The sequence below is a fragment of the Vanacampus margaritifer genome, chromosome 8 (genome assembly GCF_051991255.1).
Source record: "Vanacampus margaritifer isolate UIUO_Vmar chromosome 8, RoL_Vmar_1.0, whole genome shotgun sequence".
Classification (NCBI taxonomy): Eukaryota; Metazoa; Chordata; class Actinopteri; order Syngnathiformes; family Syngnathidae; genus Vanacampus; species Vanacampus margaritifer.
The window spans coordinates 28,293,303-28,364,790 of record NC_135439.1 but is presented as its reverse complement, the minus strand read 5'-3'; positions in this window follow the sequence as shown (position 1 = coordinate 28,364,790).

The following is a 71,488-nucleotide window of genomic DNA, read 5'->3' as shown; positions in this document are numbered from 1 at the left end:
ATTAGGGTTAGTGCTTCAAACTAGGGTTTTACATTAGGGTTAGGGTTTCAAACTAGGGTTTTACATTAGCGTTAGGGTTTCAAACTAGGGTTTTACATTAGGGTTAGGGTTACAAACTAGGGTTTTACATTAGGGTTAGGGTTTCAAACTAGGGTTTTACATTAGGGTTAGGGTTTCAAACTAGGGTTTCAATTTAGGGTTAGGGTTTCAAACTAGGGTTTAACATTTGGGTTAGGATTTCAAACTAGGGTTTTACATTAGGGTTAATGCTTCAAACTAGGGTTTTACATTAGGGTTAGGGTTTCAAACTAGGGTTTTACATTAGGGTTAGGGTTTCAAACTAGGGTTTTACATTTGGGTTAGGGTTACAAACTAGGGTTTTACATTAGGGTTAGGGTTTCAAACAAGAGTTTTACATTAGGGTTAGGGTTTCAAACTAGGGTTTCAAATTAGGGTTAGGGTTTCAAACTAGGGTTTTACATTAGGGTTAGGGTTTCAAACTAGGGTTTTACATTAGGGTTAGGGTTTCACACTAAGGTTTTACATTAGGGTTAGGGTTACAAACTAGGGTTTTACATTAGGGTTAGGGTTTCAAACTAGGATTTACATTAGGGTTTGGGTTTCAAACTAGGGTTTAACATTACGGTTTGGGTTTCAAACTAGGGTTTTACATTACGGTTTGGGTTTCAAACTAGGGTTTAACGTTAGGGTTAGGGTTTCAAACTAGGGTTTTACATTAGGGTTAGGGTTTCAAACTAGGGTTTCAAATTAGGGTTAGGGTTTCAAACTAGGGTTTTACATTAGGGTTAGGGTTTCAAACTAGGGTTTTACATTAGGGTTAGGGTTTCACACTAAGGTTTTACATTAGGGTTAGGGTTACAAACTAGGGTTTTACATTAGGGTTAGGGTTTCAAACTAGGGTTTCACATTAGAGTTAGGATTTCAAACAGGGGTTTCAAATTAGGGTTAGGGTTTCAAACAAGGGTTTCAAATTAGGGTTAGGGTTTCAAACTAGGGTTTTACATTAGGTTTAGGGTTTCAAACTAGGGTTTAACATTCGGGTTAGGTTTTCAAACTAGGGTTTCAAATTAGGGTTAGGGTTTCAAACTAGGGTTTTACATTAAGGTTTGGGTTTCAAACTAGGGTTTAACATTAGGGTTAGGGTTTCAAACTAGGGTTTCAAATTAGGGTTAGGGTTACAAACTAGGGTTTTACATTAGGGTTACGGTTTCAAACTATGGTTTCAAATTAGGGTTAGGGTTTCAAACTAGGGTTTTACATTAGGGTTAGGGTTACAAACTAGGGTTTTACATTAGGGTTACGGTTTCAAACTAGGGTTACAAATTAGGGTTAGGGTTTCAAACTAGGGTTTTACATTAGGCTTAGGGTTTTAAACTATGGTTTCAAATTAGATTTGGGGTTTCAAACTAGGGTTTTACATTAGGGTTAGCGTTTCAAACTAGTGTTTTACATTAGGGTTAGTGCTTCAAACTAGGGTTTTACATTAGGGTTAGGGTTTCAAACTAGGGTTTTACATTAGCGTTAGGGTTTCAAACTAGGGTTTTACATTAGGGTTAGGGTTACAAACTAGGGTTTTACATTAGGGTTAGGGTTTCAAACTAGGGTTTTACATTAGGGTTAGGGTTTGAAACTAGGGTTTCAATTTAGGGTTAGGGTTTCAAACTAGGGTTTAACATTTGGGTTAGGGTTTCAAACTAGGGTTTTACATTAGGGTTAATGCTTCAAACTAGGGTTTTACATTAGGGTTAGGGTTTCAAACTAGGGTTTTACATTAGGGTTATGGTTTCAAACTAGGGTTTTACATTTGGGTTAGGGTTACAAACTAGGGTTTTACATTAGGGTTAGGGTTTCAAACTAGGGTTTCAAATTAGGCTTAGTGTTTCAAACTAGGGTTTAACATTAGGGTTAGGGTTTCAAACAAGGGATTTACATTAGGGTTAGGGTTTCAAACTAGGGTTTAACATTAGGGTTAGGGTTTCAAACTAGGCTTTAACATTAGGGTTAGGGTTTCAAACTAGGGTTTTACATTAGGGTTAGGATTTCAAACAAGGGTTTTACATTAGGGTTAGGGTTTATAACTAGGGTTTCAAATTAGGGTTAGGGTTTCAAACTTGGGTTTTACATTAGGGTTAGGGTTTCAAACTAGGGTTTTACATTAGGGTTAGGGTTTCACACTAAGGTTTTACATTAGGGTTAGGGTTACAAACTAGGGTTTTACATTAGTGTTAGGGTTTCAAACTGGGGTTTCAATTTAGTGTTAGGGTTTCAAACTAGGGTTTAACATTAGGGTTAATGCTTCAAACTAGGGTTTTACATTAGTGTTAGCGTTTCAAACTAGTGTTTTACATTAGGGTTAGTGCTTCAAACTATGGTTTTACATTCGGGTTAGGGTTTCAAACTAGGGTTTTACATTAGGGTTAGGGTTTCAAACTAGGGTTTTACATTAGGGTTAGGGTTTCAAACTAGGGTTTCAATTTAGGGTTAGGGTTTCAAACTAGGGTTTATCATTAGGGTTAGGGTTTCAAACTCGGGTTTAACATTAGGGTTAGGGTTACAAACTAGGATTTAACATTAGGGTTAGGGTTACAAACTATGGTTTTTTATGAGGGTTAGGTTTTCAAACTAAGGTTTCAAATTAGAGTTAGGTTTTCAAACAGGGGTTTCAAATTAGGGTTAGGGTTTCAAACAAGGGTTTAAAATTAGGGTTAATGCTTCAAACTAGGGTTTTACATTAGGGTTAGTGTTTCAAACTACTGTTTTACATTAGGGTTAGTGCTTCAAACTAGGGTTTTACATTAGGGTTAGGGTTACAAACTAGGGTTTTACATTAGGGTTAGGGTTTCAAACTAGGGTTTAAAATTAGGGTTAGGGTTTCAAACTAGGGTTTTACCTTAGGGTTAGGGTTTCAAAATAGGGTTTAAAATTAGGGTTAGGGTTTCAAACTAGGGTTTATCATTAGGGTTAGGGTTTCAAACTAGGGTTTTACATTAGGGTTAGGGTTTCAAATTAGGGTTTAACATAAGGGTTAGCGTTTCAAACTAGTGTTTTACATTAGGGTTAATGCTTCAAACTAGGGTTTTACATTAGGTTTAGGGTTTTAAACTATGGTTTCAAATTAGATTTGGGGTTTCAAACTAGGGTTTTACATTAGGGTTAGCGTTTCAAACAAGTGTTTTACATTAGGGTTAGTGCTTCAAACTAGGGTTTTACATTAGGGTTAGGGTTTCAAACTAGGGTTTTACATTAGCGTTAGGGTTTCAAACTAGGGTTTTACATTAGGGTTAGTGTTTCAAACTAGGGTTTTACATTAGGGTTAGGTTTTCAAACTAGGGTTTCAAATTAGGGTTAGGGTTTCAAACTAGGGTTTTACATTAAGGTTAGGGTTTCAAACTAGGGTTTAACATTAGGGTTAATGCTTCAAACTAGGGTTTTACATTAGGGTTAGCGTTTCAAACTAGTGTTTTACATTAGGGTTAGTGCTTCAAACTATGGTTTTACATTCGGGTTAGGGTTTCAAACTAGGGTTTTACATTAGGGTTAGGGTTTCAAACTAGGGTTACAAATTAGGGTTAGGGTTTCAAACTAGGGTTTTACATTAGGTTTAGGGTTTTAAACTATGGTTTCAAATTAGATTTGGGGTTTCAAACTAGGGTTTTACATTAGGGTTAGCGTTTCAAACTAGTGTTTTACATTAGGGTTAGTGCTTCAAACTAGGGTTTTACATTAGGGTTAGGGTTTCAAACTAGGGTTTTACATTAGCGTAAGGGTTTCAAACTAGGGTTTTACATTAGGGTTAGGGTTACAAACTAGGGTTTTACATTAGGGTTAGGGTTTCAAACTAGGGTTTTAAATTAGGGTTAGGGTTTGAAACTAGGGTTTCAATTTAGGGTTAGGGTTTCAAACTAGGGTTTAACATTTGGGTTAGGGTTTCAAACTAGGGTTTTACATTAGGGTTAATGCTTCAAACTAGGGTTTTACATTAGGGTTAGGGTTTCAAACTAGGGTTTTACATTAGGGTTAGGGTTTCAAACTAGGGTTTTACATTTGGGTTAGGGTTACAAACTAGGGTTTTACATTAGGGTTAGGGCTTCAAACTAGGGTTTCAAATTAGGCTTAGTGTTTCAAACTAGGGTTTAACATTAGGGTTAGGGTTTCAAACAAGGGATTTACATTAGGGTTAGGGTTTCAAACTAGGGTTTAACATTAGGGTTAGGGTTTCAAACTAGGCTTTAACATTAGGGTTAGGGTTTCAAACTAGGGTTTTACATTAGGGTTAGGGTTTCAAACAAGGGTTTTACATTAGGGTTAGGGTTTATAACTAGGGTTTCAAATTAGGGTTAGGGTTTCAAACTTGGGTTTTACATTAGGGTTAGGGTTTCAAACTAGGGTTTTACATTAGGGTTAGGGTTTCACACTAAGGTTTTACATTAGGGTTAGGGTTACAAACTAGGGTTTTACATTAGTGTTAGGGTTTCAAACTGGGGTTTCAATTTAGTGTTAGGGTTTCAAACTAGGGTTTAACATTAGGGTTAATGCTTCAAACTAGGGTTTTACATTAGGGTTAGCGTTTCAAACTAGTGTTTTACATTAGGGTTAGTGCTTCAAACTATGGTTTTACATTCGGGTTAGGGTTTCAAACTAGGGTTTTACATTAGGGTTAGGGTTTCAAACTAGGGTTTTACATTAGGGTTAGGGTTTCAAACTAGGGTTTCAATTTAGGGTTAGGGTTTCAAACTAGGGTTTATCATTAGGGTTAGGGTTTCAAACTCGGGTTTAACATTAGGGTTAGGGTTACAAACTAGGATTTAACATTAGGGTTAGGGTTACAAACTATGGTTTTTTATGAGGGTTAGGTTTTCAAACTAAGGTTTCAAATTAGAGTTAGGTTTTCAAACAGGGGTTTCAAATTAGGGTTAGGGTTTCAAACAAGGGTTTAAAATTAGGGTTAATGCTTCAAACTAGGGTTTTACATTAGGGTTAGTGTTTCAAACTAGTGTTTTACATTAGGGTTAGTGCTTCAAACTAGGGTTTTACATTAGGGTTAGGGTTACAAACTAGGGTTTTACATTAGGGTTAGGGTTTCAAACTAGGGTTTAAAATTAGGGTTAGGGTTTCAAACTAGGGTTTTACCTTAGGGTTAGGGTTTCAAACTAGGGTTTAAAATTAGGGTTAGGGTTTCAAACTAGGGTTTATCATTAGGGTTAGGGTTTCAAACTAGGGTTTTACATTAGGGTTAGGGTGTCAAATTAGGGTTTAACATTAGGGTTAGCGTTTCAAACTAGTGTTTTACATTAGGGTTAATGCTTCAAACTAGGGTTTTACATTAGGTTTAGGGTTTTAAACTATGGTTTCAAATTAGATTTGGGGTTTCAAACTAGGGTTTTACATTAGGGTTAGCGTTTCAAACTAGTGTTTTACATTAGGGTTAGTGCTTCAAACTAGGGTTTTACATTAGGGTTAGGGTTTCAAACTAGGGTTTTACATTAGCGTTAGGGTTTCAAACTAGGGTTTTACATTAGGGTTAGTGTTTCAAACTAGGGTTTTACATTAGGGTTAGGTTTTCAAACTAGGGTTTCAAATTAGGGTTAGGGTTTCAAACTAGGGTTTTACATTAAGGTTAGGGTTTCAAACTAGGGTTTAACATTAGGGTTAATGCTTCAAACTAGGGTTTTACATTAGGGTTAGCGTTTCAAACTAGTGTTTTACATTAGGGTTAGTGCTTCAAACTATGGTTTTACATTCGGGTTAGGGTTTCAAACTAGGGTTTTACATTAGGGTTAGGGTTTCAAACTAGGGTTACAAATTAGGGTTAGGGTTTCAAACTAGGGTTTTACATTAGGTTTAGGGTTTTAAACTATGGTTTCAAATTAGATTTGGGGTTTCAAACTAGGGTTTTACATTAGGGTTAGCGTTTCAAACTAGTGTTTTACATTAGGGTTAGTGCTTCAAACTAGGGTTTTACATTAGGGTTAGGGTTTCAAACTAGGGTTTTACATTAGCGTTAGGGTTTCAAACTAGGGTTTTACATTAGGGTTAGGGTTACAAACTAGGGTTTTACATTAGGGTTAGGGTTTCAAACTAGGGTTTTAAATTAGGGTTAGGGTTTGAAACTAGGGTTTCAATTTAGGGTTAGGGTTTCAAACTAGGGTTTAACATTTGGGTTAGGGTTTCAAACTAGGGTTTTACATTAGGGTTAATGCTTCAAACTAGGGTTTTACATTAGGGTTAGGGTTTCAAACTAGGGTTTTACATTAGGGTTAGGGTTTCAAACTAGGGTTTTACATTTGGGTTAGGGTTACAAACTAGGGTTTTACATTAGGGTTAGGGCTTCAAAATAGGGTTTCAAATTAGGCTTAGTGTTTCAAACTAGGGTTTTACATTAGGGTTAGGGTTTCAAACAAGGGATTTACATTAGGGTTAGGGTTTCAAACTAGGGTTTATTATTAGGGTTAGGGTTTCAAACTAGGCTTTAACATTAGGGTTAGGGTTTCAAACTAGGGTTTTACATTAGGGTTAGGGTTTCAAACAAGGGTTTTACATTAGGGTTAGGGTTTATAACTAGGGTTTCAAATTAGGGTTAGGGTTTCAAACTTGGGTTTTACATTAGGGTTAGGGTTTCAAACTAGGGTTTTACATTAGGGTTAGGGTTTCACACTAAGGTTTTACATTAGGGTTAGGGTTACAAACTAGGGTTTTACATTAGTGTTAGGGTTTCAAACTGGGGTTTCAATTTAGTGTTAGGGTTTCAAACTAGGGTTTAACATTAGGGTTAATGCTTCAAACTAGGGTTTTACATTAGGGTTAGCGTTTCAAACTAGGATTTAACATTAGGGTTAGGGTTACAAACTATGTTTTTTTATGAGGGTTAGGTTTTCAAACTAAGGTTTCAAATTAGAGTTAGGTTTTCAAACAGGGGTTTCAAATTAGGGTTAGGGTTTCAAACAAGGGTTTAAAATTAGGGTTAGGGTTTCAAACTAGGGTTTTACATTAAGGTTAGGGTTTCAAACTAGGGTTTAACATTAGGGTTAGGGTTTCAAACTAGGGTTTCAAATTAGGGTTAGGGTTACAAACAAGGGGTTTTACATTAGGGTTAGGATTTCAAATTAGGGTTATGGTTTCAAACTAGGGTTTTACCTTAGGGTTAGGGTTTCAAACTAGGGTTTAACATTAGGGTTAGGGTTACAAACTAGGGTTTTACATTACGGTTAGGGTTTCTAACTAGGGTTTTACATTAGGGTAAGAGTTTCAAACTAGGGTTATAATTTAGGGTTATTGCTTCAAACTAGGGTTTTACATTAGGGTTAGGGTTTCAAACTATGGTTTTACATTAGGGTTAGGGTTACAAACTAGGGTTTTACATTAGGGTTAGGGTTAAAAAACAGTGGTTAAAAATTAGGGTTAGGGTTTCACACTAGGGTTTTACATTAGGGTTAGGTTTTCAAACTAGGGTTTTACATTAGGGTTAGGGTTTCATACAAGGGTTTTACATTAGGGTTAGGGTTTCAAAACAGTCATTTTACATTAGGTTTAGGGTTACAAACTAGGGTTTTACATTAGGGTTAGGGTTTCAAACTAGGGTTTCTAATTAGGGTTAGGGTTTCAAACTAGGGTTTCACATTAGGGTTAGGATTTCAAACTAGGGATTCAAATTAGGGTAAGGGTTTCAAACTAGGGTTTCAAATTAGGCTTAGGGTTTCAATCTAGGGTTTTGTTTTAGGGTTAGGGTTTCAAACAAGGGTTTTACATTAGGGTTAGGGTTTCAAACTAGGGTTTTACATTAGGTTTAGGGTTTCAAACTAGGGTTTTACATTAGGGTTAGGGTTACAAACTAGGGTTTTACATTAGGGTTAGGGTTTCAAACTAGGGTTTTAAATTAGGGTTAGGGTTTCAAACTAGGGTTTCAATTTAGGGTTAGGGTTTCAAACTAGGGTTTATCATTAGGGTTAGGGTTTCAAACTAGGGTTTTACATTAGGGTTAGGGTTTCAAACTAGGGCTTATAATTAGGGTTAGGGTTTCAAACTAGTGTTTTACATTAGGGTTAATGCTTCAAACTAGGGTTTTACATTAGGGTTGGGTTTCAAACTAGGGCTTTACATTTGGGTTAGGGTTACAAACAAGGGTTTTACATTAGGGTTAGGGTTTCAAACTAGGGTTTTGCATTAGGGTTAGGGTTTCAAACTAGGGTTTATCATTAGGGTTAGGGTTTCAAACTAGGGTTTTACCTTAGGGTTAGGGTTTCAAACTAGGGTTTAACATTAGGGTTAGGGTTACAAACTAGGGTTTTACATTACGGTTAGGGTTTCAAACTAGGGTTTTACATTAGGGTAAGAGTTTCAAACTAGGGTTATAATTTAGGGTTATTGCTTCAAACTAGGGTTTTACATTAGGGTTAGGGTTTCAAACTATGGTTTTACATTAGGGTTAGGGTTACAAACTAGGGTTTTACATTAGGGTTAGCGTTTCAAACTAGTGTTTTACATTAGGGTTAGTGCTTCAAACTAGGGTTTTACATTAGGGTTAGGGTTTCAAACTAGGGTTTTACATTAGCGTTAGGGTTTCAAACTAGGGTTTTACATTAGGGTTAGGGTTACAAACTAGGGTTTTACATTAGGGTTAGGGTTTCAAACTAGGGTTTTACATTAGGGTTAGGGTTTCAAACTAGGGTTTCAATTTAGGGTTAGGGTTTCAAACTAGGGTTTAACATTTGGGTTAGGATTTCAAACTAGGGTTTTACATTAGGGTTAATGCTTCAAACTAGGGTTTTACATTAGGGTTAGGGTTTCAAACTAGGGTTTTACATTAGGGTTAGGGTTTCAAACTAGGGTTTTACATTTGGGTTAGGGTTACAAACTAGGGTTTTACATTAGGGTTAGGGTTTCAAACTAGGGTTTCAAATTAGGCTTAGTGTTTCAAACTAGGGTTTTACATTAGGGTTAGGGTTTCAAACAAGGGTTTTACATTAGGGTTAGGGTTTCAAACTAGGGTTTAACATTAGGGTTAGGGTTTCAAACTAGGGTTTTACATTAGGGTTAGGGTTACAAACTAGGGTTTCAAATTAGGCTTAGGGTTTCAAACTAGGGTTTTACATTAGGGTTACGGTTTCAAACAAGGGTTTTACATTAGGGTTAGGGTTTCAAACTAGGGTTTAACATTAGGGTTAGGGTTTTAAACTAGGGTTTTACATTAGGGTTAGGGTTACAAACTAGGGTTTAAAATTAGGATTAGGGTTTCAAACTAGGGTTTTACATTAGGGTTAGAGTTTCAAACAAGGGTTTTACATTAGGGTTAGGGTTTCAAAACAGTCATTTTACATTAGATTTAGGGTTACAAACTAGGGTTTTACATTAGGGTTAGGGTTTCAAACTAGGGTTTTACATTAGGGTTAGGGTTTCAAACTAGGGTTTCAAATTAGGCTTAGGGTTTCAAACTAGGGTTTTACATTAGGGTTAGGGTTTCAAACTAGGGTTTTACATTAGGGTTAGGGTTTCAAACTAGGGTTTCAAATTAGGCTTAGGGTTTCAAACTAGGGTTTTACATTAGGGTTAAGGTTTCAAACAAGGGTTTTACATTAGGGTTAGGGTTTCAAAACAGTCATTATACATTAGGGTTAGGGTTACAAACTAGGGTTTTACATTAGGTTTAGGGTTTCAAACTAGGGTTTTACATTAGGGTTAGGGTTAAAAAACAGTGGTTAAAAATTAGGGTTAGGGTTTCACACTAGGGTTTTACATTAGGGTTAGGTTTTCAAACTAGGGTTTTACATTAGGGTTAGGGTTTCAAACAAGGGTTTTACATTAGGGTTAGGGTTTCAAAACAGTCATTTTACATTAGGGTTAGGGTTACAAACTAGGGTTTTACATTAGGGTTAGGGTTTCAAACTAGGGTTTCTAATTAGGGTTAGGGTTTCAAACTAGGGTTTCACATTAGCGTTAGGATTTCAAACTAGGGATTCAAATTAGGGTAAGGGTTTCAAACTAGGGTTTCAAATTAGGCTTAGGGTTTCAATCTAGGGTTTTGTTTTAGGGTTAGGGTTTCAAACAAGGGTTTTACATTAGGGTTAGGGTTTCAAACTAGGGTTTTACATTAGGTTTAGGGTTTCAAACTAGGGTTTTACATTAGGGTTAGGGTTACAAACTAGGGTTTTACATTAGGGTTAGGGTTTCAAACTAGGGTTTTAAATTAGGGTTAGGGTTTCAAACTAGGGTTTCAATTTAGGGTTAGGGTTTCAAACTAGGGTTTATCATTAGGGTTAGGGTTTCAAACTAGGGTTTTACATTAGGGTTAGGGTTTCAAACTAGGGCTTATAATTAGGGTTAGGGTTTCAAACTAGTGTTTTACATTAGGGTTAATGCTTCAAACTAGGGTTTTACATTAGGGTTGGGTTTCAAACTAGGGCTTTACATTTGGGTTAGGGTTACAAACAAGGGTTTTACATTAGGGTTAGGGTTTCAAACTAGGGTTTTGCATTAGGGTTAGGGTTTCAAACTAGGGTTTATCATTAGGGTTAGGGTTTCAAACTAGGGTTTTACCTTAGGGTTAGGGTTTCAAACTAGGGTTTAACATTAGGGTTAGGGTTACAAACTAGGGTTTTACATTACGGTTAGGGTTTCAAACTAGGGTTTTACATTAGGGTAAGAGTTTCAAACTAGGGTTATAATTTAGGGTTATTGCTTCAAACTAGGGTTTTACATTAGGGTTAGGGTTTCAAACTATGGTTTTACATTAGGGTTAGGGTTACAAACTAGGGTTTTACATTAGGGTTAGGGTTTCAAACTAGGGTTTTACATTAGGGTAAGAGTTTCAAACCAGGGTTATAATTTAGGGTTATTGCTTCAAACTAGGGTTTTACATTAGGGTTAGGGTTTCAAACTAGGGTTTCTAATTAGGGTTAGGGTTTCAAACTAGGGTTTCACATTAGCGTTAGGATTTCAAACTAGGGATTCAAATTAGGGTAAGGGTTTCAAACTAGGGTTTCAAATTAGGCTTAGGGTTTCAATCTAGGGTTTTGTTTTAGGGTTAGGGTTTCAAACAAGGGTTTTACATTCGGGTTAGGGTTTCAAACTAGGGTTTTACATTAGGTTTAGGGTTTCAAACTAGGGTTTTACATTAGGGTTAGGGTTACAAACTAGGGTTTTACATTAGGGTTAGGGTTTCAAACTAGGGTTTTAAATTAGGGTTAGGGTTTCAAACTAGGGTTTCAATTTAGGGTTAGGGTTTCAAACTAGGGTTTATCATTAGGGTTAGGGTTTCAAACTAGGGTTTTACATTAGGGTTAGGGTTTCAAACTAGGGCTTATAATTCGGGTTAGGGTTTCAAACTAGTGTTTTACATTAGGGTTAATGCTTCAAACTAGGGTTTTACATTAGGGTTGGGTTTCAAACTAGGGCTTTACATTTGGGTTAGGGTTACAAACAAGGGTTTTACATTAGGGTTAGGGTTTCAAACTAGGGTTTTGCATTAGGGTTAGGGTTTCAAACTAGGGTTTATCATTAGGGTTAGGGTTTCAAACTAGGGTTTTACCTTAGGGTTAGGGTTTCAAACTAGGGTTTAACATTAGGGTTAGGGTTACAAACTAGGGTTTTACATTACGGTTAGGGTTTCAAACTAGGGTTTTACATTAGGGTAAGAGTTTCAAACTAGGGTTATAATTTAGGGTTATTGCTTCAAACTAGGGTTTTACATTAGGGTTAGGGTTTCAAACTATGGTTTTACATTAGGGTTAGGGTTACAAACTAGGGTTTTACATTAGGGTTAGGGTTTCAAACTATGGTTTTACATTAGGGTTAGGGTTACAAACTAGGGTTTTACATTAGGGTTAGGGTTTCAAACTATGGTTTTACATTAGGGTTAGGGTTTCAAACTATGGTTTTACATTAGGGTTAGGGTTACAAACTATGGTTTTACATTAGGGTTAGGGTTACAAACTAGGGTTTTACATTAGGGTTAGGGTTTCAAACTAGTGTTTTACCTTAGGGTTAGGGTTTCAAACTAGGGTTTAAAATTAGGGTTAGGGTTTTAAACTATGGTTTCAAATTAGATTTGGGGTTTCAAACTAGGGTTTTACATTAGGGTTAGCGTTTCAAACTAGTGTTTTACATTAGGGTTAGTGCTTCAAACTAGGGTTTTACATTAGGGTTAGGGTTTCAAACTAGGGTTTTACATTAGCGTTAGGGTTTCAAACTAGGGTTTTACATTAGGGTTAGGGTTACAAACTAGGGTTTTACATTAGGGTTAGGGTTTCAAACTAGGGTTTTACATTAGGGTTAGGGTTTCAAACTAGGGTTTCAATTTAGGGTTAGGGTTTCAAACTAGGGTTTAACATTTGGGTTAGGATTTCAAACTAGGGTTTTACATTAGGGTTAATGCTTCAAACTAGGGTTTTACATTAGGGTTAGGGTTTCAAACTAGGGTTTTACATTAGGGTTAGGGTTTCAAACTAGGGTTTTACATTTGGGTTAGGGTTACAAACTAGGGTTTTACATTAGGGTTAGGGTTTCAAACAAGAGTTTTACATTAGGGTTAGGGTTTCAAACTAGGGTTTCAAATTAGGGTTAGGGTTTCAAACTAGGGTTTTACATTAGGGTTAGGGTTTCAAACTAGGGTTTTACATTAGGGTTAGGGTTTCACACTAAGGTTTTACATTAGGGTTAGGGTTACAAACTAGGGTTTTACATTAGGGTTAGGGTTTCAAACTAGGATTTACATTAGGGTTTGGGTTTCAAACTAGGGTTTAACATTACGGTTTGGGTTTCAAACTAGGGTTTTACATTACGGTTTGGGTTTCAAACTAGGGTTTAACGTTAGGGTTAGGGTTTCAAACTAGGGTTTTACATTAGGGTTAGGGTTTCAAACTAGGGTTTCAAATTAGGGTTAGGGTTTCAAACTAGGGTTTTACATTAGGGTTAGGGTTTCAAACTAGGGTTTTACATTAGGGTTAGGGTTTCACACTAAGGTTTTACATTAGGGTTAGGGTTACAAACTAGGGTTTTACATTAGGGTTAGGGTTTCAAACTAGGGTTTCACATTAGAGTTAGGATTTCAAACAGGGGTTTCAAATTAGGGTTAGGGTTTCAAACAAGGGTTTCAAATTAGGGTTAGGGTTTCAAACTAGGGTTTTACATTAGGTTTAGGGTTTCAAACTAGGGTTTAACATTCGGGTTAGGTTTTCAAACTAGGGTTTCAAATTAGGGTTAGGGTTTCAAACTAGGGTTTTACATTAAGGTTTGGGTTTCAAACTAGGGTTTAACATTAGGGTTAGGGTTTCAAACTAGGGTTTCAAATTAGGGTTAGGGTTACAAACTAGGGTTTTACATTAGGGTTACGGTTTCAAACTATGGTTTCAAATTAGGGTTAGGGTTTCAAACTAGGGTTTTACATTAGGGTTAGGGTTACAAACTAGGGTTTTACATTAGGGTTACGGTTTCAAACTAGGGTTACAAATTAGGGTTAGGGTTTCAAACTAGGGTTTTACATTAGGCTTAGGGTTTTAAACTATGGTTTCAAATTAGATTTGGGGTTTCAAACTAGGGTTTTACATTAGGGTTAGCGTTTCAAACTAGTGTTTTACATTAGGGTTAGTGCTTCAAACTAGGGTTTTACATTAGGGTTAGGGTTTCAAACTAGGGTTTTACATTAGCGTTAGGGTTTCAAACTAGGGTTTTACATTAGGGTTAGGGTTACAAACTAGGGTTTTACATTAGGGTTAGGGTTTCAAACTAGGGTTTTACATTAGGGTTAGGGTTTGAAACTAGGGTTTCAATTTAGGGTTAGGGTTTCAAACTAGGGTTTAACATTTGGGTTAGGGTTTCAAACTAGGGTTTTACATTAGGGTTAATGCTTCAAACTAGGGTTTTACATTAGGGTTAGGGTTTCAAACTAGGGTTTTACATTAGGGTTATGGTTTCAAACTAGGGTTTTACATTTGGGTTAGGGTTACAAACTAGGGTTTTACATTAGGGTTAGGGTTTCAAACTAGGGTTTCAAATTAGGCTTAGTGTTTCAAACTAGGGTTTAACATTAGGGTTAGGGTTTCAAACAAGGGATTTACATTAGGGTTAGGGTTTCAAACTAGGGTTTAACATTAGGGTTAGGGTTTCAAACTAGGCTTTAACATTAGGGTTAGGGTTTCAAACTAGGGTTTTACATTAGGGTTAGGGTTTCAAACAAGGGTTTTACATTAGGGTTAGGGTTTATAACTAGGGTTTCAAATTAGGGTTAGGGTTTCAAACTTGGGTTTTACATTAGGGTTAGGGTTTCAAACTAGGGTTTTACATTAGGGTTAGGGTTTCACACTAAGGTTTTACATTAGGGTTAGGGTTACAAACTAGGGTTTTACATTAGTGTTAGGGTTTCAAACTGGGGTTTCAATTTAGTGTTAGGGTTTCAAACTAGGGTTTAACATTAGGTTTAATGCTTCAAACTAGGGTTTTACATTAGTGTTAGCGTTTCAAACTAGTGTTTTACATTAGGGTTAGTGCTTCAAACTATGGTTTTACATTCGGGTTAGGGTTTCAAACTAGGGTTTTACATTAGGGTTAGGGTTTCAAACTAGGGTTTTACATTAGGGTTAGGGTTTCAAACTAGGGTTTCAATTTAGGGTTAGGGTTTCAAACTAGGGTTTATCATTAGGGTTAGGGTTTCAAACTCGGGTTTAACATTAGGGTTAGGGTTACAAACTAGGATTTAACATTAGGGTTAGGGTTACAAACTATGGTTTTTTATGAGGGTTAGGTTTTCAAACTAAGGTTTCAAATTAGAGTTAGGTTTTCAAACAGGGGTTTCAAATTAGGGTTAGGGTTTCAAACAAGGGTTTAAAATTAGGGTTAATGCTTCAAACTAGGGTTTTACATTAGGGTTAGTGTTTCAAACTACTGTTTTACATTAGGGTTAGTGCTTCAAACTAGGGTTTTACATTAGGGTTAGGGTTACAAACTAGGGTTTTACATTAGGGTTAGGGTTTCAAACTAGGGTTTAAAATTAGGGTTAGGGTTTCAAACTAGGGTTTTACCTTAGGGTTAGGGTTTCAAAATAGGGTTTAAAATTAGGGTTAGGGTTTCAAACTAGGGTTTATCATTAGGGTTAGGGTTTCAAACTAGGGTTTTACATTAGGGTTAGGGTTTCAAATTAGGGTTTAACATAAGGGTTAGCGTTTCAAACTAGTGTTTTACATTAGGGTTAATGCTTCAAACTAGGGTTTTACATTAGGTTTAGGGTTTTAAACTATGGTTTCAAATTAGATTTGGGGTTTCAAACTAGGGTTTTACATTAGGGTTAGCGTTTCAAACTAGTGTTTTACATTAGGGTTAGTGCTTCAAACTAGGGTTTTACATTAGGGTTAGGGTTTCAAACTAGGGTTTTACATTAGCGTTAGGGTTTCAAACTAGGGTTTTACATTAGGGTTAGTGTTTCAAACTAGGGTTTTACATTAGGGTTAGGTTTTCAAACTAGGGTTTCAAATTAGGGTTAGGGTTTCAAACTAGGGTTTTACATTAAGGTTAGGGTTTCAAACTAGGGTTTAACATTAGGGTTAATGCTTCAAACTAGGGTTTTACATTAGGGTTAGCGTTTCAAACTAGTGTTTTACATTAGGGTTAGTGCTTCAAACTATGGTTTTACATTCGGGTTAGGGTTTCAAACTAGGGTTTTACATTAGGGTTAGGGTTTCAAACTAGGGTTACAAATTAGGGTTAGGGTTTCAAACTAGGGTTTTACATTAGGTTTAGGGTTTTAAACTATGGTTTCAAATTAGATTTGGGGTTTCAAACTAGGGTTTTACATTAGGGTTAGCGTTTCAAACTAGTGTTTTACATTAGGGTTAGTGCTTCAAACTAGGGTTTTACATTAGGGTTAGGGTTTCAAACTAGGGTTTTACATTAGCGTTAGGGTTTCAAACTAGGGTTTTACATTAGGGTTAGGGTTACAAACTAGGGTTTTACATTAGGGTTAGGGTTTCAAACTAGGGTTTTAAATTAGGGTTAGGGTTTGAAACTAGGGTTTCAATTTAGGGTTAGGGTTTCAAACTAGGGTTTAACATTTGGGTTAGGGTTTCAAACTAGGGTTTTACATTAGGGTTAATGCTTCAAACTAGGGTTTTACATTAGGGTTAGGGTTTCAAACTAGGGTTTTACATTAGGGTTAGGGTTTCAAACTAGGGTTTTACATTTGGGTTAGGGTTACAAACTAGGGTTTTACATTAGGGTTAGGGCTTCAAACTAGGGTTTCAAATTAGGCTTAGTGTTTCAAACTAGGGTTTAACATTAGGGTTAGGGTTTCAAACAAGGGATTTACATTAGGGTTAGGGTTTCAAACTAGGGTTTAACATTAGGGTTAGGGTTTCAAACTAGGCTTTAACATTAGGGTTAGGGTTTCAAACTAGGGTTTTACATTAGGGTTAGGGTTTCAAACAAGGGTTTTACATTAGGGTTAGGGTTTATAACTAGGGTTTCAAATTAGGGTTAGGGTTTCAAACTTGGGTTTTACATTAGGGTTAGGGTTTCAAACTAGGGTTTTACATTAGGGTTAGGGTTTCACACTAAGGTTTTACATTAGGGTTAGGGTTACAAACTAGGGTTTTACATTAGTGTTAGGGTTTCAAACTGGGGTTTCAATTTAGTGTTAGGGTTTCAAACTAGGGTTTAACATTAGGGTTAATGCTTCAAACTAGGGTTTTACATTAGGGTTAGCGTTTCAAACTAGTGTTTTACATTAGGGTTAGTGCTTCAAACTATGGTTTTACATTCGGGTTAGGGTTTCAAACTAGGGTTTTACATTAGGGTTAGGGTTTCAAACTAGGGTTTTACATTAGGGTTAGGGTTTCAAACTAGGGTTTCAATTTAGGGTTAGGGTTTCAAACTAGGGTTTATCATTAGGGTTAGGGTTTCAAACTCGGGTTTAACATTAGGGTTAGGGTTACAAACTAGGATTTAACATTAGGGTTAGGGTTACAAACTATGGTTTTTTATGAGGGTTAGGTTTTCAAACTAAGGTTTCAAATTAGAGTTAGGTTTTCAAACAGGGGTTTCAAATTAGGGTTAGGGTTTCAAACAAGGGTTTAAAATTAGGGTTAATGCTTCAAACTAGGGTTTTACATTAGGGTTAGTGTTTCAAACTAGTGTTTTACATTAGGGTTAGTGCTTCAAACTAGGGTTTTACATTAGGGTTAGGGTTACAAACTAGGGTTTTACATTAGGGTTAGGGTTTCAAACTAGGGTTTAAAATTAGGGTTAGGGTTTCAAACTAGGGTTTTACCTTAGGGTTAGGGTTTCAAACTAGGGTTTAAAATTAGGGTTAGGGTTTCAAACTAGGGTTTATCATTAGGGTTAGGGTTTCAAACTAGGGTTTTACATTAGGGTTAGGGTTTCAAATTAGGGTTTAACATTAGGGTTAGCGTTTCAAACTAGTGTTTTACATTAGGGTTAATGCTTCAAACTAGGGTTTTACATTAGGTTTAGGGTTTTAAACTATGGTTTCAAATTAGATTTGGGGTTTCAAACTAGGGTTTTACATTAGGGTTAGCGTTTCAAACTAGTGTTTTACATTAGGGTTAGTGCTTCAAACTAGGGTTTTACATTAGGGTTAGGGTTTCAAACTAGGGTTTTACATTAGCGTTAGGGTTTCAAACTAGGGTTTTACATTAGGGTTAGTGTTTCAAACTAGGGTTTTACATTAGGGTTAGGTTTTCAAACTAGGGTTTCAAATTAGGGTTAGGGTTTCAAACTAGGGTTTTACATTAAGGTTAGGGTTTCAAACTAGGGTTTAACATTAGGGTTAATGCTTCAAACTAGGGTTTTACATTAGGGTTAGCGTTTCAAACTAGTGTTTTACATTAGGGTTAGTGCTTCAAACTATGGTTTTACATTCGGGTTAGGGTTTCAAACTAGGGTTTTACATTAGGGTTAGGGTTTCAAACTAGGGTTACAAATTAGGGTTAGGGTTTCAAACTAGGGTTTTACATTAGGTTTAGGGTTTTAAACTATGGTTTCAAATTAGATTTGGGGTTTCAAACTAGGGTTTTACATTAGGGTTAGCGTTTCAAACTAGTGTTTTACATTAGGGTTAGTGCTTCAAACTAGGGTTTTACATTAGGGTTAGGGTTTCAAACTAGGGTTACAAATTAGGGTTAGGGTTTCAAACTAGGGTTTTACATTAGGTTTAGGGTTTTAAACTATGGTTTCAAATTAGATTTGGGGTTTCAAACTAGGGTTTTACATTAGGGTTAGCGTTTCAAACTAGTGTTTTACATTAGGGTTAGTGCTTCAAACTAGGGTTTTACATTAGGGTTAGGGTTTCAAACTAGGGTTTTACATTAGCGTTAGGGTTTCAAACTAGGGTTTTACATTAGGGTTAGGGTTACAAACTAGGGTTTTACATTAGGGTTAGGGTTTCAAACTAGGGTTTTAAATTAGGGTTAGGGTTTGAAACTAGGGTTTCAATTTAGGGTTAGGGTTTCAAACTAGGGTTTAACATTTGGGTTAGGGTTTCAAACTAGGGTTTTACATTAGGGTTAATGCTTCAAACTAGGGTTTTACATTAGGGTTAGGGTTTCAAACTAGGGTTTTACATTAGGGTTAGGGTTTCAAACTAGGGTTTTACATTTGGGTTAGGGTTACAAACTAGGGTTTTACATTAGGGTTAGGGTTTCAAACAAGGGTTTTACATTAGGGTTAGGGTTTATAACTAGGGTTTCAAATTAGGGTTAGGGTTTCAAACTTGGGTTTTACATTAGGGTTAGGGTTTCAAACTAGGGTTTTACATTAGGGTTAGGGTTTCACACTAAGGTTTTACATTAGGGTTAGGGTTACAAACTAGGGTTTTACATTAGTGTTAGGGTTTCAAACTGGGGTTTCAATTTAGTGTTAGGGTTTCAAACTAGGGTTTAACATTAGGGTTAATGCTTCAAACTAGGGTTTTACATTAGGGTTAGCGTTTCAAACTAGTGTTTTACATTAGGGTTAGTGCTTCAAACTATGGTTTTACATTCGGGTTAGGGTTTCAAACTAGGGTTTTACATTAGGGTTAGGGTTTCAAACTAGGGTTTTACATTAGGGTTAGGGTTTCAAACTAGGGTTTCAATTTAGGGTTAGGGTTTCAAACTAGGGTTTATCATTAGGGTTAGGGTTTCAAACTCGGGTTTAACATTAGGGTTAGGGTTACAAACTAGGATTTAACATTAGGGTTAGGGTTACAAACTATGGTTTTTTATGAGGGTTAGGTTTTCAAACTAAGGTTTCAAATTAGAGTTAGGTTTTCAAACAGGGGTTTCAAATTAGGGTTAGGGTTTCAAACAAGGGTTTAAAATTAGGGTTAATGCTTCAAACTAGGGTTTTACATTAGGGTTAGTGTTTCAAACTAGTGTTTTACATTAGGGTTAGTGCTTCAAACTAGGGTTTTACATTAGGGTTAGGGTTACAAACTAGGGTTTTACATTAGGGTTAGGGTTTCAAACTAGGGTTTAAAATTAGGGTTAGGGTTTCAAACTAGGGTTTTACCTTAGGGTTAGGGTTTCAAACTAGGGTTTAAAATTAGGGTTAGGGTTTCAAACTAGGGTTTATCATTAGGGTTAGGGTTTCAAACTAGGGTTTTACATTAGGGTTAGGGTGTCAAATTAGGGTTTAACATTAGGGTTAGCGTTTCAAACTAGTGTTTTACATTAGGGTTAATGCTTCAAACTAGGGTTTTACATTAGGTTTAGGGTTTTAAACTATGGTTTCAAATTAGATTTGGGGTTTCAAACTAGGGTTTTACATTAGGGTTAGCGTTTCAAACTAGTGTTTTACATTAGGGTTAGTGCTTCAAACTAGGGTTTTACATTAGGGTTAGGGTTTCAAACTAGGGTTTTACATTAGCGTTAGGGTTTCAAACTAGGGTTTTACATTAGGGTTAGTGTTTCAAACTAGGGTTTTACATTAGGGTTAGGTTTTCAAACTAGGGTTTCAAATTAGGGTTAGGGTTTCAAACTAGGGTTTTACATTAAGGTTAGGGTTTCAAACTAGGGTTTAACATTAGGGTTAATGCTTCAAACTAGGGTTTTACATTAGGGTTAGCGTTTCAAACTAGTGTTTTACATTAGGGTTAGTGCTTCAAACTATGGTTTTACATTCGGGTTAGGGTTTCAAACTAGGGTTTTACATTAGGGTTAGGGTTTCAAACTAGGGTTACAAATTAGGGTTAGGGTTTCAAACTAGGGTTTTACATTAGGTTTAGGGTTTTAAACTATGGTTTCAAATTAGATTTGGGGTTTCAAACTAGGGTTTTACATTAGGGTTAGCGTTTCAAACTAGTGTTTTACATTAGGGTTAGTGCTTCAAACTAGGGTTTTACATTAGGGTTAGGGTTTCAAACTAGGGTTTTACATTAGCGTTAGGGTTTCAAACTAGGGTTTTACATTAGGGTTAGGGTTACAAACTAGGGTTTTACATTAGGGTTAGGGTTTCAAACTAGGGTTTTAAATTAGGGTTAGGGTTTGAAACTAGGGTTTCAATTTAGGGTTAGGGTTTCAAACTAGGGTTTAACATTTGGGTTAGGGTTTCAAACTAGGGTTTTACATTAGGGTTAATGCTTCAAACTAGGGTTTTACATTAGGGTTAGGGTTTCAAACTAGGGTTTTACATTAGGGTTAGGGTTTCAAACTAGGGTTTTACATTTGGGTTAGGGTTACAAACTAGGGTTTTACATTAGGGTTAGGGCTTCAAACTAGGGTTTCAAATTAGGCTTAGTGTTTCAAACTAGGGTTTTACATTAGGGTTAGGGTTTCAAACAAGGGATTTACATTAGGGTTAGGGTTTCAAACTAGGGTTTATTATTAGGGTTAGGGTTTCAAACTAGGCTTTAACATTAGGGTTAGGGTTTCAAACTAGGGTTTTACATTAGGGTTAGGGTTTCAAACAAGGGTTTTACATTAGGGTTAGGGTTTATAACTAGGGTTTCAAATTAGGGTTAGGGTTTCAAACTTGGGTTTTACATTAGGGTTAGGGTTTCAAACTAGGGTTTTACATTAGGGTTAGGGTTTCACACTAAGGTTTTACATTAGGGTTAGGGTTACAAACTAGGGTTTTACATTAGTGTTAGGGTTTCAAACTGGGGTTTCAATTTAGTGTTAGGGTTTCAAACTAGGGTTTAACATTAGGGTTAATGCTTCAAACTAGGGTTTTACATTAGGGTTAGCGTTTCAAACTAGGATTTAACATTAGGGTTAGGGTTACAAACTATGTTTTTTTATGAGGGTTAGGTTTTCAAACTAAGGTTTCAAATTAGAGTTAGGTTTTCAAACAGGGGTTTCAAATTAGGGTTAGGGTTTCAAACAAGGGTTTAAAATTAGGGTTAGGGTTTCAAACTAGGGTTTTACATTAAGGTTAGGGTTTCAAACTAGGGTTTAACATTAGGGTTAGGGTTTCAAACTAGGGTTTCAAATTAGGGTTAGGGTTACAAACAAGGGGTTTTACATTAGGGTTAGGATTTCAAATTAGGGTTATGGTTTCAAACTAGGGTTTTACATTAGGGTTAGGGTTTCAAACTAGGGTTTAACATTAGGGTTAGGGTTTCAAACTAGGGTTTCAAATTAGGGTTAGGGTTACAAACAAGGGGTTTTACATTAGGGTTAGGGTTTCAAACTAGGGTTTTACATTAGGGTTAGGGTTTCAAACTCGGGTTTAAAATTAGGGTTAGGGTTTCAAACAAGGGTTTTACATTAGGGTTAGGGTTTCAAACTAGGGTTTTACATTAGGGTTAGGGTTTCAAACTAGGGTTTTACATTAGAGTTAGGGTTACAAACTAGGGTTTTACATTAGGGTTAGGGTTTCAAACTAGGGTTTTACATTAGGGTTAGGGTTTCAAACTATGGTTTTACATTAGGGTTAGGGTTACAAACTAGGGTTTTACATTAGGGTTAGGGTTTCAAACTAGGGTTTTACCTTAGGGTTAGGGTTTCAAACTAGGGTTTAAATTTAGGGTTAGTGTTTCAAACTAGGGTTTATCATTAGGGTTAGGGTTTCAAACTAGGGTTTTACATTAGGGTTAGGGTTTCAAATTAGGGTTTAACATTAGGGTTAGCGTTTCAAACTAGTGTTTTACATTAGGGTTAATGCTTCAAACTAGGGTTTTACATTAGGGTTAGGGTTTTAAACTATGGTTTCAAATTAGATTTGGGGTTTCAAACTAGGGTTTTACATTAGGGTTAGCGTTTCAAACTAGTGTTTTACATTAGGGTTAGTGCTTCAAACTAGGGTTTTAAATTAGGGTTAATGCTTCAAACTATGGTTTTACATTAGGGTTAGGGTTTCAAACTAGGGTTTTACATTAGGGTTAGGGTTTCAAACTAGGGTTTTACATTTGGGTTAGGGTTACAAACTAGGGTTTTACATTAGGGTTAGGGTTTCAAACTAGGGTTTCAAATTAGGCTTAGGGTTTCAAACTAGGGTTTTACATTAGGGTTAGGGTTTCAAACAAGGGTTTTACATTAGGGTTAGGGTTTCAAACTAGGGTTTAACATTAGGGTTAGGGTTTCAAACTAGGGTTTTACATTAGGGTTAGGGTTACAAACTAGGTTTTAAAATTAGGATTAGGGTTTCAAACAAGGGTTTTACATTAGGGTTAGAGTTTCAAACAAGGGTTTTAAATTAGGGTTAGGGTTTCAAAACAGTCATTTTACATTAGGGTTAGGGTTACAAACTAGGGTTTTACATTAGGGTTAGGGTTTCAAACTAGGGTTTTGCATTAGGGTTAGGGTTTCAAACTAGGGTTTATCATTAGGGTTAGGGTTTCAAACTAGGGTTTTACCTTAGGGTTAGGGTTTCAAACTAGGGTTTAAAATTAGGATTAGGGTTTCAAACTAGGGTTTTACATTAGGGTTAGAGTTTCAAACAAGGGTTTTACATTAGGGTTAGGGTTTCAAAACAGTCATTTTACATTAGATTTAGGGTTACAAACTAGGGTTTTACATTAGGGTTAGGGTTTCAAACTAGGGTTTTACATTAGGGTTAGGGTTTCAAACTAGGGTTTCAAATTAGGCTTAGGGTTTCAAACTAGGGTTTTACATTAGGGTTAGGGTTTCAAACAAGGGTTTTACATTAGGGTTAGGGTTTCAAACTAGGGTTTCAAATTAGGCTTAGGGTTTCAAACTAGGGTTTTACATTAGGGTTAGGGTTACAAACTAGGTTTTAAAATTAGGATTAGGGTTTCAAACAAGGGTTTTACATTAGGGTTAGAGTTTCAAACAAGGGTTTTAAATTAGGGTTAGGGTTTCAAAACAGTCATTTTACATTAGGGTTAGGGTTACAAACTAGGGTTTTACATTAGGGTTAGGGTTTCAAACTAGGGTTTTACATTAGGGTTAGGGTTTCAAACTAGGGTTTCAAATTAGGCTTAGGGTTTCAAACTAGGGTTTTACATTAGGGTTAGGGTTTCAAACAAGGGTTTTACATTAGGGTTAGGGTTACAAACTAGGGTTTTACATTAGGGTTGGGTTTCAAACTAGGGCTTTACATTTGGGTTAGGGTTACAAACAAGGGTTTTACATTAGGGTTAGGGTTTCAAACTAGGGTTTTGCATTAGGGTTAGGGTTTCAAACTAGGGTTTATCATTAGGGTTAGGGTTTCAAACTAGGGTTTTACCTTAGGGTTAGGGTTTCAAACTAGGGTTTAACATTAGGGTTAGGGTTACAAACTAGGGTTTTACATTACGGTTAGGGTTTCAAACTAGGGTTTTACATTAGAGTAAGAGTTTCAAACTAGGGTTATAATTTAGGGTTATTGCTTCAAACTAGGGTTTTACATTAGGGTTAGGGTTTCAAACTATGGTTTTACATTAGGGTTAGGGTTACAAACTAGGGTTTTACATTAGGGTTAGGGTTTCAAACTAGGGTTTTACCTTAGGGTTAGGGTTTCAAACTAGGGTTTAAAATTAGGGTTAGGGTTTCAAACTAGGGTTTATCATTAGGGTTAGGGTTTCAAACTAGGGTTTTACATTAGGGTTAGGGTTTCAAATTAGGGTTTAACATTAGGGTTAGCGTTTCAAACTAGTGTTTTACATTAGGGTTAATGCTTCAAACTAGGGTTTTACATTAGGTTTAGGGTTTTAAACTATGGTTTCAAATTAGATTTGGGGTTTCAAACTAGGGTTTTACATTAGGGTTAGCGTTTCAAACTAGTGTTTTACATTAGGGTTAGTGCTTCAAACTAGGGTTTTACATTAGGGTTAGGGTTTCAAACTAGGGTTTTACATTAGCGTTAGGGTTTCAAACTAAGGTTTTACATTAGGGTTAGGGTTACAAACTAGGGTTTTACATTAGGGTTAGGGTTTCAAACTAGGGTTTTACATTAGGGTTAGGGTTTCAAACTAGGGTTTCAATTTAGGGTTAGGGTTTCAAACTAGGGTTTAACATTTGGGTTAGGATTTCAAACTAGGGTTTTACATTAGGGTTAATGCTTCAAACTAGGGTTTTACATTAGGGTTAGGGTTTCAAACTAGGGTTTTACATTAGGGTTAGGGTTTCAAACTAGGGTTTTACATTTGGGTTAGGGTTACAAACTAGGGTTTTACATTAGGGTTAGGGTTTCAAACTAGGGTTTCAAATTAGGCTTAGTGTTTCAAACTAGGGTTTTACATTAGGGTTAGGGTTTCAAACAAGGGTTTTACATTAGGGTTAGGGTTTCAAACTAGGGTTTAACATTAGGGTTAGGGTTTCAAACTAGGGTTTTACATTAGGGTTAGGGTTACAAACTAGGGTTTCAAATTAGGCTTAGGGTTTCAAACTAGGGTTTTACATTAGGGTTACGGTTTCAAACAAGGGTTTTACATTAGGGTTAGGGTTTCAAACTAGGGTTTAACATTAGGGTTAGGGTTTTAAACTAGGGTTTTACATTAGGGTTAGGGTTACAAACTAGGGTTTAAAATTAGGATTAGGGTTTCAAACTAGGGTTTTACATTAGGGTTAGAGTTTCAAACAAGGGTTTTACATTAGGGTTAGGGTTTCAAAACAGTCATTTTACATTAGATTTAGGGTTACAAACTAGGGTTTTACATTAGGGTTAGGGTTTCAAACTAGGGTTTTACATTAGGGTTAGGGTTTCAAACTAGGGTTTCAAATTAGGCTTAGGGTTTCAAACTAGGGTTTTACATTAGGGTTAGGGTTTCAAACTAGGGTTTTACATTAGGGTTAGGGTTTCAAACTAGGGTTTCAAATTAGGCTTAGGGTTTCAAACTAGGGTTTTACATTAGGGTTAGGGTTTCAAACAAGGGTTTTACATTAGGGTTAGGGTTTCAAAACAGTCATTTTACATTAGGGTTAGGGTTACAAACTAGGGTTTTACATTAGGTTTAGGGTTTCAAACTAGGGTTTTACATTAGGGTTAGGGTTAAAAAACAGTGGTTAAAAATTAGGGTTAGGGTTTCACACTAGGGTTTTACATTAGGGTTAGGTTTTCAAACTAGGGTTTTACATTAGGGTTAGGGTTTCAAACAAGGGTTTTACATTAGGGTTAGGGTTTCAAAACAGTCATTTTACATTAGGGTTAGGGTTACAAACTAGGGTTTTACATTAGGGTTAGGGTTTCAAACTAGGGTTTCAAATTAGGGTTAGGGTTTCAAACTAGGGTTTCACATTAGCGTTAGGATTTCAAACTAGGGATTCAAATTAGGGTAAGGGTTTCAAACTAGGGTTTCAAATTAGGCTTAGGGTTTCAATCTAGGGTTTTGTTTTAGGGTTAGGGTTTCAAACAAGGGTTTTACATTAGGGTTAGGGTTTCAAACTAGGGTTTTACATTAGGTTTAGGGTTTCAAACTAGGGTTTTACATTAGGGTTAGGGTTACAAACTAGGGTTTTACATTAGGGTTAGGGTTTCAAACTAGGGTTTTAAATTAGGGTTAGGGTTTCAAACTAGGGTTTCAATTTAGGGTTAGGGTTTCAAACTAGGGTTTATCATTAGGGTTAGGGTTTCAAACTAGGGTTTTACATTAGGGTTAGGGTTTCAAACTAGGGCTTATAATTAGGGTTAGGGTTTCAAACTAGTGTTTTACATTAGGGTTAATGCTTCAAACTAGGGTTTTACATTAGGGTTGGGTTTCAAACTAGGGCTTTACATTTGGGTTAGGGTTACAAACAAGGGTTTTACATTAGGGTTAGGGTTTCAAACTAGGGTTTTGCATTAGGGTTAGGGTTTCAAACTAGGGTTTATCATTAGGGTTAGGGTTTCAAACTAGGGTTTTACCTTAGGGTTAGGGTTTCAAACTAGGGTTTAACATTAGGGTTAGGGTTACAAACTAGGGTTTTACATTACGGTTAGGGTTTCAAACTAGGGTTTTACATTAGGGTAAGAGTTTCAAACTAGGGTTATAATTTAGGGTTATTGCTTCAAACTAGGGTTTTACATTAGGGTTAGGGTTTCAAACTATGGTTTTACATTAGGGTTAGGGTTACAAACTAGGGTTTTACATTAGGGTTAGGGTTTCAAACTAGGGTTTTACATTAGGGTAAGAGTTTCAAACTAGGGTTATAATTTAGGGTTATTGCTTCAAACTAGGGTTTTACATTAGGGTTAGGGTTTCAAACTAGGGTTTCTAATTAGGGTTAGGGTTTCAAACTAGGGTTTCACATTAGCGTTAGGATTTCAAACTAGGGATTCAAATTAGGGTAAGGGTTTCAAACTAGGGTTTCAAATTAGGCTTAGGGTTTCAATCTAGGGTTTTGTTTTAGGGTTAGGGTTTCAAACAAGGGTTTTACATTAGGGTTAGGGTTTCAAACTAGGGTTTTACATTAGGTTTAGGGTTTCAAACTAGGGTTTTACATTAGGGTTAGGGTTACAAACTAGGGTTTTACATTAGGGTTAGGGTTACAAACTAGGGTTTTACATTAGGGTTAGGGTTTATAACTAGGGTTTCAAATTAGGGTTAGGGTTTCAAACTTGGGTTTTACATTAGGGTTAGGGTTTCAAACTAGGGTTTTACATTAGGGTTAGGGTTTCACACTAAGGTTTTACATTAGGGTTAGGGTTACAAACTAGGGTTTTACATTAGTGTTAGGGTTTCAAACTGGGGTTTCAATTTAGTGTTAGGGTTTCAAACTAGGGTTTAACATTAGGGTTAATGCTTCAAACTAGGGTTTTACATTAGGGTTAGCGTTTCAAACTAGTGTTTTACATTAGGGTTAGTGCTTCAAACTATGGTTTTACATTCGGGTTAGGGTTTCAAACTAGGGTTTTACATTAGGGTTAGGGTTTCAAACTAGGGTTTCAATTTAGGGTTAGGGTTTCAAACTAGGGTTTATCATTAGGGTTAGGATTTCAAACTCGGGTTTAACATTAGGGTTAGGGTTACAAACTAGGATTTAACATTAGGGTTAGGGTTACAAACTATGGTTTTTTATGAGGGTTAGGTTTTCAAACTAAGGTTTCAAATTAGAGTTAGGTTTTCAAACAGGGGTTTCAAATTAGGGTTAGGGTTTCAAACAAGGGTTTAAAATTAGGGTTAATGCTTCAAACTAGGGTTTTACATTAGGGTTAGTGTTTCAAACTAGTATTTTACATTAGGGTTAGTGCTTCAAACTAGGGTTTTACATTAGGGTTAGGGTTACAAACTAGGGTTTTACATTAGGGTTAGGGTTTCAAACTAGGGTTTAAAATTAGGGTTAGGGTTTCAAACTAGGGTTTTACCTTAGGGTTAGGGTTTCAAACTAGGGTTTAAAATTAGGGTTAGGGTTTCAAACTAGGGTTTATCATTAGGGTTAGGGTTTCAAACTAGGGTTTTACATTAGGGTTAGGGTTTCAAATTAGGGTTTAACATTAGGGTTAGCGTTTCAAACTAGTGTTTTACATTAGGGTTAATGCTTCAAACTAGGGTTTTACATTAGGTTTAGGGTTTTAAACTATGGTTTCAAATTAGATTTGGGGTTTCAAACTAGGGTTTTACATTAGGGTTAGCGTTTCAAACTAGTGTTTTACATTAGGGTTAGTGCTTCAAACTAGGGTTTTACATTAGGGTTAGGGTTTCAAACTAGGGTTTTACATTAGCGTTAGGGTTTCAAACTAGGGTTTTACATTAGGGTTAGTGTTTCAAACTAGGGTTTTACATTAGGGTTAGGTTTTCAAACTAGGGTTTCAAATTAGGGTTAGGGTTTCAAACTAGGGTTTTACATTAAGGTTAGGGTTTCAAACTAGGGTTTAACATTAGGGTTAATGCTTCAAACTAGGGTTTTACATTAGGGTTAGCGTTTCAAACTAGTGTTTTACATTAGGGTTAGTGCTTCAAACTATGGTTTTACATTCGGGTTAGGGTTTCAAACTAGGGTTTTACATTAGGGTTAGGGTTTCAAACTAGGGTTACAAATTAGGGTTAGGGTTTCAAACTAGGGTTTTACATTAGGTTTAGGGTTTTAAACTATGGTTTCAAATTAGATTTGGGGTTTCAAACTAGGGTTTTACATTAGGGTTAGCGTTTCAAACTAGTGTTTTACATTAGGGTTAGTGCTTCAAACTAGGGTTTTACATTAGGGTTAGGGTTTCAAACTAGGGTTTTACATTAGCGTTAGGGTTTCAAACTAGGGTTTTACATTAGGGTTAGTGCTTCAAACTAGGGTTTTACATTAGGGTTAGGGTTACAAACTAGGGTTTTACATTAGGGTTAGGGTTTCAAACTAGGGTTTTAAATTAGGGTTAGGGTTTGAAACTAGGGTTTCAATTTAGGGTTAGGGTTTCAAACTAGGGTTTAACATTTGGGTTAGGGTTTCAAACTAGGGTTTTACATTAGGGTTAATGCTTCAAACTAGGGTTTTACATTAGGGTTAGGGTTTCAAACTAGGGTTTTACATTAGGGTTAGGGTTTCAAACTAGGGTTTTACATTTGGGTTAGGGTTACAAACTAGGGTTTTACATTAGGGTTAGGGCTTCAAACTAGGGTTTCAAATTAGGCTTAGTGTTTCAAACTAGGGTTTTACATTAGGGTTAGGGTTTCAAACAAGGGATTTACATTAGGGTTAGGGTTTCAAACTAGGGTTTAACATTAGGGTTAGGGTTTCAAACTAGGCTTTAACATTAGGGTTAGGGTTTCAAACTAGGGTTTTACATTAGGGTTAGGGTTTCAAACAAGGGTTTTACATTAGGGTTAGGGTTTATAACTAGGGTTACAAATTAGGGTTAGGGTTTCAAACTTGGGTTTTACATTAGGATTAGGGTTTCAAACTAGGGTTTTACATTAGGGTTAGGGTTTCACACTAAGGTTTTACATTAGGGTTAGGGTTACAAACTAGGGTTTTACATTAGTGTTAGGGTTTCAAACTGGGGTTTCAATTTAGTGTTAGGGTTTCAAACTAGGGTTTAACATTAGGGTTAATGCTTCAAACTAGGGTTTTACATTAGGGTTAGCGTTTCAAACTAGTGTTTTACATTAGGGTTAGTGCTTCAAACTATGGTTTTACATTCGGGTTAGGGTTTCAAACTAGGGTTTTACATTAGGGTTAGGGTTTCAAACTAGGGTTTTACATTAGGGTAAGGGTTTCAAACTAGGGTTTCAATTTAGGGTTAGGGTTTCAAACTAGGGTTTATCATTAGGGTTAGGGTTTCAAACTCGGGTTTAACATTAGGGTTAGGGTTACAAACTAGGATTTAACATTAGGGTTAGGGTTACAAACTATGGTTTTTTATGAGGGTTAGGTTTTCAAACTAAGGTTTCAAATTAGAGTTAGGTTTTCAAACAGGGGTTTCAAATTAGGGTTAGGGTTTCAAACAAGGGTTTAAAATTAGGGTTAGGGTTTCAAACTAGGGTTTTACATTAAGGTTAGGGTTTCAAACTAGGGTTTAACATTAGGGTTAGGGTTTCAAACTAGGGTTTCAAATTAGGGTTAGGGTTACAAACAAGGGGTTTTACATTAGGGTTAGGATTTCAAATTAGGGTTATGGTTTCAAACTAGGGTTTTACATTAGGGTTAGGGTTTCAAACTAGGGTTTAACATTAGGGTTAGGGTTTCAAACTAGGGTTTCAAATTAGGGTTAGGGTTACAAACAAGGGGTTTTACATTAGGGTTAGGGTTTCAAACTAGGGTTTTACATTAGGGTTAGGGTTTCAAACTCGGGTTTAAAATTAGGGTTAGGGTTTCAAACAAGGGTTTTACATTAGGGTTAGGGTTTCAAACTAGGGTTTTACATTAGGGTTAGGGTTTCAAACTAGGGTTTTACATTAGAGTTAGGGTTACAAACTAGGGTTTTACATTAGGGTTAGGGTTTCAAACTAGGGTTTTATATTAGGGTTAGGGTTTCAAACTATGGTTTTACATTAGGGTTAGGGTTACAAACTAGGGTTTTACATTAGGGTTAGGGTTTCAAACTAGGGTTTTACCTTAGGGTTAGGGTTTCAAACTAGGGTTTAAATTTAGGGTTAGTGTTTAAAACTAGGGTTTATCATTAGGGTTAGGGTTTCAAACTAGGGTTTTACATTAGGGTTAGGGTTTCAAATTAGGGTTTAACATTAGGGTTAGCGTTTCAAACTAGTGTTTTACATTAGGGTTAATGCTTCAAACTAGGGTTTTACATTAGGGTTAGGGTTTTAAATTATGGTTTCAAATTAGATTTGGGGTTTCAAACTAGGGTTTTACATTAGGGTTAGCGTTTCAAACTAGTGTTTTACATTAGGGTTAGTGCTTCAAACTAGGGTTTTAAATTAGGGTTAATGCTTCAAACTATGGTTTTACATTAGGGTTAGGGTTTCAAACTAGGGTTTTACATTAGGGTTAGGGTTTCAAACTAGGGTTTTACATTTGGGTTAGGGTTACAAACTAGGGTTTTACATTAGGGTTAGGGTTTCAAACTAGGGTTTCAAATTAGGCTTAGGGTTTCAAACTAGGGTTTTACATTAGGGTTAGGGTTTCAAACAAGGGTTTTACATTAGGGTTAGGGTTTCAAACTAGGGTTTAACATTAGGGTTAGGGTTTCAAACTAGGGTTTTACATTAGGGTTAGGGTTACAAACTAGGTTTTAAAATTAGGATTAGGGTTTCAAACAAGGGTTTTACATTAGGGTTAGAGTTTCAAACAAGGGTTTTAAATTAGGGTTAGGGTTTCAAAACAGTCATTTTACATTAGGGTTAGGGTTACAAACTAGGGTTTTACATTAGGGTTAGGGTTTCAAACTAGGGTTTTACATTAGGGTTAGGGTTTCAAACTAGGGTTTCAAATTAGGCTTAGGGTTTCAAACTAGGGTTTTACATTAGGGTTAGGGTTTCAAACAAGGGTTTTACATTAGGGTTAGGGTTACAAACTAGGGTTTTACATTAGGGTTGGGTTTCAAACTAGGGCTTTACATTTGGGTTAGGGTTACAAACAAGGGTTTTACATTAGGGTTAGGGTTTCAAACTAGGGTTTTGCATTAGGGTTAGGGTTTCAAACTAGGGTTTATCATTAGGGTTAGGGTTTCAAACTAGGGTTTTACCTTAGGGTTAGGGTTTCAAACTAGGGTTTAACATTAGGGTTAGGGTTACAAACTAGGGTTTTACATTACGGTTAGGGTTTCAAACTAGGGTTTTACATTAGGGTAAGAGTTTCAAACTAGGGTTATAATTTAGGGTTATTGCTTCAAACTAGGGTTTTACATTAGGGTTAGGGTTTCAAACTATGGTTTTATATTAGGGTTAGGGTTACAAACTAGGGTTTTACATTAGGGTTAGGGTTTCAAACTAGGGTTTTACCTTAGGGTTAGGGTTTCAAACTAGGGTTTAAAATTAGGGTTAGGGTTTCAAACTAGGGTTTATCATTAGGGTTAGGGTTTCAAACTAGGGTTTTACATTAGGGTTAGGGTTTCAAATTAGGGTTTAACATTAGGGTTAGCGTTTCAAACTAGTGTTTTACATTAGGGTTAATGCTTCAAACTAGGGTTTTACATTAGGTTTAGGGTTTTAAACTATGGTTTCAAATTAGATTTGGGGTTTCAAACTAGGGTTTTACATTAGGGTTAGCGTTTCAAACTAGTGTTTTACATTAGGGTTAGTGCTTCAAACTAGGGTTTTACATTAGGGTTAGGGTTTCAAACTAGGGTTTTACATTAGCGTTAGGGTTTCAAACTAGAGTTTTACATTAGGGTTAGGGTTACAAACTAGGGTTTTACATTAGGGTTAGGGTTTCAAACTAGGGTTTTACATTAGGGTTAGGGTTTCAAACTAGGGTTTCAATTTAGGGTTAGGGTTTCAAACTAGGGTTTAACATTTGGGTTAGGATTTCAAACTAGGGTTTTACATTAGGGTTAATGCTTCAAACTAGGGTTTTACATTAGGGTTAGGGTTTCAAACTAGGGTTTTACATTAGGGTTAGGGTTTCAAACTAGGGTTTTACATTTGGGTTAGGGTTACAAACTAGGGTTTTACATTAGGGTTAGGGTTTCAAACTAGGGTTTCAAATTAGGCTTAGTGTTTCAAACTAGGGTTTTACATTAGGGTTAGGGTTTCAAACAAGGGTTTTACATTAGGGTTAGGGTTTCAAACTAGGGTTTAACATTAGGGTTAGGGTTTCAAACTAGGGTTTTACATTAGGGTTAGGGTTACAAACTAGGGTTTCAAATTAGGCTTAGGGTTTCAAACTAGGGTTTTACATTAGGGTTACGGTTTCAAACAAGGGTTTTACATTAGGGTTAGGGTTTCAAACTAGGGTTTAACATTAGGGTTAGGATTTTAAACTAGGGTTTTACATTAGGGCTAGGGTTACAAACTAGGGTTTAAAATTAGGATTAGGGTTTCAAAATAGGGTTTTACATTAGGGTTAGAGTTTCAAACAAGGGTTTTACATTAGGGTTAGGGTTTCAAAACAGTCATTTTACATTAGATTTAGGGTTACAAACTAGGGTTTTACATTAGGGTTAGGGTTTCAAACTAGGGTTTTACATTAGGGTTAGGGTTTCAAACTAGGGTTTCAAATTAGGCTTAGGGTTTCAAACTAGGGTTTTACATTAGGGTTAGGGTTTCAAACTAGGGTTTTACATTAGGGTTAGGGTTTCAAACTAGGGTTTCAAATTAGGCTTAGGGTTTCAAACTAGGGTTTTACATTAGGGTTAGGGTTTCAAACAAGGGTTTTACATTAGGGTTAGGGTTTCAAAACAGTCATTTTACATTAGGGTTAGGGTTACAAACTAGGGTTTTACATTAGGTTTAGGGTTTCAAACTAGGGTTTTACATTAGGGTTAGGGTTAAAAAACAGTGGTTAAAAATTAGGGTTAGGGTTTCACACTAGGGTTTTACATTAGGGTTAGGTTTTCAAACTAGGGTTTTACATTAGGGTTAGGGTTTCAAACAAGGGTTTTACATTAGGGTTAGGGTTTCAAAACAGTCATTTTACATTCGGGTTAGGGTTACAAACTAGGGTTTTACATTAGGGTTAGGGTTTCAAACTAGGGTTTCTAATTAGGGTTAGGGTTTCAAACTAGGGTTTCACATTAGCGTTAGGATTTCAAACTAGGGATTCAAATTAGGGTAAGGGTTTCAAACTAGGGTTTCAAATTAGGCTTAGGGTTTCAATCTAGGGTTTTGTTTTAGGGTTAGGGTTTCAAACAAGGGTTTTACATTAGGGTTAGGGTTTCAAACTAGGGTTTTACATTAGGTTTAGGGTTTCAAACTAGGGTTTTAAATTAGGGTTAGGGTTTCAAACTAGGGTTTCAATTTAGGGTTAGGGTTTCAAACTAGGGTTTATCATTAGGGTTAGGGTTTCAAACTAGGGTTTTACATTAGGGTTAGGGTTTCAAACTAGGGCTTATAATTAGGGTTAGGGTTTCAAACTAGGGTTATAATTTAGGGTTATTGCTTCAAACTAGGGTTTTACATTAGGGTTAGGGTTTCAAACTATGGTTTTACATTAGGGTTAGGGTTACAAACTAGGGTTTTACATTAGGGTTAGGGTTTCAAACTAGGGTTTTACATTAGGGTAAGAGTTTCAAACTAGGGTTATAATTTAGGGTTATTGCTTCAAACTAGGGTTTTACATTAGGGTTAGGGTTTCAAACTAGGGTTTCTAATTAGGGTTAGGGTTTCAAACTAGGGTTTCACATTAGCGTTAGGATTTCAAACTAGGGATTCAAATTAGGGTAAGGGTTTCAAACTAGGGTTTCAAATTAGGCTTAGGGTTTCAATCTAGGGTTTTGTTTTAGGGTTAGGGTTTCAAACAAGGGTTTTACATTAGGGTTAGGGTTTCAAACTAGGGTTTTACATTAGGTTTAGGGTTTCAAACTAGGGTTTTACATTAGGGTTAGGGTTACAAACTAGGGTTTTACATTAGGGTTAGGGTTTCAAACTAGGGTTTTAAATTAGGGTTAGGGTTTCAAACTAGGTTTTCAATTTAGGGTTAGGGTTTCAAACTAGGGTTTATCATTAGGGTTAGGGTTTCAAACTAGGGTTTTACATTAGGGTTAGGGTTTCAAACTAGGGCTTATAATTCGGGTTAGGGTTTCAAACTAGTGTTTTACATTAGGGTTAATGCTTCAAACTAGGGTTTTACATTAGGGTTGGGTTTCAAACTAGGGCTTTACATTTGGGTTAGGGTTACAAACAAGGGTTTTACATTAGGGTTAGGGTTTCAAACTAGGGTTTTGCATTAGGGTTAGGGTTTCAAACTAGGGTTTATCATTAGGGTTAGGGTTTCAAACTAGGGTTTAACATTAGGGTTAGGGTTACAAACTAGGGTTTTACATTACGGTTAGGGTTTCAAACTAGGGTTTTACATTAGGGTAAGAGTTTCAAACTAGGGTTATAATTTAGGGTTATTGCTTCAAACTAGGGTTTTACATTAGGGTTAGGGTTTCAAACTATGGTTTTACATTAGGGTTAGGGTTACAAACTAGGGTTTTACATTAGGGTTAGGGTTTCAAACTAGTGTTTTACCTTAGGGTTAGGGTTTCAAACTAGGGTTTAAAATTAGGGTTAGGGTTTTAAACTATGGTTTCAAATTAGATTTGGGGTTTCAAACTAGGGTTTTACATTAGGGTTAGCGTTTCAAACTAGTGTTTTACATTAGGGTTAGTGCTTCAAACTAGGGTTTTACATTAGGGTTAGGGTTTCAAACTAGGGTTTTACATTAGCGTTAGGGTTTCAAACTAGGGTTTTACATTAGGGTTAGGGTTACAAACTAGGGTTTTACATTAGGGTTAGGGTTTCAAACTAGGGTTTTACATTAGCGTTAGGGTTTCAAACTAGGGTTTTACATTAGGGTTAGGGTTACAAACTAGGGTTTTACATTAGGGTTAGGGTTTCAAACTAGGGTTTTACATTAGCGTTAGGGTTTCAAACTAGGGTTTTACATTAGGGTTAGGGTTACAAACTAGGGTTTTACATTAGGGTTAGGGTTTCAAACTAGGGTTTTACATTAGCGTTAGGGTTTCAAACTAGGGTTTTACATTAGGGTTAGGGTTACAAACTAGGGTTTTACATTAGGGTTAGGGTTTCAAACTAGGGTTTTACATTAGCGTTAGGGTTTCAAACTAGGGTTTTACATTAGGGTTAGGGTTACAAACTAGGGTTTTACATTAGGGTTAGGGTTTCAAACTAGGGTTTATCATTAGGGTTAGGGTTTCAAACTAGGGTTTATCATTAGGGTTAGGGTTTCAAACTCGGGTTTAACATTAGGGTTAGGGTTACAAACTAGGATTTAACATTAGGGTTAGGGTTACAAACTATGTTTTTTTTATGAGGGTTAGGTTTTCAAACTAAGGTTTCAAATTAGAGTTAGGTTTTCAAACAGGGGTTTCAAATTAGGGTTAGGGTTTCAAACAAGGGTTTAAAATTAGGGTTAGGGTTTCAAACTAGGGTTTTACATTAGGGTTAGGGTTTCAAACTAGGGTTTAACATTAGGGTTAGGGTTTCAAACTAGGGTTTCAAATTAGGGTTAGGGTTACAAACAAGGGGTTTTACATTAGGGTTAGGATTTCAAATTAGGGTTTTGGTTTCAAACTAGGGTTTTACATTAGGGTTAGGGTTTCAAACTAGGGTTTAACATTAGGGTTAGGGTTTCAAACTAGGGTTTCAAATTAGGGTTAGGGTTACAAACAAGGGGTTTTACATTATGGTTAGGGTTTCAAACTAGGGTTTTACATTAGGGTTAGGGTTTCAAACTCGGGTTTAAAATTAGGGTTAGGGTTTCAAACAAGGGTTTTACATTAGGGTTAGGGTTTCAAACTAGGGTTTTACATTAAGGTTAGGGTTTCAAACTAGGGTTTTACATTAGAGTTAGGGTTACAAACTAGGGTTTTACATTAGGGTTAGGGTTTCAAACTAGGGTTTTACATTAGGGTTAGGGTTTCAAACTATGGTTTTACATTAGGGTTAGGGTTACAAACTAGGGTTTTACATTAGGGTTAGGGTTTCAAACTAGGGTTTTACCTTAGGGTTAGGGTTTCAAACTAGGGTTTAAATTTAGGGTTAGTGTTTCAAACTAGGGTTTATCATTAGGGTTAGGGTTTCAAACTAGGGTTTTACATTAGGGTTAGGGTTTCAAATTAGGGTTTAACATTAGGGTTAGCGTTTCAAACTAGTGTTTTACATTAGGGTTAATGCTTCAAACTAGGGTTTTACATTAGGGTTAGGGTTTTAAACTATGGTTTCAAATTAGATTTGGGGTTTCAAACTAGGGTTTTACATTAGGGTTAGCGTTTCAAACTAGTGTTTTACATTAGGGTTAGTGCTTCAAACTAGGGTTTTAAATTAGGGTTAATGCTTCAAACTATGGTTTTACATTAGGGTTAGGGTTTCAAACTAGGGTTTTACATTAGGGTTAGGGTTTCAAACTAGGGTTTTACATTTGGGTTAGGGTTACAAACTAGGGTTTTACATTAGGGTTAGGGTTTCAAACTAGGGTTTCAAATTAGGCTTAGGGTTTCAAACTAGGGTTTTACATTAGGGTTAGGGTTTCAAACAAGGGTTTTACATTAGGGTTAGGGTTTCAAACTAGGGTTTAACATTAGGGTTAGGGTTTCAAACTAGGGTTTTACATTAGGGTTAGGGTTACAAACTAGGGTTTAAAATTAGGATTAGGGTTTCAAACAAGGGTTTTACATTAGGGTTAGAGTTTCAAACAAGGGTTTTAAATTAGGGTTAGGGTTTCAAAACAGTCATTTTACATTAGGGTTAGGGTTACAAACTAGGGTTTTACATTAGGGTTAGGGTTTCAAACTAGGGTTTTACATTAGGGTTAGGGTTTCAAACTAGGGTTTCAAATTAGGCTTAGGGTTTCAAACTAGGGTTTTACATTAGGGTTAGGGTTTCAAACAAGGGTTTTACATTAGGGTTAGGGTTACAAACTAGGGTTTTACATTAGGGTTAGGGTTTCAAACTGGGGTTTAAAATTAGGGTTAGGGTTTCAAACAAGGGTTTTACATTAGGGTTAGGGTTTCAAACTAGGGTTTTACATTAGGGTTAGGGTTTCAAACTAGGGTTTTACATTAGAGTTAGGGTTACAAACTAGGGTTTTACATTAGGGTTAGGGTTTCAAACTAGGGTTTTACATTAGGGTTAGGGTTTTAAACTATGGTTTCAAATTAGATTTGGGGTTTCAAACTAGGGTTTTACATTAGGGTTAGCATTTCAAACTAGTGTTTTACATTAGGGTTAGTGCTTCAAACTAGGGTTTTACATTAGGGTTAATGCTTCAAACTATGGTTTTACATTAGGGTTAGGGTTTCAAATTAGGGTTTTACATTAGGGTTAGGGTTTCAAACTAGGGTTTTACATTTGGGTTAGGGTTACAAACTAGGGTTTTACATTAGGGTTAGGGTTTCAAACTAGGGTTTTACATTAGGGTTAGGGTTACAAACTAGGGTTTCAAATTAGGCTTAGGGTTTCAAACTAGGGTTTTACATTAGGGTTACGGTTTAAAACAAGGGTTTTACATTAGGGTTAGGATTTCAAACTAGGGTTTAACATTAGGGTTAGGGTTTTAAACTAGGGTTTTACATTAGGGTTAGGGTTACAAACTAGGGTTTAAAATTAGGATTAGGGTTTCAAACTAGGGTTTTACATTAGGGTTAGAGTTTCAAACAAGGGTTTTACATTAGGGTTAGGGTTTCAAAACAGTCATTTTACATTAGATTTAGGGTTACAAACTAGGGTTTTACATTAGGGTTAGGGTTTCAAACTAGGGTTTTACATTAGGGTTAGGGTTTCAAACTAGGGTTTTACATTAGGGTTAGGGTTTCAAACTAGGGTTTCAAATTAGGCTTAGGGTTTCAAACTAGGGTTTTACATTAGGGTTAGGGTTTCAAACAAGGGTTTTACATTAGGGTTAGGGTTTAAAAACAGTCATTTTACATTAGGGTTAGGGTTACAAACTAGGGTTTTACATTAGGGTTAGGGTTTAAAAACTAGGGCTTTACATTAGGGTTAGGGTTTCAAACTAGGGTTTTACATTAGGTTTAGGGTTTCAAACTAGGGTTTTAGATTAGGGTTAGGGTTAAAAAACAGTGGTTAAAAATTAGGGTTAGGGTTTCACACTAGGGTTTTACATTAGGGTTAGGTTTTCAAACTAGGGTTTTACATTAGGGTTAGGGTTTCAAACAAGGGTTTTACATTAGGGTTAGGGTTTCAAAACAGTCATTTTACATTAGGGTTAGGGTTACAAACTAGGGTTTTACATTAGGGTTAGGGTTTCAAACTAGGGTTTCTAATTAGGGTTAGGGTTTCAAACTAGGGTTTCACATTAGCGTTAGGATTTCAAACTAGGGATTCAAATTAGGGTAAGGGTTTCAAACTAGGGTTTAAAATTAGGCTTAGGGTTTCAATCTAGGGTTTTGTTTTAGGGTTAGGGTTTCAAACAAGGGTTTTACATTAGGGTTAGGGTTTCAAACTAGGGTTTTACATTAGGTTTAGGGTTTCAAACTAGGGTTTTACATTAGGGTTAGGGTTACAAACTAGGGTTTTACATTAGGGTTAGGGTTTCAAACTAGGGTTTTAAATTAGGGTTAGGGTTTCAAACTAGGGTTTCAATTTAGGGTTAGGGTTTCAAACTAGGGTTTATCATTAGGGTTAGGGTTTCAAACTAGGGTTTTACATTAGGGTTAGGGTTTCAAACTAGGGCTTATAATTAGGGTTAGGGTTTCAAACTAGTGTTTTACATTAGGGTTAATGCTTCAAACTAGGGTTTTACATTAGGGTTGGGTTTCAAACTAGGGCTTTACATTTGGGTTAGGGTTACAAACAAGGGTTTTACATTAGGGTTAGGGTTTCAAACTAGGGTTTTGCATTAGGGTTAGGGTTTCAAACTAGGGTTTATCATTAGGGTTAGGGTTTCAAACTAGGGTATTACCTTAGGGTTAGGGTTTCAAACTAGGGTTTAACATTAGGGTTAGGGTTACAAACTAGGGTTTTACATTACGGTTAGGGTTTCAAACTAGGGTTTTACATTAGGGTAAGAGTTTCAAACTAGGGTTATAATTTAGGGTTATTGCTTCAAACTAGGGTTTTACATTAGGGTTAGGGTTTCAAACTATGGTTTTACATTAGGGTTAGGGTTACAAACTAGGGTTTTACATTAGGGTTAGGGTTTCAAACTGGGGTTTAAAATTAGGGTTAGGGTTTCAAACAAGGGTTTTACATTAGGGTTAGGGTTTCAAACTAGGGTTTTACATTAGGGTTAGGGTTTCAAACTAGGGTTTTACATTAGAGTTAGGGTTACAAACTAGGGTTTTACATTAGGGTTAGGGTTTCAAACTAGGGTTTTACATTAGGGTTAGGGTTTTAAACTATGGTTTCAAATTAGATTTGGGGTTTCAAACTAGGGTTTTACATTAGGGTTAGCATTTCAAACTAGTGTTTTACATTAGGGTTAGTGCTTCAAACTAGGGTTTTACATTAGGGTTAATGCTTCAAACTATGGTTTTACATTAGGGTTAGGGTTTCAAATTAGGGTTTTACATTAGGGTTAGGGTTTCAAACTAGGGTTTTACATTTGGGTTAGGGTTACAAACTAGGGTTTTACATTAGGGTTAGGGTTTCAAACTAGGGTTTTACATTAGGGTTAGGGTTACAAACTAGGGTTTAAAATTAGGCTTAGGGTTTCAAACTAGGGTTTTACATTAGGGTTACGGTTTCAAACAAGGGTTTTACATTAGGGTTAGGGTTTCAAACTAGGGTTTAACATTAGGGTTAGGGTTTTAAACTAGGGTTTTACATTAGGGTTAGGGTTACAAACTAGGGTTTAAAATTAGGATTAGGGTTTCAAACTAGGGTTTTACATTAGGGTTAGAGTTTCAAACAAGGGTTTTACATTAGGGTTAGGGTTTCAAAACAGTCATTTTACATTAGATTTAGGGTTACAAACTAGGGTTTTACATTAGGGTTAGGGTTTCAAACTAGGGTTTTACATTAGGGTTAGGGTTTCAAACTAGGGTTTTACATTAGGGTTAGGGTTTCAAACTAGGGTTTCAAATTAGGCTTAGGGTTTCAAACTAGGGTTTTACATTAGGGTTAGGGTTTCAAACAAGGGTTTTACATTAGGGTTAGGGTTTCAAAACAGTCATTTTACATTAGGGTTAGGGTTACAAACTAGGGTTTTACATTAGGTTTAGGGTTTCAAACTAGGGTTTTACATTAGGGTTAGGGTTAAAAAACAGTGGTTAAAAATTAGGGTTAGGGTTTCACACTAGGGTTTTACATTAGGGTTAGGTTTTCAAACTAGGGTTTTACATTAGGGTTAGGGTTTCAAACAAGGGTTTTACATTAGGGTTAGGGTTTCAAAACAGTCATTTTACATTAGGGTTAGGGTTACAAACTAGGGTTTTACATTAGGGTTAGGGTTTCAAACTAGGGTTTCTAATTAGGGTTAGGGTTTCAAACTAGGGTTTCACATTAGCGTTAGGATTTCAAACTAGGGATTCAAATTAGGGTAAGGGTTTCAAACTAGGGTTTAAAATTAGGCTTAGGGTTTCAATCTAGGGTTTTGTTTTAGGGTTAGGGTTTCAAACAAGGGTTTTACATTAGGGTTAGGGTTTCAAACTAGGGTTTTACATTAGGTTTAGGGTTTCAAACTAGGGTTTTACATTAGGGTTTGGGTTACAAACTAGGGTTTTACATTAGGGTTAGGGTTTCAAACTAGGGTTTTAAATTAGGGTTAGGGTTTCAAACTAGGGTTTCAATTTAGGGTTAGGGTTTCAAACTAGGGTTTATCATTAGGTTTAGGGTTTCAAACTAGGGTTTTACATTAGGGTTAGGGTTTCAAACTAGGGCTTATAATTAGGGTTAGGGTTTCAAACTAGTGTTTTACATTAGGGTTAATGCTTCAAACTAGGGTTTTACATTAGGGTTGGGTTTCAAACTAGGGCTTTACATTTGGGTTAGGGTTACAAACAAGGGTTTTACATTAGGGTTAGGGTTTCAAACTAGGGTTTTGCATTAGGGTTAGGGTTTCAAACTAGGGTTTATCATTAGGGTTAGGGTTTCAAACTAGGGTTTTACCTTAGGGTTAGGGTTTCAAACTAGGGTTTAACATTAGGGTTAGGGTTACAAACTAGGGTTTTACATTACGGTTAGGGTTTCAAACTAGGGTTTTACATTAGGGTAAGAGTTTCAAACTAGGGTTATAATTTAGGGTTATTGCTTCAAACTAGGGTTTTACATTAGGGTTAGGGTTTCAAACTATGGTTTTACATTAGGGTTAGGGTTACAAACTAGGGTTTTACATTAGGGTTAGGGTTTCAAACTGGGTTTTAAAATTAGGGTTAGGGTTTCAAACAAGGGTTTTACATTAGGGTTAGGGTTTCAAACTAGGGTTTTACATTAGGGTTAGGGTTTCAAACTAGGGTTTTACATTAGAGTTAGGGTTACAAACTAGGGTTTTACATTAGGGTTAGGGTTTCAAACTAGGGTTTTACATTAGGGTTAGGGTTTTAAACTATGGTTTCAAATTAGATTTGGGGTTTCAAACTAGGGTTTTACATTAGGGTTAGCATTTCAAACTAGTGTTTTACATTAGGGTTAGTGCTTCAAACTAGGGTTTTACATTAGGGTTAATGCTTCAAACTATGGTTTTACATTAGGGTTAGGGTTTCAAATTTGGGTTTTACATTAGGGTTAGGGTTTCAAACTGGGGTTTAAAATTAGGGTTAGGGTTTCAAACAAGGGTTTTACATTAGGGTTAGGGTTTCAAACTAGGGTTTTACATTAGGGTTAGGGTTTCAAACTAGGGTTTTACATTAGAGTTAGGGTTACAAACTAGGGTTTTACATTAGGGTTAGGGTTTCAAACTAGGGTTTTACATTAGGGTTAGGGTTTTAAACTATGGTTTCAAATTAGATTTGGGGTTTCAAACTAGGGTTTTACATTAGGGTTAGCATTTCAAACTAGTGTTTTACATTAGGGTTAGTGCTTCAAACTAGGGTTTTACATTAGGGTTAATGCTTCAAACTATGGTTTTACATTAGGGTTAGGGTTTCAAATTAGGGTTTTACATTAGGGTTAGGGTTTCAAACTAGGGTTTTACATTTGGGTTAGGGTTACAAACTAGGGTTTTACATTAGGGTTAGGGTTTCAAACTAGGGTTTTACATTAGGGTTAGGGTTACAAACTAGGGTTTCAAATTAGGCTTAGGGTTTCAAACTAGGGTTTTACATTAGGGTTACGGTTTAAAACAAGGGTTTTACATTAGGGTTAGGATTTCAAACTAGGGTTTAACATTAGGGTTAGGGTTTTAAACTAGGGTTTTACATTAGGGTTAGGGTTACAAACTAGGGTTTAAAATTAGGATTAGGGTTTCAAACTAGGGTTTTACATTAGGGTTAGAGTTTCAAACAAGGGTTTTACATTAGGGTTAGGGTTTCAAAACAGTCATTTTACATTAGATTTAGGGTTACAAACTAGGGTTTTACATTAGGGTTAGGGTTTCAAACTAGGGTTTTACATTAGGGTTAGGGTTTCAAACTAGGGTTTTACATTAGGGTTAGGGTTTCAAACTAGGGTTTCAAATTAGGCTTAGGGTTTCAAACTAGGGTTTTACATTAGGGTTAGGGTTTCAAACAAGGGTTTTACATTAGGGTTAGGGTTTAAAAACAGTCATTTTACATTAGGGTTAGGGTTACAAACTAGGGTTTTACATTAGGGTTAGGGTTTAAAAACTAGGGCTTTACATTAGGGTTAGGGTTTCAAACTAGGGTTTTACATTAGGTTTAGGGTTTCAAACTAGGGTTTTAGATTAGGGTTAGGGTTAAAAAACAGTGGTTAAAAATTAGGGTTAGGGTTTCACACTAGGGTTTTACATTAGGGTTAGGTTTTCAAACTAGGGTTTTACATTAGGGTTAGGGTTTCAAACAAGGGTTTTACATTAGGGTTAGGGTTTCAAAACAGTCATTTTACATTAGGGTTAGGGTTACAAACTAGGGTTTTACATTAGGGTTAGGGTTTCAAACTAGGGTTTCTAATTAGGGTTAGGGTTTCAAACTAGGGTTTCACATTAGCGTTAGGATTTCAAACTAGGGATTCAAATTAGGGTAAGGGTTTCAAACTAGGGTTTAAAATTAGGCTTAGGGTTTCAATCTAGGGTTTTGTTTTAGGGTTAGGGTTTCAAACAAGGGTTTTACATTAGGGTTAGGGTTTCAAACTAGGGTTTTACATTAGGTTTAGGGTTTCAAACTAGGGTTTTACATTAGGGTTAGGGTTACAAACTAGGGTTTTACATTAGGGTTAGGGTTTCAAACTAGGGTTTTAAATTAGGGTTAGGGTTTCAAACTAGGGTTTCAATTTAGGGTTAGGGTTTCAAACTAGGGTTTATCATTAGGGTTAGGGTTTCAAACTAGGGTTTTACATTAGGGTTAGGGTTTCAAACTAGGGCTTATAATTAGGGTTAGGGTTTCAAACTAGTGTTTTACATTAGGGTTAATGCTTCAAACTAGGGTTTTACATTAGGGTTGGGTTTCAAACTAGGGCTTTACATTTGGGTTAGGGTTACAAACAAGGGTTTTACATTAGGGTTAGGGTTTCAAACTAGGGTTTTGCATTAGGGTTAGGGTTTCAAACTAGGGTTTATCATTAGGGTTAGGGTTTCAAACTAGGGTATTACCTTAGGGTTAGGGTTTCAAACTAGGGTTTAACATTAGGGTTAGGGTTACAAACTAGGGTTTTACATTACGGTTAGGGTTTCAAACTAGGGTTTTACATTAGGGTAAGAGTTTCAAACTAGGGTTATAATTTAGGGTTATTGCTTCAAACTAGGGTTTTACATTAGGGTTAGGGTTTCAAACTATGGTTTTACATTAGGGTTAGGGTTACAAACTAGGGTTTTACATTAGGGTTAGGGTTTCAAACTGGGGTTTAAAATTAGGGTTAGGGTTTCAAACAAGGGTTTTACATTAGGGTTAGGGTTTCAAACTAGGGTTTTACATTAGGGTTAGGGTTTCAAACTAGGGTTTTACATTAGAGTTAGGGTTACAAACTAGGGTTTTACATTAGGGTTAGGGTTTCAAACTAGGGTTTTACATTAGGGTTAGGGTTTTAAACTATGGTTTCAAATTAGATTTGGGGTTTCAAACTAGGGTTTTACATTAGGGTTAGCATTTCAAACTAGTGTTTTACATTAGGGTTAGTGCTTCAAACTAGGGTTTTACATTAGGGTTAATGCTTCAAACTATGGTTTTACATTAGGGTTAGGGTTTCAAATTAGGGTTTTACATTAGGGTTAGGGTTTCAAACTAGGGTTTTACATTTGGGTTAGGGTTACAAACTAGGGTTTTACATTAGGGTTAGGGTTTCAAACTAGGGTTTTACATTAGGGTTAGGGTTACAAACTAGGGTTTAAAATTAGGCTTAGGGTTTCAAACTAGGGTTTTACATTAGGGTTACGGTTTCAAACAAGGGTTTTACATTAGGGTTAGGGTTTCAAACTAGGGTTTAACATTAGGGTTAGGGTTTTAAACTAGGGTTTTACATTAGGGTTAGGGTTACAAACTAGGGTTTAAAATTAGGATTAGGGTTTCAAACTAGGGTTTTACATTAGGGTTAGAGTTTCAAACAAGGGTTTTACATTAGGGTTAGGGTTTCAAAACAGTCATTTTACATTAGATTTAGGGTTACAAACTAGGGTTTTACATTAGGGTTAGGGTTTCAAACTAGGGTTTTACATTAGGGTTAGGGTTTCAAACTAGGGTTTTACATTAGGGTTAGGGTTTCAAACTAGGGTTTCAAATTAGGCTTAGGGTTTCAAACTAGGGTTTTACATTAGGGTTAGGGTTTCAAACAAGGGTTTTACATTAGGGTTAGGGTTTCAAAACAGTCATTTTACATTAGGGTTAGGGTTACAAACTAGGGTTTTACATTAGGTTTAGGGTTTCAAACTAGGGTTTTACATTAGGGTTAGGGTTAAAAAACAGTGGTTAAAAATTAGGGTTAGGGTTTCACACTAGGGTTTTACATTAGGGTTAGGTTTTCAAACTAGGGTTTTACATTAGGGTTAGGGTTTCAAACAAGGGTTTTACATTAGGGTTAGGGTTTCAAAACAGTCATTTTACATTAGGGTTAGGGTTACAAACTAGGGTTTTACATTAGGGTTAGGGTTTCAAACTAGGGTTTCTAATTAGGGTTAGGGTTTCAAACTAGGGTTTCACATTAGCGTTAGGATTTCAAACTAGGGATTCAAATTAGGGTAAGGGTTTCAAACTAGGGTTTAAAATTAGGCTTAGGGTTTCAATCTAGGGTTTTGTTTTAGGGTTAGGGTTTCAAACAAGGGTTTTACATTAGGGTTAGGGTTTCAAACTAGGGTTTTACATTAGGTTTAGGGTTTCAAACTAGGGTTTTACATTAGGGTTTGGGTTACAAACTAGGGTTTTACATTAGGGTTAGGGTTTCAAACTAGGGTTTTAAATTAGGGTTAGGGTTTCAAACTAGGGTTTCAATTTAGGGTTAGGGTTTCAAACTAGGGTTTATCATTAGGTTTAGGGTTTCAAACTAGGGTTTTACATTAGGGTTAGGGTTTCAAACTAGGGCTTATAATTAGGGTTAGGGTTTCAAACTAGTGTTTTACATTAGGGTTAATGCTTCAAACTAGGGTTTTACATTAGGGTTGGGTTTCAAACTAGGGCTTTACATTTGGGTTAGGGTTACAAACAAGGGTTTTACATTAGGGTTAGGGTTTCAAACTAGGGTTTTGCATTAGGGTTAGGGTTTCAAACTAGGGTTTATCATTAGGGTTAGGGTTTCAAACTAGGGTTTTACCTTAGGGTTAGGGTTTCAAACTAGGGTTTAACATTAGGGTTAGGGTTACAAACTAGGGTTTTACATTACGGTTAGGGTTTCAAACTAGGGTTTTACATTAGGGTAAGAGTTTCAAACTAGGGTTATAATTTAGGGTTATTGCTTCAAACTAGGGTTTTACATTAGGGTTAGGGTTTCAAACTATGGTTTTACATTAGGGTTAGGGTTACAAACTAGGGTTTTACATTAGGGTTAGGGTTTCAAACTGGGTTTTAAAATTAGGGTTAGGGTTTCAAACAAGGGTTTTACATTAGGGTTAGGGTTTCAAACTAGGGTTTTACATTAGGGTTAGGGTTTCAAACTAGGGTTTTACATTAGAGTTAGGGTTACAAACTAGGGTTTTACATTAGGGTTAGGGTTTCAAACTAGGGTTTTACATTAGGGTTAGGGTTTTAAACTATGGTTTCAAATTAGATTTGGGGTTTCAAACTAGGGTTTTACATTAGGGTTAGCATTTCAAACTAGTGTTTTACATTAGGGTTAGTGCTTCAAACTAGGGTTTTACATTAGGGTTAATGCTTCAAACTATGGTTTTACATTAGGGTTAGGGTTTCAAATTTGGGTTTTACATTAGGGTTAGGGTTTCAAACTAGGGTTTTACATTTGGGTTAGGGTTACAAACTAGGGTTTTACATTAGGGTTAGGGTTTCAAACTAGGGTTTTACATTAGGGTTAGGGTTACAAACTAGGGTTTCAAATTAGGCTCAGGGTTTCAAACTAGGGTTTTACATTAGGGTTACGGTTTCAAACAAGGGTTTTACATTAGGGTTAGGGTTTCAAACTAGGGTTTAACATTAGGGTTAGGGTTTTAAACTAGGGTTTTACATTAGGGTTAGGGTTACAAACTAGGGTTTAAAATTAGGATTAGGGTTTCAAACTAGGGTTTTACATTAGGGTTAGAGTTTCAAACAAGGGTTTTACATTAGGGTTAGGGTTTCAAAACAGTCATTTTACATTAGATTTAGGGTTACAAACTAGGGTTTTACATTAGGGTTAGGGTTTCAAACTAGGGTTTTACATTAGGGTTAGGGTTTCAAACTAGGGTTTTACATTAGGTTTAGGGTTTCAAACTAGGGTTTTACATTAGGGTTAGGGTTAAAAAACAGTGGTTAAAAATTAGGGTTAGGGTTTCACACTAGGGTTTTACATTAGGGTTAGGTTTTCAAACTAGGGTTTTACATTAGGGTTAGGGTTTCAAACAAGGGTTTTACATTAGGGTTAGGGTTTCAAAACAGTCATTTTACATTAGGGTTAGGGTTACAAACTAGGGTTTTACATTAGGGTTAGGGTTTCAAACTAGGGTTTCTAATTAGGGTTAGGGTTTCAAACTAGGGTTTCACATTAGCGATAGGATTTCAAACTAGGGATTCAAATTAGGGTAAGGGTTTCAAACTAGGGTTTAAAATTAGGCTTAGGGTTTCAATCTAGGGTTTTGTTTTAGGGTTAGGGTTTCAAACAAGGGTTTTACATTAGGGTTAGGGTTTCAAACTAGGGTTTTACATTAGGTTTAGGGTTTCAAACTAGGGTTTTACATTAGGGTTAGGGTTACAAACTAGGGTTTTACATTAGGGTTAGGGTTTCAAACTAGGGTTTTAAATTAGGGTTAGGGTTTCAAACTAGGGTTTCAAACTAGGGTTTCAATTTAGGGTTAGGGTTTCAAACTAGGGTTTATCATTAGGGTTAGGGTTTCAAACTAGGGTTTTACATTAGGGTTAGGGTTTCAAACTAGGGCTTATAATTAGGGTAAGGGTTTCAAACTAGTGTTTTACATTAGGTTAATGCTTCAAACTAGGGTTTTACATTAGGGTTGGGTTTCAAACTAGGGCTTTACATTTGGGTTAGGGTTACAAACAAGGGTTTTACATTAGGGTTAGGGTTTCAAACTAGGGTTTTGCATTAGGGTTAGGGTTTCAAACTAGGGTTTATCATTAGGGTTAGGGTTTCAAACTAGGGTTTTACCTTAGGGTTAGGGTTTCAAACTAGGGTTTAACATTAGGGTTAGGGTTACAAACTAGGGTTTTACATTACGGTTAGGGTTTCAAACTAGGGTTTTACATTAGGGTAAGAGTTTCAAACTAGGGTTATAATTTAGGGTTATTGCTTCAAACTAGGGTTTTACATTAGGGTTAGGGTTTCAAACTATGGTTTTACATTAGGGTTAGGGTTACAAACTAGGGTTTTACATTAGGGTTAGGGTTTCAAACTAGGGTTTTACATTAGGGTAAGAGTTTCAAACTAGGGTTATAATTTAGGGTTATTGCTTCAAACTAGGGTTTTACATTAGGGTTAGGGTTTCAAACAAGGGTTTTACATTAGGGTTAGGGTTTCAAAACAGTCATTTTACATTAGGGTTAGGGTTACAAACTAGGGTTTTACATTAGGGTTAGGGTTTCAAACTAGGGTTTTACATTAGGGTTAGGGTTTCAAACTAGGGTTTTACATTAGGTTTAGGGTTTCAAACTAGGGTTTTACATTAGGGTTAGGGTTAAAAAACAGTGGTTAAAAATTAGGGTTAGGGTTTCACACTAGGGTTTTACATTAGGGTTAGGTTTTCAAACTAGGGTTTTACATTAGGGTTAGGGTTTCAAACAAGGGTTTTACATTAGGGTTAGGGTTTCAAAACATTCATTTTACATTAGGTTTAGGGTTACAAACTAGGGTTTTACATTAGGGTTAGGGTTTCAAACTAGGGTTTCTAATTAGGGTTAGGGTTTCAAACTAGGGTTTCACATTAGGGTTAGGATTTCAAACTAGGGATTCAAATTAGGGTAAGGGTTTCAAACTAGGGTTTCAAATTAGGCTTAGGGTTTCAATCTAGGGTTTTGTTTTAGGGTTAGGGTTTCAAACTATGGTTTTACATTAGGGTTAGGGTTACAAACTAGGGTTTTACATTAGGGTTAGGGTTTCAAACTAGGGTTTTACCTTTGGGTTAGGGTTTCAAACTAGGGTTTAAAATTAGGGTTAGGGTTTCAAACTAGGGTTTATCATTAGGGTTAGGGTTTCAAACTAGGGTTTTACATTAGGGTTAGGGTTTCAAATTAGGGTTTAACATTAGGGTTAGCGTTTCAAACTAGTGTTTTACATTAGGGTTAATGCTTCAAACTAGGGTTTTACATTAGGTTTAGGGTTTTAAACTATGGTTTCAAATTAGATTTGGGGTTTCAAACTAGGGTTTTACATTAGGGTTAGCGTTTCAAACTAGTGTTTTACATTAGGGTTAGTGCTTCAAACTAGGGTTTTACATTAGGGTTAGGGTTTCAAACTAGGGTTTTACATTAGCGTTCGGGTTTCAAACTAGGGTTTTACATTAGGGTTAGGGTTACAAACTAGGATTTTACATTAGGGTTAGGGTTTCAAACTAGGGTTTTACATTAGGGTTAGGGTTTCAAACTAGGGTTTCAATTTAGGGTTAGGGTTTCAAACTAGGGTTTAACATTTGGGTTAGGATTTCAAACTAGGGTTTTACATTAGGGTTAATGCTTCAAACTAGGGTTTTACATTAGGGTTAGGGTTTCAAACTAGGGTTTTACATTAGGGTTAGGGTTTCAAACTAGGGTTTTACATTTGGGTTAGGGTTACAAACTAGGGTTTTACATTAGGGTTAGGGTTTCAAACTAGGGTTTCAAATTAGGCTTAGTGTTTCAAACTAGGGTTTTACATTAGGGTTAGGGTTTCAAACAAGGGTTTTACATTAGGGTTAGGGTTTCAAACTAGGGTTTAACATTAGGGTTAGGGTTTCAAACTAGGGTTTTACATTAGGGTTAGGGTTACAAACTAGGCTTTAACATTAGGGTTAGGGTTTCAAACTAGGGTTTTACATTAGGGTTAGGGTTTCAAACAAGAGTTTTACATTAGGGTTAGGGTTTCAAACTAGGGTTTCAAATTAGGGTTAGGGTTTCAAACTAGGGTTTTACATTAGGGTTAGGGTTTCAAACTAGGGTTTTACATTAGGGTTAGGGTTTCACACTAAGGTTTTACATTAGGGTTAGGGTTACAAACTAGGGTTTTACATTAGGGTTAGGGTTTCAAACTAGGGTTTTACATTAGGGTTAGGGTTTCAAACTGGGGTTTCAATTTAGTGTTAGGGTTTCAAACTAGGGTTTAACATTAGGGTTAATGCTTCAAACTAGGGTTTTACATTAGGGTTAGTGTTTCAAACTAGGGTTTTACATTAGGGTTAGGTTTTCAAACTAGGGTTTCAAATTAGGGTTAGGGTTTCAAACTAGGGTTTTACATTAAGGTTTGGGTTTCAAACTAGGGTTTAACATTAGGGTTAGGGTTTCAAACTAGGGTTTCAAATTAGGGTTAGGGTACAAACTAGGGTATTACATTAGGGTTAGGGTTTCAAACTAGGGTTTCAAATTAGGGTTAGGGTTTTAAACTATGGTTTCAAATTAGATTTGGGGTTTCAAACTAGGGTTTCAAATTAGATTTGGGGTTTCAAACTAGGGTTTTACATTAGGGTTAGCGTTTCAAACTAGTGTTTTACATTAGGGTTAGTGCTTCAAACTAGGGTTTTACACTAGGGTTAGGGTTTCAAACAAGGGTTTTACATTAGGGTTAATGCTTCAAACAAGGGTTTTACACTAGGGTTAGGGTTTCAAACTAGGGTTTTACATTAGGGTTAGGGTTACAAACTAGGGTTTTACATTAGGGTTAGGGTTTCAAACTAGGGTTTTGCATTAGGGTTAGGGTTACAAACTAGGGTTTACCATTAGGGTTAGGGTTTCAAACAAGATTTTACATTAGGGTTAGGGTTTCAAAACAGTCATTTTACATTAGGGTTAGGGTTACAAACTAGGGTTTTACATTAGGGTTAGGGTTTCAAACTAGGGTTTTACATTAGGGTTAGGGTTTCAAACTAGGGTTTTACATTAGGTTTAGGGTTTCAAACTAGGGTTTTACATTAGGGTTAGGGTTAAAAAACAGTGGTTAAAAATTAGGGTTAGGGTTTCACACTAGGGTTTTACATTAGGGTTAGGTTTTCAAACTAGGGTTTTACATTAGGGTTAGGGTTTCAAACAAGGGTTTTACATTAGGGTTAGGGTTTCAAAACAGTCATTTTACATTAGGGTTAGGGTTACAAACTAGGGTTTTACATTAGGGTTAGGGTTTCAAACTAGGGTTTCTAATTAGGGTTAGGGTTTCAAACTAGGGTTTCACATTAGGGTAAGGATTTCAAACTAGGGATTCAAATTAGGGTAAGGGTTTCAAACTAGGGTTTCAAATTAGGCTTAGGGTTTCAATCTAGGGTTTTGTTTTAGGGTTAGGGTTTCAAACAAGGTTTTTACATTAGGGTTAGGGTTTCAAACTAGGGTTTTGCATTAGGGTTAGGGTTTCAAACTAGGGTTTATCATTAGGGTTAGGGTTTCAAACTAGGGTTTTACCTTAGGGTTAGGGTTTCAAACTAGGGTTTAACATTAGGGTTAGGGTTACAAACTAAGGTTTTACATTACGGTTAGGGTTTCAAACTAGGGTTTTACATTAGGGTAAGAGTTTCAAACTAGGGTTATAATTTAGGGTTATTGCTTCAAACTAGGGTTTTACATTAGGGTTAGGGTTTCAAACTATGGTTTTACATTAGGGTTAGGGTTACAAACTAGGGTTTTACATTAGGGTTAGGGTTTCAAACTAGGGTTTTACATTAGGGTAAGAGTTTCAAACTAGGGTTATAATTTAGGGTTATTGCTTCAAACTAGGGTTTTACATTAGGGTTAGGGTTTCAAACAAGGGTTTTACATTAGGGTTAGGGTTTCAAAACAGTCATTTTACATTAGGGTTAGGGTTACAAACTAGGGTTTTACATTAGGGTTAGGGTTTCAAACTAGGGTTTTACATTAGGGTTAGGGTTTCAAACTAGGGTTTTACATTAGGTTTAGGGTTTCAAACTAGGGTTTTACATTAGGGTTAGGGTTAAAAAACAGTGGTTAAAAATTAGGGTTAGGGTTTCACACTAGGGTTTTACATTAGGGTTAGGTTTTCAAACTAGGGTTTTACATTAGGGTTAGGGTTTCAAACAAGGGTTTTACATTAGGGTTAGGGTTTCAAAACAGTCATTTTACATTAGGTTTAGGGTTACAAACTAGGGTTTTACATTAGGGTTAGGGTTTCAAACTAGGGTTTCTAATTAGGGTTAGGGTTTCAAACTAGGGTTTCACATTAGGGTTAGGATTTCAAACTAGGGATTCAAATTAGGGTAAGGGTTTCAAACTAGGGTTTCAAATTAGGCTTAGGGTTTCAATCTAGGGTTTTGTTTTAGGGTTAGGGTTTCAAACAAGGGTTTTACATTAGGGTTAGGGTTTCAAACTAGGGTTTTACATTAGGTTTAGGGTTTCAAACTAGGGTTTTACATTAGGGTTAGGGTTACAAACTAGGGTTTTACATTAGGGTTAGGGTTTCAAACTAGGGTTTTAAATTAGGGTTAGGGTTTCAAACTAGGGTTTCAATTTAGGGTTAGGGTTTCAAACTAGGGTTTATCATTAGGGTTAGGGTTTCAAACTAGGGTTTTACATTAGGGATAGGGTTTCAAACTAGGGCTTATAATTAGGGTTAGGGTTTCAAACTAGTGTTTTACATTAGGGTTAATGCTTCAAACTAGGGTTTTACATTAGGGTTGGGTTTCAAACTAGGGCTTTACATTTGGGTTAGGGTTACAAACAAGGGTTTTACATTAGGGTTAGGGTTTCAAACTAGGGTTTTGCATTAGGGTTAGGGTTTCAAACTAGGGTTTATCATTAGGGTTAGGGTTTCAAACTAGGGTTTTACCTTAGGGTTAGGGTTTCAAACTAGGGTTTAACATTAGGGTTAGGGTTACAAACTAGGGTTTTACATTACGGTTAGGGTTTCAAACTAGGGTTTTACATTAGGGTAAGAGTTTCAAACTAGGGTTATAATTTAGGGTTATTGCTTCAAACTAGGGTTTTACATTAGGGTTAGGGTTTCAAACTATGGTTTTACATTAGGGTTAGGGTTACAAACTAGGGTTTTACATTAGGGTTAGGGTTTAAACTAGGGTTTTACCTTAGGGTTAGGGTTTCAAACTAGGGTTTAAAATTAGGGTTAGGGTTTCAAACTAGGGTTTATCATTAGGGTTAGGGTTTCAAACTAGGGTTTTACATTAGGGTTAGGGTTTCAAATTAGGGTTTAACATTAGGGTTAGCGTTTCAAACTAGTGTTTTACATTAGGGTTAATGCTTCAAACTAGGGTTTTACATTAGGTTTAGGGTTTTAAACTATGGTTTCAAATTAGATTTGGGGTTTCAAACTAGGGTTTTACATTAGGGTTAGCGTTTCAAACTAGTGTTTTACATTAGGGTTAGTGCTTCAAACTAGGGTTTTACATTAGGGTTAGGGTTTCAAACTAGGGTTTTACATTAGCGTTAGGGTTTCAAACTAGGGTTTTACATTAGGGTTAGGGTTACAAACTAGGATTTTACATTAGGGTTAGGGTTTCAAACTAGGGTTTTACATTAGGGTTAGGGTTTCAAACTAGGGTTATAATTTAGGGTTATTGCTTCAAACTAGGGTTTTACATTAGGGTTAGGGTTTCAAACAAGGGTTTTACATTAGGGTTAGGGTTTCAAAACAGTCATTTTACATTAGGGTTAGGGTTACAAACTAGGGTTTTACATTAGGGTTAGGGTTTCAAACTAGGGTTTTACATTAGGGTTAGGGTTTCAAACTAGGGTTTTACATTAGGTTTAGGGTTTCAAACTAGGGTTTTACATTAGGGTTAGGGTTAAAAAACAGTGGTTAAAAATTAGGGTTAGGGTTTCACACTAGGGTTTTACATTAGGGTTAGGTTTTCAAACTAGGGTTTTACATTAGGGTTAGGGTTTCAAACAAGGGTTTTACATTAGGGTTAGGGTTTCAAAACAGTCATTTTACATTAGGTTTAGGGTTACAAACTAGGGTTTTACATTAGGGTTAGGGTTTCAAACTAGGGTTTCTAATTAGGGTTAGGGTTTCAAACTAGGGTTTCACATTAGGGTTAGGATTTCAAACTAGGGATTCAAATTAGGGTAAGGGTTTCAAACTAGGGTTTCAAATTAGGCTTAGGGTTTCAATCTAGGGTTTTGTTTTAGGGTTAGGGTTTCAAACAAGGGTTTTACATTAGGGTTAGGGTTTCAAACTAGGGTTTTACATTAGGTTTAGGGTTTCAAACTAGGGTTTTACATTAGGGTTAGGGTTACAAACTAGGGTTTTACATTAGGGTTAGGGTTTCAAACTAGGGTTTTAAATTAGGGTTAGGGTTTCAAACTAGGGCTTTACATTTGGGTTAGGGTTACAAACAAGGGTTTTACATTAGGGTTAGGGTTTCAAACTAGGGTTTTGCATTAGGGTTAGGGTTTCAAACTAGGGTTTATCATTAGGGTTAGGGTTTCAAACTAGGGTTTTACCTTAGGGTTAGGGTTTCAAACTAGGGTTTAACATTAGGGTTAGGGTTACAAACTAGGGTTTTACATTACGGTTAGGGTTTCAAACTAGGGTTTTACATTAGGGTAAGAGTTTCAAACTAGGGTTATAATTTAGGGTTATTGCTTCAAACTAGGGTTTTACATTAGGGTTAGGGTTTCAAACTATGGTTTTACATTAGGGTTAGGGTTACAAACTAGGGTTTTACATTAGGGTTAGGGTTTCAAACTGGGTTTTAAAATTAGGGTTAGGGTTTCAAACAAGGGTTTTACATTAGGGTTAGGGTTTCAAACTAGGGTTTTACATTAGGGTTAGGGTTTCAAACTAGGGTTTTACATTAGAGTTAGGGTTACAAACTAGGGTTTTACATTAGGGTTAGGGTTTCAAACTAGGGTTTTACATTAGGGTTAGGGTTTTAAACTATGGTTTCAAATTAGATTTGGGGTTTCAAACTAGGGTTTTACATTAGGGTTAGCATTTCAAACTAGTGTTTTACATTAGGGTTAGTGCTTCAAACTAGGGTTTTACATTAGGGTTAATGCTTCAAACTATGGTTTTACATTAGGGTTAGGGTTTCAAATTTGGGTTTTACATTAGGGTTAGGGTTTCAAACTAGGGTTTTACATTTGGGTTAGGGTTACAAACTAGGGTTTTACATTAGGGTTAGGGTTTCAAACTAGGGTTTTACATTAGGGTTAGGGTTACAAACTAGGGTTTCAAATTAGGCTCAGGGTTTCAAACTAGGGTTTTACATTAGGGTTACGGTTTCAAACAAGGGTTTTACATTAGGGTTAGGGTTTCAAACTAGGGTTTAACATTAGGGTTAGGGTTTTAAACTAGGGTTTTACATTAGGGTTAGGGTTACAAACTAGGGTTTAAAATTAGGATTAGGGTTTCAAACTAGGGTTTTACATTAGGGTTAGAGTTTCAAACAAGGGTTTTACATTAGGGTTAGGGTTTCAAAACAGTCATTTTACATTAGATTTAGGGTTACAAACTAGGGTTTTACATTAGGGTTAGGGTTTCAAACTAGGGTTTTACATTAGGGTTAGGGTTTCAAACTAGGGTTTTACATTAGGTTTAGGGTTTCAAACTAGGGTTTTACATTAGGGTTAGGGTTAAAAAACAGTGGTTAAAAATTAGGGTTAGGGTTTCACACTAGGGTTTTACATTAGGGTTAGGTTTTCAAACTAGGGTTTTACATTAGGGTTAGGGTTTCAAACAAGGGTTTTACATTAGGGTTAGGGTTTCAAAACAGTCATTTTACATTAGGGTTAGGGTTACAAACTAGGGTTTTACATTAGGGTTAGGGTTTCAAACTAGGGTTTCTAATTAGGGTTAGGGTTTCAAACTAGGGTTTCACATTAGCGATAGGATTTCAAACTAGGGATTCAAATTAGGGTAAGGGTTTCAAACTAGGGTTTAAAATTAGGCTTAGGGTTTCAATCTAGGGTTTTGTTTTAGGGTTAGGGTTTCAAACAAGGGTTTTACATTAGGGTTAGGGTTTCAAACTAGGGTTTTACATTAGGTTTAGGGTTTCAAACTAGGGTTTTACATTAGGGTTAGGGTTACAAACTAGGGTTTTACATTAGGGTTAGGGTTTCAAACTAGGGTTTTAAATTAGGGTTAGGGTTTCAAACTAGGGTTTCAAACTAGGGTTTCAATTTAGGGTTAGGGTTTCAAACTAGGGTTTATCATTAGGGTTAGGGTTTCAAACTAGGGTTTTACATTAGGGTTAGGGTTTCAAACTAGGGCTTATAATTAGGGTAAGGGTTTCAAACTAGTGTTTTACATTAGGTTAATGCTTCAAACTAGGGTTTTACATTAGGGTTGGGTTTCAAACTAGGGCTTTACATTTGGGTTAGGGTTACAAACAAGGGTTTTACATTAGGGTTAGGGTTTCAAACTAGGGTTTTGCATTAGGGTTAGGGTTTCAAACTAGGGTTTATCATTAGGGTTAGGGTTTCAAACTAGGGTTTTACCTTAGGGTTAGGGTTTCAAACTAGGGTTTAACATTAGGGTTAGGGTTACAAACTAGGGTTTTACATTACGGTTAGGGTTTCAAACTAGGGTTTTACATTAGGGTAAGAGTTTCAAACTAGGGTTATAATTTAGGGTTATTGCTTCAAACTAGGGTTTTACATTAGGGTTAGGGTTTCAAACTATGGTTTTACATTAGGGTTAGGGTTACAAACTAGGGTTTTACATTAGGGTTAGGGTTTCAAACTAGGGTTTTACATTAGGGTAAGAGTTTCAAACTAGGGTTATAATTTAGGGTTATTGCTTCAAACTAGGGTTTTACATTAGGGTTAGGGTTTCAAACAAGGGTTTTACATTAGGGTTAGGGTTTCAAAACAGTCATTTTACATTAGGGTTAGGGTTACAAACTAGGGTTTTACATTAGGGTTAGGGTTTCAAACTAGGGTTTTACATTAGGGTTAGGGTTTCAAACTAGGGTTTTACATTAGGTTTAGGGTTTCAAACTAGGGTTTTACATTAGGGTTAGGGTTAAAAAACAGTGGTTAAAAATTAGGGTTAGGGTTTCACACTAGGGTTTTACATTAGGGTTAGGTTTTCAAACTAGGGTTTTACATTAGGGTTAGGGTTTCAAACAAGGGTTTTACATTAGGGTTAGGGTTTCAAAACATTCATTTTACATTAGGTTTAGGGTTACAAACTAGGGTTTTACATTAGGGTTAGGGTTTCAAACTAGGGTTTCTAATTAGGGTTAGGGTTTCAAACTAGGGTTTCACATTAGGGTTAGGATTTCAAACTAGGGATTCAAATTAGGGTAAGGGTTTCAAACTAGGGTTTCAAATTAGGCTTAGGGTTTCAATCTAGGGTTTTGTTTTAGGGTTAGGGTTTCAAACTATGGTTTTACATTAGGGTTAGGGTTACAAACTAGGGTTTTACATTAGGGTTAGGGTTTCAAACTAGGGTTTTACCTTTGGGTTAGGGTTTCAAACTAGGGTTTAAAATTAGGGTTAGGGTTTCAAACTAGGGTTTATCATTAGGGTTAGGGTTTCAAACTAGGGTTTTACATTAGGGTTAGGGTTTCAAATTAGGGTTTAACATTAGGGTTAGCGTTTCAAACTAGTGTTTTACATTAGGGTTAATGCTTCAAACTAGGGTTTTACATTAGGTTTAGGGTTTTAAACTATGGTTTCAAATTAGATTTGGGGTTTCAAACTAGGGTTTTACATTAGGGTTAGCGTTTCAAACTAGTGTTTTACATTAGGGTTAGTGCTTCAAACTAGGGTTTTACATTAGGGTTAGGGTTTCAAACTAGGGTTTTACATTAGCGTTCGGGTTTCAAACTAGGGTTTTACATTAGGGTTAGGGTTACAAACTAGGATTTTACATTAGGGTTAGGGTTTCAAACTAGGGTTTTACATTAGGGTTAGGGTTTCAAACTAGGGTTTCAATTTAGGGTTAGGGTTTCAAACTAGGGTTTAACATTTGGGTTAGGATTTCAAACTAGGGTTTTACATTAGGGTTAATGCTTCAAACTAGGGTTTTACATTAGGGTTAGGGTTTCAAACTAGGGTTTTACATTAGGGTTAGGGTTTCAAACTAGGGTTTTACATTTGGGTTAGGGTTACAAACTAGGGTTTTACATTAGGGTTAGGGTTTCAAACTAGGGTTTCAAATTAGGCTTAGTGTTTCAAACTAGGGTTTTACATTAGGGTTAGGGTTTCAAACAAGGGTTTTACATTAGGGTTAGGGTTTCAAACTAGGGTTTAACATTAGGGTTAGGGTTTCAAACTAGGGTTTTACATTAGGGTTAGGGTTACAAACTAGGCTTTAACATTAGGGTTAGGGTTTCAAACTAGGGTTTTACATTAGGGTTAGGGTTTCAAACAAGAGTTTTACATTAGGGTTAGGGTTTCAAACTAGGGTTTCAAATTAGGGTTAGGGTTTCAAACTAGGGTTTTACATTAGGGTTAGGGTTTCAAACTAGGGTTTTACATTAGGGTTAGGGTTTCACACTAAGGTTTTACATTAGGGTTAGGGTTACAAACTAGGGTTTTACATTAGGGTTAGGGTTTCAAACTAGGGTTTTACATTAGGGTTAGGGTTTCAAACTGGGGTTTCAATTTAGTGTTAGGGTTTCAAACTAGGGTTTAACATTAGGGTTAATGCTTCAAACTAGGGTTTTACATTAGGGTTAGTGTTTCAAACTAGGGTTTTACATTAGGGTTAGGTTTTCAAACTAGGGTTTCAAATTAGGGTTAGGGTTTCAAACTAGGGTTTTACATTAAGGTTTGGGTTTCAAACTAGGGTTTAACATTAGGGTTAGGGTTTCAAACTAGGGTTTCAAATTAGGGTTAGGGTACAAACTAGGGTATTACATTAGGGTTAGGGTTTCAAACTAGGGTTTCAAATTAGGGTTAGGGTTTTAAACTATGGTTTCAAATTAGATTTGGGGTTTCAAACTAGGGTTTCAAATTAGATTTGGGGTTTCAAACTAGGGTTTTACATTAGGGTTAGCGTTTCAAACTAGTGTTTTACATTAGGGTTAGTGCTTCAAACTAGGGTTTTACACTAGGGTTAGGGTTTCAAACAAGGGTTTTACATTAGGGTTAATGCTTCAAACAAGGGTTTTACACTAGGGTTAGGGTTTCAAACTAGGGTTTTACATTAGGGTTAGGGTTACAAACTAGGGTTTTACATTAGGGTTAGGGTTTCAAACTAGGGTTTTGCATTAGGGTTAGGGTTACAAACTAGGGTTTACCATTAGGGTTAGGGTTTCAAACAAGATTTTACATTAGGGTTAGGGTTTCAAAACAGTCATTTTACATTAGGGTTAGGGTTACAAACTAGGGTTTTACATTAGGGTTAGGGTTTCAAACTAGGGTTTTACATTAGGGTTAGGGTTTCAAACTAGGGTTTTACATTAGGTTTAGGGTTTCAAACTAGGGTTTTACATTAGGGTTAGGGTTAAAAAACAGTGGTTAAAAATTAGGGTTAGGGTTTCACACTAGGGTTTTACATTAGGGTTAGGTTTTCAAACTAGGGTTTTACATTAGGGTTAGGGTTTCAAACAAGGGTTTTACATTAGGGTTAGGGTTTCAAAACAGTCATTTTACATTAGGGTTAGGGTTACAAACTAGGGTTTTACATTAGGGTTAGGGTTTCAAACTAGGGTTTCTAATTAGGGTTAGGGTTTCAAACTAGGGTTTCACATTAGGGTAAGGATTTCAAACTAGGGATTCAAATTAGGGTAAGGGTTTCAAACTAGGGTTTCAAATTAGGCTTAGGGTTTCAATCTAGGGTTTTGTTTTAGGGTTAGGGTTTCAAACAAGGTTTTTACATTAGGGTTAGGGTTTCAAACTAGGGTTTTGCATTAGGGTTAGGGTTTCAAACTAGGGTTTATCATTAGGGTTAGGGTTTCAAACTAGGGTTTTACCTTAGGGTTAGGGTTTCAAACTAGGGTTTAACATTAGGGTTAGGGTTACAAACTAAGGTTTTACATTACGGTTAGGGTTTCAAACTAGGGTTTTACATTAGGGTAAGAGTTTCAAACTAGGGTTATAATTTAGGGTTATTGCTTCAAACTAGGGTTTTACATTAGGGTTAGGGTTTCAAACTATGGTTTTACATTAGGGTTAGGGTTACAAACTAGGGTTTTACATTAGGGTTAGGGTTTCAAACTAGGGTTTTACATTAGGGTAAGAGTTTCAAACTAGGGTTATAATTTAGGGTTATTGCTTCAAACTAGGGTTTTACATTAGGGTTAGGGTTTCAAACAAGGGTTTTACATTAGGGTTAGGGTTTCAAAACAGTCATTTTACATTAGGGTTAGGGTTACAAACTAGGGTTTTACATTAGGGTTAGGGTTTCAAACTAGGGTTTTACATTAGGGTTAGGGTTTCAAACTAGGGTTTTACATTAGGTTTAGGGTTTCAAACTAGGGTTTTACATTAGGGTTAGGGTTAAAAAACAGTGGTTAAAAATTAGGGTTAGGGTTTCACACTAGGGTTTTACATTAGGGTTAGGTTTTCAAACTAGGGTTTTACATTAGGGTTAGGGTTTCAAACAAGGGTTTTACATTAGGGTTAGGGTTTCAAAACAGTCATTTTACATTAGGTTTAGGGTTACAAACTAGGGTTTTACATTAGGGTTAGGGTTTCAAACTAGGGTTTCTAATTAGGGTTAGGGTTTCAAACTAGGGTTTCACATTAGGGTTAGGATTTCAAACTAGGGATTCAAATTAGGGTAAGGGTTTCAAACTAGGGTTTCAAATTAGGCTTAGGGTTTCAATCTAGGGTTTTGTTTTAGGGTTAGGGTTTCAAACAAGGGTTTTACATTAGGGTTAGGGTTTCAAACTAGGGTTTTACATTAGGTTTAGGGTTTCAAACTAGGGTTTTACATTAGGGTTAGGGTTACAAACTAGGGTTTTACATTAGGGTTAGGGTTTCAAACTAGGGTTTTAAATTAGGGTTAGGGTTTCAAACTAGGGTTTCAATTTAGGGTTAGGGTTTCAAACTAGGGTTTATCATTAGGGTTAGGGTTTCAAACTAGGGTTTTACATTAGGGATAGGGTTTCAAACTAGGGCTTATAATTAGGGTTAGGGTTTCAAACTAGTGTTTTACATTAGGGTTAATGCTTCAAACTAGGGTTTTACATTAGGGTTGGGTTTCAAACTAGGGCTTTACATTTGGGTTAGGGTTACAAACAAGGGTTTTACATTAGGGTTAGGGTTTCAAACTAGGGTTTTGCATTAGGGTTAGGGTTTCAAACTAGGGTTTATCATTAGGGTTAGGGTTTCAAACTAGGGTTTTACCTTAGGGTTAGGGTTTCAAACTAGGGTTTAACATTAGGGTTAGGGTTACAAACTAGGGTTTTACATTACGGTTAGGGTTTCAAACTAGGGTTTTACATTAGGGTAAGAGTTTCAAACTAGGGTTATAATTTAGGGTTATTGCTTCAAACTAGGGTTTTACATTAGGGTTAGGGTTTCAAACTATGGTTTTACATTAGGGTTAGGGTTACAAACTAGGGTTTTACATTAGGGTTAGGGTTTAAACTAGGGTTTTACCTTAGGGTTAGGGTTTCAAACTAGGGTTTAAAATTAGGGTTAGGGTTTCAAACTAGGGTTTATCATTAGGGTTAGGGTTTCAAACTAGGGTTTTACATTAGGGTTAGGGTTTCAAATTAGGGTTTAACATTAGGGTTAGCGTTTCAAACTAGTGTTTTACATTAGGGTTAATGCTTCAAACTAGGGTTTTACATTAGGTTTAGGGTTTTAAACTATGGTTTCAAATTAGATTTGGGGTTTCAAACTAGGGTTTTACATTAGGGTTAGCGTTTCAAACTAGTGTTTTACATTAGGGTTAGTGCTTCAAACTAGGGTTTTACATTAGGGTTAGGGTTTCAAACTAGGGTTTTACATTAGCGTTAGGGTTTCAAACTAGGGTTTTACATTAGGGTTAGGGTTACAAACTAGGATTTTACATTAGGGTTAGGGTTTCAAACTAGGGTTTTACATTAGGGTTAGGGTTTCAAACTAGGGTTATAATTTAGGGTTATTGCTTCAAACTAGGGTTTTACATTAGGGTTAGGGTTTCAAACAAGGGTTTTACATTAGGGTTAGGGTTTCAAAACAGTCATTTTACATTAGGGTTAGGGTTACAAACTAGGGTTTTACATTAGGGTTAGGGTTTCAAACTAGGGTTTTACATTAGGGTTAGGGTTTCAAACTAGGGTTTTACATTAGGTTTAGGGTTTCAAACTAGGGTTTTACATTAGGGTTAGGGTTAAAAAACAGTGGTTAAAAATTAGGGTTAGGGTTTCACACTAGGGTTTTACATTAGGGTTAGGTTTTCAAACTAGGGTTTTACATTAGGGTTAGGGTTTCAAACAAGGGTTTTACATTAGGGTTAGGGTTTCAAAACAGTCATTTTACATTAGGTTTAGGGTTACAAACTAGGGTTTTACATTAGGGTTAGGGTTTCAAACTAGGGTTTCTAATTAGGGTTAGGGTTTCAAACTAGGGTTTCACATTAGGGTTAGGATTTCAAACTAGGGATTCAAATTAGGGTAAGGGTTTCAAACTAGGGTTTCAAATTAGGCTTAGGGTTTCAATCTAGGGTTTTGTTTTAGGGTTAGGGTTTCAAACAAGGGTTTTACATTAGGGTTAGGGTTTCAAACTAGGGTTTTACATTAGGTTTAGGGTTTCAAACTAGGGTTTTACATTAGGGTTAGGGTTACAAACTAGGGTTTTACATTAGGGTTAGGGTTTCAAACTAGGGTTTTAAATTAGGGTTAGGGTTTCAAACTAGGGTTTCAATTTAGGGTTAGGGTTTCAAACTAGGGTTTATCATTAGGGTTAGGGTTTCAAACTAGGGTTTTACATTAGGGATAGGGTTTCAAACTAGGGCTTATAATTAGGGTTAGGGTTTCAAACTAGTGTTTTACATTAGGGTTAATGCTTCAAACTAGGGTTTTACATTAGGGTTGGGTTTCAAACTAGGGCTTTACATTTGGGTTAGGGTTACAAACAAGGGTTTTACATTAGGGTTAGGGTTTCAAACTAGGGTTTTGCATTAGGGTTAGGGTTTCAAACTAGGGTTTATCATTAGGGTTAGGGTTTCAAACTAGGGTTTTACCTTAGGGTTAGGGTTTCAAACTAGGGTTTAACATTAGGGTTAGGGTTACAAACTAGGGTTTTACATTACGGTTAGGGTTTCAAACTAGGGTTTTACATTAGGGTAAGAGTTTCAAACTAGGGTTATAATTTAGGGTTATTGCTTCAAACTAGGGTTTTACATTAGGGTTAGGGTTTCAAACTATGGTTTTACATTAGGGTTAGGGTTACAAACTAGGGTTTTACATTAGGGTTAGGGTTTAAACTAGGGTTTTACCTTAGGGTTAGGGTTTCAAACTAGGGTTTAAAATTAGGGTTAGGGTTTCAAACTAGGGTTTATCATTAGGGTTAGGGTTTCAAACTAGGGTTTTACATTAGGGTTAGGGTTTCAAATTAGGGTTTAACATTAGGGTTAGCGTTTCAAACTAGTGTTTTACATTAGGGTTAATGCTTCAAACTAGGGTTTTACATTAGGTTTAGGGTTTTAAACTATGGTTTCAAATTAGATTTGGGGTTTCAAACTAGGGTTTTACATTAGGGTTAGCATTTCAAACTAGTGTTTTACATTAGGGTTAGTGCTTCAAACTAGGGTTTTACATTAGGGTTAGGGTTTCAAACTAGGGTTTTACATTAGCGTTAGGGTTTCAAACTAGGGTTTTACATTAGGGTTAGGGTTACAAACTAGGATTTTACATTAGGGTTAGGGTTTCAAACTAGGGTTTTACATTAGGGTTAGGGTTTCAAACTAGGGTTTCAATTTAGGGTTAGGGTTTCAAACTAGGGTTTAACATTTGGGTTAGGATTTCAAACTAGGGTTTTACATTAGGGTTAATGCTTCAAACGAGGGTTTTACATTAGGGTTAGGGTTTCAAACTAGGGTTTTACATTAGGGTTAGGGTTTCAAACTAGGGTTTTACATTTGGGTTAGGGTTACAAACTAGGGTTTTACATTAGGGTTAGGGTTTCAAACTAGGGTTTCAAATTAGGCTTAGTGTTTCAAACTAGGGTTTTACATTAGGGTTAGGGTTTCAAACAAGGGTTTTACATTAGGGTTAGGGTTTCAAACTAGGGTTTAACATTAGGGTTAGGGTTTCAAACTAGGGTTTTACATTAGGGTTAGGGTTACAAACTAGGCTTTAACATTAGGGTTAGGGTTTCAAACTAGGGTTTTATATTAGGGTTAGGGTTTCAAACAAGAGTTTTACATTAGGGTTAGGGTTTCAAACTAGGGTTTCAAATTAGGGTTAGGGTTTCAAACTAGGGTTTTACATTAGGGTTAGGGTTTCAAACTAGGGTTTTACATTAGGGTTAGGGTTTCACACTAAGGTTTTACATTAGGGTTAGGGTTACAAACTAGGGTTTTACATTAGGGTTAGGGTTTCAAACTAGGGTTTTACATTAGGGTTAGGGTTTCAAACTGGGGTTTCAATTTAGTGTTAGGGTTTCAAACTAGGGTTTAACATTAGGGTTAATGCTTCAAACTAGGGTTTTACATTAGGGTTAGTGTTTCAAACTAGGGTTTTACATTAGGGTTAGGTTTTCAAACTAGGGTTTCAAATTAGGGTTAGGGTTTCAAACTAGGGTTTTACATTAAGGTTTGGGTTTCAAACTAGGGTTTAACATTAGGGTTAGGGTTTCAAACTAGGGTTTCAAATTAGGGTTAGGGTTACAAACTAGGGTTTTACATTAGGGTTAGCGTTTTAAACTATGGTTTCAAATTAGATTTGGGGTTTCAAACTAGGGTTTTACGTTAGGGTTAGCGTTTCAAACTAGTGTTTTACATTAGGGTTAGTGCTTCAAACTAGGGTTTTACACTAGGGTTAGGGTTTCAAACAAGGGTTTTACATTAGGGTTAATGCTTCAAACTAGGGTTTTACACTAGGGTTAGGGTTTCAAACTAGGGTTTTACATTAGGGTTAGGGTTACAAACTAGGGTTTTACATTAGGGTTAGGGTTTCAAACTAGGGTTTTGCATTAGGGTTAGGGTTACAAACTAGGGTTTACCATTAGGGTTAGGGTTTCAAACAAGATTTTACATTAGGGTTAGGGTTTCAAAACAGTCATTTTACATTAGGGTTAGGGTTACAAACTAGGGTTTTACATTAGGGTTAGGGTTTCAAACTAGGGTTTTACATTAGGGTTAGGGTTTCAAACTAGGGTTTTACATTAGGTTTAGGGTTTTAAACTAGGGTTTTACATTAGGGTTAGGGTTAAAAAACAGTGGTTAAAAATTAGGGTTAGGGTTTCACACTAGGGTTTTACATTAGGGTTAGGTTTTCAAACTAGGGTTTTACATTAGGGTTAGGGTTTCAAACTAGGGTTTTACATTAGGGTTAGGTTTTCAAACTAGGGCTTTACATTTGGGTTAGGGTTACAAACAAGGGTTTTACATTAGGGTTAGGGTTTCAAACTAGGGTTTTGCATTAGGGTTAGGGTTTCAAACTAGGGTTTATCATTAGGGTTAGGGTTTCAAACTAGGGTTTTACCTTAGGGTTAGGGTTTCAAACTAGGGTTTAACATTAGGGTTAGGGTTACAAACTAGGGTTTTACATTACGGTTAGGGTTTCAAACTAGGGTTTTACATTAGGGTAAGAGTTTCAAACTAGGGTTATAATTTAGGGTTATTGCTTCAAACTAGGGTTTTACATTAGGGTTAGGGTTTCAAACTATGGTTTTACATTAGGGTTAGGGTTACAAACTAGGGTTTTACATTAGGGTTAGGGTTTCAAACTAGGGTTTTACCTTAGGGTTAGGGTTTCAAATTAGGGTTTAACATTAGGGTTAGCGTTTCAAACTAGTGTTTTACATTAGGGTTAATGCTTCAAACTAGGGTTTTACATTAGGTTTAGGGTTTTAAACTATGGTTTCAAATTAGATTTGGGGTTTCAAACTAGGGTTTCACATTAGGGTTAGGATTTCAAACTAGGGATTCAAATTAGGGTAAGGGTTTCAAACTAGGGTTTCAAATTAGGCTTAGGGTTTCAATCTAGGGTTTTGTTTTAGGGTTAGGGTTTCAAACAAGGTTTTTACATTAGGGTTAGGGTTTCAAACTAGGGTTTTGCATTAGGGTTAGGGTTTCAAACTAGGGTTTATCATTAGGGTTAGGGTTTCAAACTAGGGTTTTACCTTAGGGTTAGGGTTTCAAACTAGGGTTTAACATTAGGGTTAGGGTTACAAACTAGGGTTTTACATTACGGTTAGGGTTTCAAACTAGGGTTTTACATTAGGGTAAGAGTTTCAAACTAGGGTTATAATTTAGGGTTATTGCTTCAAACTAGGGTTTTACATTAGGGTTAGGGTTTCAAACTATGGTTTTACATTAGGGTTAGGGTTACAAACTAGGGTTTTACATTAGGGTTAGGGTTTCAAACTAGGGTTTTACATTAGGGTAAGAGTTTCAAACTAGGGTTATAATTTAGGGTTATTGCTTCAAACTAGGGTTTTACATTAGGGTTAGGGTTTCAAACAAGGGTTTTACATTAGAGTTAGGGTTTCAAAACAGTCATTTTACATTAGGGTTAGGGTTACAAACTAGGGTTTTACATTAGGGTTAGGGTTTCAAACTAGGGTTTTACATTAGGGTTAGGGTTTCAAACTAGGGTTTTACATTAGGTTTAGGGTTTCAAACTAGGGTTTTACATTAGGGTTAGGGTTAAAAAACAGTGGTTAAAAATTAGGGTTAGGGTTTCACACTAGGGTTTTACATTAGGGTTAGGTTTTCAAACTAGGGTTTTACATTAGGGTTAGGGTTTCAAACAAGGGTTTTACATTAGGGTTAGGGTTTCAAAACAGTCATTTTACATTAGGTTTAGGGTTACAAACTAGGGTTTTACATTAGGGTTAGGGTTTCAAACTAGGGTTTCTAATTAGGGTTAGGGTTTCAAACTAGGGTTTCACATTAGGGTTAGGATTTCAAACTAGGGATTCAAATTAGGGTAAGGGTTTCAAACTAGGGTTTCAAATTAGGCTTAGGGTTTCAATCTAGGGTTTTGTTTTAGGGTTAGGGTTTCAAACAAGGGTTTTACATTAGGGTTAGGGTTTCAAACTAGGGTTTTACATTAGGTTTAGGGTTTCAAACTAGGGTTTTAAATTAGGGTTAGGGTTTCAAACTAGGGTTTCAATTTAGGGTTAGGGTTTCAAACTAGGGTTTATCATTAGGGTTAGGGTTTCAAACTAGGGTTTTACATTAGGGATAGGGTTTCAAACTAGGGCTTATAATTAGGGTTAGGGTTTCAAACTAGTGTTTTACATTAGGGTTAATGCTTCAAACTAGGGTTTTACATTAGGGTTGGGTTTCAAACTAGGGCTTTACATTTGGGTTAGGGTTACAAACAAGGGTTTTACATTAGGGTTAGGGTTTCAAACTAGGGTTTTGCATTAGGGTTAGGGTTTCAAACTAGGGTTTATCATTAGGGTTAGGGTTTCAAACTAGGGTTTTACCTTAGGGTTAGGGTTTCAAACTAGGGTTTAACATTAGGGTTAGGGTTACAAACTAGGGTTTTACATTACGGTTAGGGTTTCAAACTAGGGTTTTACATTAGGGTTAGGGTTTCAAACTAGGGTTTCAATTTAGGGTTAGGGTTTCAAACTAGGGTTTAACATTTGGGTTAGGATTTCAAACTAGGGTTTTACATTAGGGTTAATGCTTCAAACGAGGGTTTTACATTAGGGTTAGGGTTTCAAACTAGGGTTTTACATTAGGGTTAGGGTTTCAAACTAGGGTTTTACATTTGGGTTAGGGTTACAAACTAGGGTTTTACATTAGGGTTAGGGTTTCAAACTAGGGTTTCAAATTAGGCTTAGTGTTTCAAACTAGGGTTTTACATTAGGGTTAGGGTTTCAAACAAGGGTTTTACATTAGGGTTAGGGTTTCAAACTAGGGTTTAACATTAGGGTTAGGGTTTCAAACTAGGGTTTTACATTAGGGTTAGGGTTACAAACTAGGCTTTAACATTAGGGTTAGGGTTTCAAACTAGGGTTTTATATTAGGGTTAGGGTTTCAAACAAGAGTTTTACATTAGGGTTAGGGTTTCAAACTAGGGTTTCAAATTAGGGTTAGGGTTTCAAACTAGGGTTTTACATTAGGGTTAGGGTTTCAAACTAGGGTTTTACATTAGGGTTAGGGTTTCACACTAAGGTTTTACATTAGGGTTAGGGTTACAAACTAGGGTTTTACATTAGGGTTAGGGTTTCAAACTAGGGTTTTACATTAGGGTTAGGGTTTCAAACTGGGGTTTCAATTTAGTGTTAGGGTTTCAAACTAGGGTTTAACATTAGGGTTAATGCTTCAAACTAGGGTTTTACATTAGGGTTAGTGTTTCAAACTAGGGTTTTACATTAGGGTTAGGTTTTCAAACTAGGGTTTCAAATTAGGGTTAGGGTTTCAAACTAGGGTTTTACATTAAGGTTTGGGTTTCAAACTAGGGTTTAACATTAGGGTTAGGGTTTCAAACTAGGGTTTCAAATTAGGGTTAGGGTTACAAACTAGGGTTTTACATTAGGGTTAGCGTTTTAAACTATGGTTTCAAATTAGATTTGGGGTTTCAAACTAGGGTTTTACGTTAGGGTTAGCGTTTCAAACTAGTGTTTTACATTAGGGTTAGTGCTTCAAACTAGGGTTTTACACTAGGGTTAGGGTTTCAAACAAGGGTTTTACATTAGGGTTAATGCTTCAAACTAGGGTTTTACACTAGGGTTAGGGTTTCAAACTAGGGTTTTACATTAGGGTTAGGGTTACAAACTAGGGTTTTACATTAGGGTTAGGGTTTCAAACTAGGGTTTTGCATTAGGGTTAGGGTTACAAACTAGGGTTTACCATTAGGGTTAGGGTTTCAAACAAGATTTTACATTAGGGTTAGGGTTTCAAAACAGTCATTTTACATTAGGGTTAGGGTTACAAACTAGGGTTTTACATTAGGGTTAGGGTTTCAAACTAGGGTTTTACATTAGGGTTAGGGTTTCAAACTAGGGTTTTACATTAGGTTTAGGGTTTTAAACTAGGGTTTTACATTAGGGTTAGGGTTAAAAAACAGTGGTTAAAAATTAGGGTTAGGGTTTCACACTAGGGTTTTACATTAGGGTTAGGTTTTCAAACTAGGGTTTTACATTAGGGTTAGGGTTTCAAACTAGGGTTTTACATTAGGGTTAGGTTTTCAAACTAGGGCTTTACATTTGGGTTAGGGTTACAAACAAGGGTTTTACATTAGGGTTAGGGTTTCAAACTAGGGTTTTGCATTAGGGTTAGGGTTTCAAACTAGGGTTTATCATTAGGGTTAGGGTTTCAAACTAGGGTTTTACCTTAGGGTTAGGGTTTCAAACTAGGGTTTAACATTAGGGTTAGGGTTACAAACTAGGGTTTTACATTACGGTTAGGGTTTCAAACTAGGGTTTTACATTAGGGTAAGAGTTTCAAACTAGGGTTATAATTTAGGGTTATTGCTTCAAACTAGGGTTTTACATTAGGGTTAGGGTTTCAAACTATGGTTTTACATTAGGGTTAGGGTAACAAACTAGGGTTTTACATTAGGGTTAGGGTTTCAAACTAGGGTTTTACCTTAGGGTTAGGGTTTCAAATTAGGGTTTAACATTAGGGTTAGCGTTTCAAACTAGTGTTTTACATTAGGGTTAATGCTTCAAACTAGGGTTTTACATTAGGTTTAGGGTTTTAAACTATGGTTTCAAATTAGATTTGGGGTTTCAAACTAGGGTTTCACATTAGGGTTAGGATTTCAAACTAGGGATTCAAATTAGGGTAAGGGTTTCAAACTAGGGTTTCAAATTAGGCTTAGGGTTTCAATCTAGGGTTTTGTTTTAGGGTTAGGGTTTCAAACAAGGTTTTTACATTAGGGTTAGGGTTTCAAACTAGGGTTTTGCATTAGGGTTAGGGTTTCAAACTAGGGTTTATCATTAGGGTTAGGGTTTCAAACTAGGGTTTTACCTTAGGGTTAGGGTTTCAAACTAGGGTTTAACATTAGGGTTAGGGTTACAAACTAGGGTTTTACATTACGGTTAGGGTTTCAAACTAGGGTTTTACATTAGGGTAAGAGTTTCAAACTAGGGTTATAATTTAGGGTTATTGCTTCAAACTAGGGTTTTACATTAGGGTTAGGGTTTCAAACTATGGTTTTACATTAGGGTTAGGGTTACAAACTAGGGTTTTACATTAGGGTTAGGGTTTCAAACTAGGGTTTTACATTAGGGTAAGAGTTTCAAACTAGGGTTATAATTTAGGGTTATTGCTTCAAACTAGGGTTTTACATTAGGGTTAGGGTTTCAAACAAGGGTTTTACATTAGAGTTAGGGTTTCAAAACAGTCATTTTACATTAGGGTTAGGGTTACAAACTAGGGTTTTACATTAGGGTTAGGGTTTCAAACTAGGGTTTTACATTAGGGTTAGGGTTTCAAACTAGGGTTTTACATTAGGTTTAGGGTTTCAAACTAGGGTTTTACATTAGGGTTAGGGTTAAAAAACAGTGGTTAAAAATTAGGGTTAGGGTTTCACACTAGGGTTTTACATTAGGGTTAGGTTTTCAAACTAGGGTTTTACATTAGGGTTAGGGTTTCAAACAAGGGTTTTACATTAGGGTTAGGGTTTCAAAACAGTCATTTTACATTAGGTTTAGGGTTACAAACTAGGGTTTTACATTAGGGTTAGGGTTTCAAACTAGGGTTTCTAATTAGGGTTAGGGTTTCAAACTAGGGTTTCACATTAGGGTTAGGATTTCAAACTAGGGATTCAAATTAGGGTAAGGGTTTCAAACTAGGGTTTCAAATTAGGCTTAGGGTTTCAATCTAGGGTTTTGTTTTAGGGTTAGGGTTTCAAACAAGGGTTTTACATTAGGGTTAGGGTTTCAAACTAGGGTTTTACATTAGGTTTAGGGTTTCAAACTAGGGTTTTAAATTAGGGTTAGGGTTTCAAACTAGGGTTTCAATTTAGGGTTAGGGTTTCAAACTAGGGTTTATCATTAGGGTTAGGGTTTCAAACTAGGGTTTTACATTAGGGATAGGGTTTCAAACTAGGGCTTATAATTAGGGTTAGGGTTTCAAACTAGTGTTTTACATTAGGGTTAATGCTTCAAACTAGGGTTTTACATTAGGGTTGGGTTTCAAACTAGGGCTTTACATTTGGGTTAGGGTTACAAACAAGGGTTTTACATTAGGGTTAGGGTTTCAAACTAGGGTTTTGCATTAGGGTTAGGGTTTCAAACTAGGGTTTATCATTAGGGTTAGGGTTTCAAACTAGGGTTTTACCTTAGGGTTAGGGTTTCAAACTAGGGTTTAACATTA